Source organism: Trichechus manatus, unplaced genomic scaffold (assembly GCF_000243295.1).
Source record: "Trichechus manatus latirostris isolate Lorelei unplaced genomic scaffold, TriManLat1.0 scaffold00148, whole genome shotgun sequence".
NCBI lineage: Eukaryota > Metazoa > Chordata > Mammalia > Sirenia > Trichechidae > Trichechus > Trichechus manatus.
Genome location: NW_004444084.1, coordinates 2,173,189 through 2,236,846, shown reverse-complemented (window position 1 = coordinate 2,236,846; position 63,658 = coordinate 2,173,189). Strand labels below are relative to the sequence as shown.

General features: G+C 40.2%; 2 protein-coding genes across 3 annotated transcripts; both read right to left on the bottom strand.

Moving 5' to 3' along the window:
- Nucleotides 1–20,421: 20,421 nt before the first annotated feature.
- MMP27 (matrix metallopeptidase 27) lies at nucleotides 20,422–41,396 on the bottom strand. The gene is made up of 11 exons (XM_004385876.2): nucleotides 41,264–41,396; nucleotides 33,559–33,689; nucleotides 32,498–32,736; nucleotides 30,424–30,572; nucleotides 30,203–30,331; nucleotides 25,624–25,785; nucleotides 25,320–25,440; nucleotides 23,893–24,023; nucleotides 22,937–23,096; nucleotides 22,278–22,381; nucleotides 20,422–20,894 (listed from the first exon to the last, which is right to left on the bottom strand). The coding sequence occupies exons 2-11, from the start codon at nucleotides 33,658–33,660 to the stop codon at nucleotides 20,665–20,667; spliced, it is 1,527 nt and encodes a 508-aa protein (XP_004385933.1). The 5' UTR covers nucleotides 33,661–33,689; nucleotides 41,264–41,396; the 3' UTR covers nucleotides 20,422–20,664.
- MMP8 (matrix metallopeptidase 8) lies at nucleotides 40,689–54,588 on the bottom strand. Of its 2 annotated transcripts, none has more exons than XM_004385859.2 (10): nucleotides 54,209–54,588; nucleotides 51,678–51,922; nucleotides 50,469–50,617; nucleotides 50,256–50,381; nucleotides 47,641–47,802; nucleotides 44,647–44,764; nucleotides 43,523–43,656; nucleotides 42,403–42,556; nucleotides 41,575–41,678; nucleotides 40,689–41,412 (listed from the first exon to the last, which is right to left on the bottom strand). In XM_004385859.2, the coding sequence occupies exons 1-10, from the start codon at nucleotides 54,317–54,319 to the stop codon at nucleotides 41,309–41,311; spliced, it is 1,407 nt and encodes a 468-aa protein (XP_004385916.1). In that variant the 5' UTR covers nucleotides 54,320–54,588; the 3' UTR covers nucleotides 40,689–41,308. The 2 variants fall into 2 exon arrangements, with proteins under 2 accessions (XP_004385916.1, XP_023595895.1); XM_023740127.1 differs by having other exon boundaries at nucleotides 51,678–51,798; nucleotides 54,209–54,293.
- Between the last annotated feature and the right edge of the window lie 9,070 nt (nucleotides 54,589–63,658).

Genomic DNA, 63,658 nt, shown 5'->3' with positions numbered 1-63,658 from the left:
CGGTGCAGGTAGGCAGGATGGAGTGGGGAGATAGTTATGTGTGGAGCTAAGATGGATATGGGAGAGAGGAGAGAGGAACAGGAGCGAAAAACATACAAACAAACCAAAAAGAATGCTAGGGGAGCTTGACGTTGGAGTGGAGAGATGAGAGACTATGAAATGGAGAAAAACAGAAAAGGGAAGAGGAAGAAAAGAAAAGAATGAATAAATAAAAATCAGAAAGGTTAAAGAACCGCAAAGTTCCCAGGGATCCCGTTGGTGCAGCTATGAGGTCTGGGGAAGTCGCTCTCAGGTGTGGCAGTACAGCCTGGCTAGAAGGCGTAGAGGTATACAACGCCAGGTATTCAGGGAACAGAAAGAGAAGGAAGATATAGAGATATGAGAAACTGAGTAATGAAAAAGACAAAAAGGGAAAAAGAGGGAAAAGAAAACAAAACAAATTAAAAAAAAAAAAGAACAAGAAAGGCCCCCAAAAAAACAGAAAAAAAAAAAACCCAACAGGAAAAGAAATGTCCTCAGGGATCCCTCTGCACATCTGTGCAAGTCGAGGGGGACGTCTCCTTGCCATGCAGCACCGCCTGGCCAGAAAAGGCTCCCAACTCAAGAAAAGGAAAAGAAAACAAACAAACAATTCAAAACAAACAAACGAACAAAAGCCCTGGGATCCCACCAGCGTGGCAGCCCAGACTGGGAAGCAGCTCAACACATGAACAGAGCTCCACAGCCCCTTAGGAAGAAGCAAAGACGGCGCATGGAGCCAGGTATTTGAGCGAAGGGAGGGGGAGGTGGTGAGAGGTAAGGAAGAAATCAAAAGAAGCAGAAAAAAAAGCAACACTAGCAGCCAACAAATGGCACTCAGAGAGCCAGCTAGTGCGGGCTGGTGTTTCTCGGACAGGAGACTGTCTGTGGGAAGCAGAGAGGGCCGAGTGTGGGTGAAGAAGGGTAGGGAGTGGGAAAGCGTATATCACAAATTACCGGAGCTCTGCAGCCCCTCAGGAAGAAGCAAAGATGGCACACAGAGCCAGGTATTTGAGCAAAAGGAGGGGAAGATGGGGAGAGGTAAGGAAGAAATCAAAAGAAGCGGAAAGAAAGCAACACCAGCAGCCAGCAAGTGGCACTCAGAGAGCCGGCCCGTTTGGGTATGTGAAATCCAAGCAGCCAGTATTTCCTGGACAAGAGATTGTGGCCGTGGGAAGCAGAGGAGGCCAAGTGGGGGTGAAAAAGTGTTGGGGGTGGGAAAGTGTATATAGCAAATAACCGGTTGTTTTGTCTCCCGCTGGATGCTCCGTTAGCCTGCTTTCTCATACCCTGTTTGCTGGTCTCCGACAGGAGTCCAAGATGGCGGATCCACGCTGCGTTAGCTGGTAGGGGACCTCTGCATGAATCTCTCCTCGCTCTCGGTTCTCTGTCGGTTTTCTCACTCCATTTGGTGCTTGGTTGAGTTCTTTATCTCTTCATTTGATGTTTCAGGGTTTCAGGATTGTTGTATTCTCTGTTCGGTTTAGTTTTTCAGATCTTTGCTGTGGAGGGACGGTGTGGTGCTTTTGCCTAGAGTGCCATTTTTCCCAAGTTGACAGATATTTTTGGAGGACACAGTTCAATCTATGACAGACCCCTTTACTTTCTTAGTTACTAGGTGGGCAAATTCCCTTTGAGGGGCCACTCTGTTGCTTGGTGTGGCTCTAGACCTGATTTATAACGAACTATCAGACTGCCTTTGTGAAAGTCGGCCTTGTAGAGGCATCGGGGTTTTCTGCCTTCAAGTTCAAGTGCTTTGGGAGGCAATCGCCATCTAGTGGCAAAGTAAGGAGCCGCACTTGGTAGATTGGGAAGCAGGGGATGTTTACAGTGGTTAAGCCCTTGGATCCTTGGCTATGAAATTATTTTGAAAATTTGTGGGCCTCCTACTCTCGGAAAAATCTTAGCAAGTTGAATAATTATCCCAAAATAGCTTTCATCACTTGTTTTGCTGAAAGAAGAGTTCATTTCTTTGACAGCTGTTAGTCATTTTACACGTTTCAACATTTAATCTTCACAGCAACTCTGAGAGCTGGATATTCTCATCTTCATTTTAAGTATGAAGAAATATAAAGATTAAATAACTTTCCCAATGTCTTAAAGATTTGAAATGACAGAATTGGAATTGTGGTATGTCTGTGGTATGTCTGAGGATGGAGTCCTGGTGGCCCAGTAGTTAAGAGCTGGGCTGCTAACCAAAAGGTCAGCAGTTTAAATCTAACTGCTCCTCCTTGGAAACCTAGGGAGCAGTTCTGCTCTGTCCTGTAGTTTCACTGTGAGTTGGAATCAACTTGACAGCAAGGTCTTTGGTTTTTGGTATGCCTGAGGACAAAGCTTGTGTTATATTGCCTACCTGTAGGTGGCTCTGAGCACTTAGTAAAGGAACGAGTTCTTATTAGATACCAAAAACAGTTCACTGGAAACAAACCAAGAAAACCAAACCCGCAGCCATAGCTCTTAACCACTATGTCACCAGGGTTTCCTCACTGAAAACAAGTCAACTAAATCTCATTATGAGGGACATGCTCAGCGGATAGAAGTAGGACTAATAGGGAGAGATCACCAAGATAAATGTCAGCTCAGCATAAAGAAGAACTTTCCAGCAATTGGGCCTGTGTACAGTGGAACAGGAGTCCCTGTTAGTGTGTTAGTGGTTAGTGGTTAGTGTGTTCATGGCTAACAAAAAGGTTGAAGGTTTGAGTCCACCCAGAGATGCCTTGGAAGAAAGACCTGGTGATCTACTTCCAAAAAAAAAAACACAGCCATTAAAAACCCTATGGAACACAGTTCTACTCTGACACACATGGGGTCACCATGAATCGGAGTCAACTCAGTGGCAACTGATTTTTTACAGTAGAACAGCATGCATTAGCAAGCAGACACACACGGGGATGATACTAGAGCCTGGCAGGACATAGATTGTTTTGTTTGGCCCAGGCCATGTTTTGTAAACATTTGTATTTGAATCTGAGTCTGGGTGGACTTTCCAGGTTGCCACAATTCCAGCTGTTCCCTAGATAATAAACCTGACTCAGTGCATACCTTTACCTTAACTTCCTGGACCTGTAGGCATTTGGGTTATTGACCACTGAGTCATCTACAGGTGCTTAAGAGGATGTTTGCCTAAGAGTACACTCCCTCACCTCCTACAGGACTCTGCTCAGACGTCAGTTAGTCAGAGAGGCCTTCCTTAACCACCTTCTCAGACCAGTCATTTCTACCCATCACTTTCTCTCCCCCCACTCCCATCCTGCTTTAGTTTTCTTCATAGCACATTAGGTATCTACTCAGGAAACTTGTGCTTTAATTAATCTTACTTCTGATTCCATATGAAGGAATTTCTCAGCGTCAGTTGCTTTTGGATGCAAATTGAAGACTTTATAATGAGTGATGGGAATACTTGTTTATCTCTCCCAATTCCAGAAACTGCAAAGCTTTTGGAGAGTAGTTGCACCTAGCATTTCTGATTTATATCTCACAAGATTTCCCCTGCTTCATAGAGCTCGCATTTGCTAAGCCATGGTAGCCCTGCCCTCAATCTCTGAGCCACTCCTCCCTTCTGCGACAGATATCTTAATAAAGTGTAGCAGTATGCAGCTATTTCTTCTTTAGTCAGTACTTGCTCCTTCCATTGACTTGCCTGGTTGTTTGTCTTATTTCTTATTTTTGTATTCTTTTAGGCCCTGAGAACACAGGGATCAGCTCATAATATCAGTTAACACTTATTGAGCACTTAAAATATACCAGGTGATTTACCAGTGTTAGGAGCCCTGGTGGCACAGTGGTTAAAGGCTTGGCTGCTAAGTGAAAGGTCGGCAGTTCAAACCCACCAGTCACTCCGGGAAAAAGATGTGACAGTCCACATCTGTAAAGATTTATAGCCTTGGAAACCCTATGGGACAGTTTTACTCTGTCCCATACGGTCACTATAAGTCGGAATCGACTGACAGCTGTAGGTTTGGTTTGGTTTTTGGTCCCAGTGTTATCTCATTAAATCCTTACACAAACCTTCAAGGTAGAATTTTACAAAACTCAAGAAGGAACAGTAAGGTAGGGCTCTTTCACATAAGAGGGGAGAGGAGGAGCTTCCTAAGAAAGGAAAGGGATGGAAAATTAGACAGTGAGGGGCTGAAAGAGGGGCTGAAGGAGGAAGATTGTGAGGATGAGCAGCAATCAAGGCAGAGAACCCTCTGAAGCAGGTGGGTGGAGGTGCATTCATAAGTAATAAGTTCATCTACTTCGACTTGCTTTGGGATGGTGGCCTCACCCTTTGGTACAAGAGCCTCTTAAACCTCACTGAAGTTCATTTTGTGTTCAGACTAAGCATGATTAAACTGGGTACAGCATGCTAATCCTGATGTCCCGCTCAACTCTAGCTACGAGGTGCTACGAGTTGGAATTGACTTGACAGCAATGGGTTTGGGTTTTTTTTATATTTGGGGGTATGATAAGCACATATTTAGTTTTTTTGTTTTTTTTTTTAAAGTGCCCGACTATTTTCCAGAGTGTATCATTTTACATTCGCACCAACAATGTATGAGAGATCCAGTTTCTCCACATCCTTGCCAACATTTGGTATTGTCACTTTTTAAATTTTAGATGCTCTGATAGGTGTGTAGTGAGATCTCATTGTAGTTTTTATTTGCCTTTCCCTGATAGCTATGTTGAATACTTTTTCCCATGCTTATATATTCTCTTCTGTAAAATGGCTCTTTATGTCTTTTGGTCATTTTTAATTGGATTTTTTTAAATGTTGAGTTTTGAGAATTCTTTTATATACTGTAGATATAAATTCTTTGTCAGGTATGTGGTTTGCGAATATTTTCTCCAAGTCTGTAGCTTTTCTTTCATTCTCTTAACGGTATTTTCCAGAGCAAAAGTTTCTATTTTAATGAAGCTCTTGGAGATCTTTTTATATCAATAATATAGATCTACGCTGCTCTCTTTAATGATTGCATTGTATTTAGTTGTATATAATAATTTATTTAATCAGTCCTTTATTTAGGTACATTTAGTTATTTCTAATAATTTATGAAGAAAAACAATGCTGCAATGATTATTTGTATTCAACTCTGTGTATGTATGCAAATATATCCTTAGGATAAATTCCTGGAAGTGATATTAAATGGACCAAAGTATATGTATTTTAATTGCCCATCAAATACATTACAATAGTTTACATCTGCACTACCAGAATGTCAAAATGCCTCTTATCCTATGTTCTCACCAACATTATATGCTAAGATATTAAGCAAACAAACAACTTTGACAATCTCAGAGGTTTAATAACAGTATCTTAATACTTTTTATCTTGTTTCTTTGATTAGGAGTGAGGATGAGCATAGATTTGTATCTAAGTCCTCTGTCTTAGTTATCTAGTGCTGCTATAACAGAAATACCACAAGTGGATGGCATTAACAAAGAGAAATTTATTCTCTCAAAATCTAGTAGGCTAGAAGTCCAAATTCAGGGCATTAGCTCCAGGGGAAAGTTTTCTCTCTCTGTTGGCTCTGGGAGAAGGTCCTTATCATCAGTCTTTCCTGGTTGAGGAGCTTCTCAGCACAGGGACCCTGGGTCCAAAGGACATGCTATTCTCCTCGTTCTTGTTTCTTGGTGGTATTAGGTCCCCCTGTCTCTCTGCTCGCTTCTCTCTTTTATATCTCAAAAGAGATTGGTTTAAGACACAACCTAATCTTGTAGATTGAATCCTATCTATTAACATAACAGCCTCTAATTCTGCCTCGTTAACATCATAGAGGTAGGATTTGCAACACATAGGATAATCACATCAAATGACAAAATGGTGGACAATCACACAATACTAGGAATCATGGACTAGCCAAGTTGACACATATTTTTTGGGGGCACAACTCAATCAATAACATCCTCCTTCCATTGGCCATGAACTATTCCTGTCACTTAACCATTTTTTAAAGGGTTGTTGGTCATTTTCTAAGAGCGCTTTCAACATTAAGGAAGAAAGCAATCCTTTTCCATATGTAAATAATTTTTCCTGGTTTGTGTTGTTAATAGTGTTTTTGCCAGGCAGAAATTTTAATTTTTCAGTTTTTCCATAGTGATTTCTGGGTGTGTGACTTATATAGAAAGGAAAGAATGTTAAAAAGTTGATTCCATGTTTCTTGTTGTATTTTAGCGGTTTTGGTTGTTGTTAGCTACCACTCTTGACAGCAAGGCAGTGACTATGCATGAGGTGTGTGCATGGACCAGGAATTGAACCAAGGTCTCCCACACGGAAGGGGTGAATTCTACTACTGAACTACCAATGCCTCTTAGCAACTTCAATGTAGTCTAAAACACCAGTTCAAATGGAATAGCTCCTTTTTACTCATTGTTTGGAAAACCTCAGCATGGGCATCACCTGCGTGTTTGTTAGAAATGAAGATTCTCAGGCCCTACCTAAAAAAAAAAAAAAACTGTTGCTATAGAGTCCATTCTGACTCATAGTGACCCTATAGGACAGAATAGAGCTGCCCCATAGGGTTTCCAAGGAGTGGTTGGTGGATTCAAACTGCTGACCTTTTTGGTTAGTAGCCAAGCTCTTAACTACTTAGCCACCAGGGCTCCAGGCCCTATCTAAGGCCATCCCAAATCAGAATCTGCATTTTACCAAGATCCCTAGGTGATTCATATACACATTAAAATTAGAGACACACTGGAATAGGTGTGTGTGTTTGCGTTTTTTCCTTTCTTAACAATGGTCAGACCCTATAGGAGATGAAAGTGCATGTTTTCAGCTCACTGAATTTTTCACTAGAGGGCGCATGGAGAGTTTTAAATAATGCTAAAGATTCGAACACTTAAATTCAGAAAATAGTGAAAACCAGACTTGACCTTCTGGGTCCACTCAGCTAAGGATCAATTTAATAAGAGGTTAAGGGAGAGTTAATTTAATTCTGTGCTCAGAAGTGAGTGACCACAGAATGCCCAGTTCTGTGGTCTGGTTTTATTCCCTTCTGGTCACTGATTTGAATGTTCTCTCACTGGCCAAGACTGACATTTTCTCCCTAACAACCCCATGGGGATTTATGGAACCTGGCTGTTTTCTATCAAGTTGGAGAAAGTGAAGGTTTTAACTTTCCTGATGGAATCACCAGTTTAGTAACCACCTACTCCTAGGTAGACACAGCTGGGACTCCCAGGTGGTTAGTTACCATCACTGCCCTGGGCTTTCACAAACACTGGAGAGGTATTTACTCTACCCTTTCCTGTACACAGAGCCTAAGGGACAAAAAGTGATTCATGGTAGCCCTACAGGGGCAAGAAGAATAAATCAGTAATTGTCTCTCGAACAGTCACTTGCCATTTCCCCGACCAGCTAGGTAGTCATGCATCACAATAGAGAGAAATTTGACATTGGTCTTCTGAGTCTGTTTGTGAGCAATTTCCCTTTCCAAGTAGCTTGTCAAATTGATTTAATGAGGGTCCTGATGCTTCAAACAGATTCCTCAGGGTTCAGGTGGGTATTGGTCTTTTCTGGGAAAGATACTTCACAACTGGCTTTAACCACTCATTTCAGTGTTCCAAACCCTTAGGGCCAGCCAAGGGAGTTGCCTATTTTCCTTGGAGATTGAGTGATGCTCGTTAGGAAGCCTCAATGAGTACGAGGCTGGCTCACGTTTGGTAAACCTATGGCACCCAAAGGGGGACGATTAGATGGAGGCAACTGCATGGGTTGTTGCTAACCTGCCTTGATCCAAATCTTGAAGTTGAATTTTGGAACCAGACCCAAGAGTAGTCAAAGAAGATGGTCTGCTTGCATGGTCTCCTTTGAGGGGGCTCTGCGCTTATCTTCCTTGATCTTGCTCTCTTTGTTTTCAGATCTTCATCATTGTAGCCACTATGGGTCAGAAGGAAAAAAATGAGAAGAAAACACGGGAGGCAGTAAAATGGCTTTCAAGCTGCTCTGAAGACCAGTAGCATCAGCATCACCTGGGAACTTGTTAAAAATGTCCATTCTCACTCCCTGAGGGACTGAATTGCTGCGTGGAGGGCTGTTGGGACCATGGTCTCGGGGAACATCTAGCTCAATTGGCATAAGACAGTTTATAAAGACAATGTTCTGCATTCTACCTTGATGAGTAGCGTCTGGGGTCTTCAAAGCCTGTGAGCAGCCATCTAAGATACTCCACTGGTCTCATCTCTTCGGCAGCAAGGGAGAATGAATAGAACAGGATACAAGGAAAAGATTAGTACAAAGGACTAATGGACCACAGCTACCAAGGCCTCTACCAGACTGAGTCCAGTACAGCTAGATGGTGCCCGGCTACCACCACTGACTGCTCTGACCGGGATCACAACAGAGGGTTCTGGATGGAGCTGGAGAAGGATGTAGAACAAAATTCTAACTCACAAAAAAAAAAGACAAGATTTACTGGCCTGAAAGAGACTGGAGAAACACGAGAGTATGGCCCCCAGACACCCTTTTAGCTCAGTGGTGAAGTCATTTCCGAGGTTCACCGTTCAGCCAGGGAGTGGACAGCCCCATAAAACCAAATGGGACTAATGAGGTACAGTAGTCCAGGGACAAGGGCCAGCAGGCAGAAGGGGACAAAGAAGCTGGTGATAGGGAACCCAAGGTTGAGTAAGGATAGTGTTGATGTGTTGTGAGGTTGTTAACCATTGTCATAGGGCAACATGTGTACTAACTGTTAAATGAGAAACTATTTTGTTCTGTAAGCCTTCATCTAAAGTGAGAATAGCAGCACAATTGGAAGAGTGTAGTCGAAGTCACTGAACTGTGCATGTAGAAATTTTTGAAATGGTGTATCTTTGGCTATATTTTCACCAAAAAAAAAAAATGGTCGAGAAGGGAGAGAGTTGACATGTTGTGGGGTTGTTAACCAATGTCATAAAACAATATGTGTACTACTGTTTCATGAGAAACTATTTGTTCTGTAAGCCTTCCCCTGAAGTACAATAAAAAAAAAAAAAAATCACCAAAAAAAAAAGTGTTCATTCTCAGGCCCTACCCTAGACCTGGAGCCCTGCTGGCACAGTAGTTAAGAGCTCGGCTGATAACCAAAAGGTCAGCAGTTCGAATCTACCAGCCACTGCTTGGAAACCCTATGGGGCAGTTCTACTCTGTCCTATAGGGTTGCTATGAGTTGGAATCAACTTGATGGCAACAGGTAACAAGTAGGCCTACCAAATCAAAAACTCCACAGGTAGGGCCCAGCAATCTGTGTTTTAACAAGTCTTTTAGGTGATTCTGATGCCCACTAACATTTGAGAGCCGCTACTTAGAAAGCCAGGGTTATTCAAAGTGTGGTCTGTGTAGCAGCAGCATCCGGGAGTTTGCTAGAAATGCAGTATCTCAGGTTCCACCCCCCTGAGATTCTGATTTAATTGGTGTGGGGTGGAGAAGTCCAATTAATACTAATTTGAAAAGCTCCCTAAGTGACTTTAATTGTGCCCTCTGGGGCAAGAAAATAAATTAAGAATTGTCTCACAAACAGGTACTTGTCATTCTCTTGACCAGCTGATTTTAACTGTGTCCAGGATTAAGAATTATTACTTTAAGAAGCAAGTGTTAAGTGCATTTATGTTTTTCTGCAGAAAAGGTTGCACCTCCTTCATAGACATTAAAAAGTCATAGACATTAAAACAGTATTGACGAACAGTTTTAATTTTCCTGGAATCCACTTTTCTGGGGTCCATGAAGCTGGGGTCACCTATCTAAGCCATTGCCCTGAGATCTTATTTTGAACCTTGAGCCTTGAGAAAACTGGTTTCCTAAAGTCACCTTTGGGTCAAACAAAAGCCTAGTAAGTAGCTTAGTGAAGAATATTTTGTCTTAGGCATTGGGGTCTTTGAAGAATTACCTATGTGCAATCGATTTCCAGAAATAGACACTCCAAGGTCAGATGAGAAGCTGTGTTTTAGGGTAAATTGTTATTATATAAACACACTGTTCTGGCCTCCTTTCCATCCCAAATGTCAATAACATGGGGTATAAGAATCTTTGGAAAGTTCTTTAATCTTTGGAACATTTTTGACTCCCTAGTCGAAATGTTATCCCTACTTGCAAACCATATATTCAATAAACTTCAATCAATTTCTAATATTGGCTTCAGCTGATTTTTGTTTTAACAGTGTAAATGATTTTCCTTGGCGGATTCACAGGAGCTCAGCTAGGAGAGCTCAGCTATCCCAACTTTCTCCAAAGAAGGGTGAGTTTCAGCAATTGAAGAGGGTCTGAAGATATGAGGCCAGGTGCTATAAGTGGCACACGAAAACCAGAAATCCAAACCCTTTGCCATAGAGTCTATTCTGACTCGTAGCAACCCTATAGGAGAGAGTAGAATTGCCCCATAGCGTTTCCAAGGAGCGGCTGGTGAATTCAAACTGCCAACCTTTTGGTTATCGGCTGAGCTCTTAACCACTGCACCACCAGGGCTCCAGTGGCACACCAGTCAATGATATTTTCAGTTTCCCTGAGGGGAATGAAGCAAAGAGCTAAGATCAAGCTACTACCAGTGTGAAATGAAGGCCACAAAAAAATGAAATGCGGAATAAGAAGAGGTGAGTTTGGCAATCCAAATTCAACTCCAAACCGGGCCACGATCAATGAATGGCTCAAGGGCTGGAACTGACGAGTGGGGGTGGGCCAGTCTCAGATGAGAGATGTTGAGACGGTAAGCCTGAGCTCTGGGTGAGGGAGGTGAGGGAAACCACTAGACAGGCCCCCTGCTCGGAGGAGAGGGCAAGGTGGTACTTCCTGGAGAGATTCAGGACTGTCCCAGTCAACTGGTCTGCATTCAGGACAGGGTTCCAGTTTCCACAGGAAACTGAAGAGAAAAATCAAAACCCTGGACATCCAGGGTGAACACACTGACTGTGTATAAGTGATATCATAAGGACACTGCAGCTCCATGATTTCGTGGACACCACATTCACTTAAGGTCTGCTTCCAATGTTTTATAATCCTTGAGGCGACTGGCAATTAGGTCTTTGAGAGTTAAATTTTAAATTTACCAAATGCAGTTCTTTTTTGAGTATGTAAGACAGTGAAGGAAACCCTGGTGGCGTAGTGGTTAAGAGCTATGGCTGCTAACCAAAAGGTCGGCAGTTCGAATCCACCAAGCGCTCCTTGCAAGCCCTATGGGGTGGTTCTACTCTGTCCTGTAGGGTTGCTATGGGTCGGGATTGACTCGATGACAACGGGTTTGGTGTTCTGGTAAGGCAGTGAGTTGGATTTTAATATTTCCAAACAACCACTGGAGCCTCAGACATTAAGTTTCAAACAATGGAAGCCTTGGAAGTACGGCTGTAAGGTCGTTTATTCTAATCTAACATATATTCTTTGAGGCCTGCTAGGTATTAGACACTATACTGAATATAAACATGTGTAAGTCACGGTCCCTACACTTAGGAAGGGGGTCTGTTAGGGAGGTGTAATAAGACTAAAATAATGATCAATAAAAGAAGAAATTGGAAGGATGAAGAAAGTTATACAGAAAGAATAGCAGTAAAAACACAGGACCATTAGCCACAGTAAAAATAACAGAGGACCATTAGCCACAGTAGTTAAATGTAAATTCCACCTTTGTTATCCACTAACTGTGTAGCTTAGTGTTGTTATCTGTAAAATTGGTAAACTGGATTTATCATGACCAGCATTTTCTTTTTTACCTCAGAGGGTTATTTGAGAACCAAAATAAGATCAGGAATGTGAAAACAATTAGTGAAATACAAACTCCTAGTTGTCACTATTGTCATTGTTTGCTCCTATAGTTCTATGCAAATAACTTGCAAACCAGTGTTTTTAGTCATGTTTATTACCGTGAAATGAGAGAGTCCCAGTTTGAGAGGCTGAGAGGCTGGAGAGTTGAGACACAGTTGGCTTCCCCACAGCTCTAGGACGATTGTATTCTGCAGGAATGTCTTGGGGGACTGATTTGGGCACCACTGGGTCTGGCACAACCTGTGTTACTATCGTTTATCTCTTGATGTATTGTACGATTGCTTAAAGATAGAATGTGCTGTGTTCCTTCTTCTTCCTTTACACGCATTGAGAAAGTAAACCACAGCAATCACGAAATGAGAACTTTGGTGAAACATGTTGCAGAAGAACCGGGAACACATTGCAAGGGAGCCTGCTGTGTGTTGTTGCAAGTTTGGGGGTTAACATGAAAATCAGGTTCTTGTCAGTAAGCAGATGAAGGTGTAGGAGGGATTTTTTGTTTGTTTGTTTGTTTTTGAGTGGTGATGATAAGTATAAGGTATGATAGAGTGTTACCTCATTAATATTCCATGAGAAGATGTAAAGTATAAATACATGAGACAGGATTTGGATTTTAACATTTGTAATGTGTTACTGGGCAAGTAAAATAATCTCTCTTCACTTGTGAAATGGGAACAACAATACTCACCCTTACAGGACTGTTATGAGGATACATAAGAGGACACAAAGTAACCAGTATATTCTAAGTGTTCAGGAAATAGTCATTATATTTAAAGAGTCCTTAAAGAACCAGCTTGGAAATGGACCATCTCTAACAGCAGAAATAAGGTCTTAAAAATACAGGAGCTCATTCCACTGTAACATACAAGGTAGGCAGTCCATTCTGACAATGTGCTGTTCTTGCCATTGGGAGTTAAGTTTAGAAAGTAAGATATTTTCCTAATTTGAATGTAATGACTGAGGTGGAAAATGGTCAAGTTGGTTTTTTCCTATTCTTAAAAATACTGCCTCTAATTTTGAAATGTGGGCTGATTCTTTTTGTTGTTTCTTAAAACCAATTACATCTTCATAGAAAAAGAAAAAAGTGTCAATAGTATTTGTAATGCTTATTAAAATAAAGTCTCAGTAACCCACAAAGCCAGCCTCTCAGACCATTTAGCAGGAGAGAGAGAGTTCTCCTACATTGTAGACAATTGGTCTCTCCTTAAGAAGGCATGATTTGTTCTGTAAATTTTTCTACATTAATGAAAAGTCTTTTTTTTATAGGTAACTGCATAAAACATGACTTACGTTGTTGACCTAGATGACTTTGTGTGATTTTGAGAATTCTATTTTGTTTAAATCAGGGAAATTAAAGGCTAATGCCCTCCCACCCTTTTATCACTACCACTATCACCCCCCCCCCAACCGCCATCCTGCAAGATATGCTCATGGTCTGGTTTGCAGAATCCATTAGAGGGGATACAGAGTTCTGATAAGTCATGTAGGGGGAAGTAGTGAGCTAAGTGGCACACAGCATGGAGAATGAACCGCCTGTAGAAAGAATGAAGCCACATGCATTAACGTGATCAAATAAAAGGTACTACAAAGTCTGTCTTTAATCTTGTTAATTAAGGGCTGGTAATTATTATTGTGCCAAGGAGATAATTTTACATAAGTTCAAAACATGATAGGGTGTTCACAGTCAAACCAACTTCAGGCTCTCACATGTCACTTTGTTACTTCTCTAGCTGTCCTTGGTAACCTGGGAAATGAGACTCTCATTTTTAAAACATAGGTTCCTTTTTCCCTTAACTTGTTCCTTGGTGCCTTATCCTCCAAGGCCAAGTTTTCTTAACTGTCACTGATGTATGCCCACCCCAGGACCTTTTTCCACAACCCAAGGAAAATGTTTGAGCAGCCTCTGTTCCTTGCTCTTGACCCAAAACTAGCTTCTCAGGGTGCCAGAGTTTTTAAGGCAGCAGAAACGTCTGGCCAGGATGCTGTAGACTTCTTGGCTTGGAGGTGACAATATATGGCATGGGGAGATGACAATGTGGAGGAGAGAGAATTCTGAATTACCAGAATCCTGAAATCTTTGGAACCACCAGAGAGGGTAGAAATGGGGCTGGGGCAGACTAGATGAGAAAAAGGGAGATCTCACGAAGGCGAAAAAGAAGCCAAAAAAGGAGCCTGCAAAGACTAGCTTCTCAAACTTTATGTGCCCAATTCTGACCGTCTTGATGTACTCACAGAGTCAAGCTATGAGCAAAGCTCTACATGCTTGCACGTGGGATCTCCATGTGCTTTCCCAATGAATAATACTCTTCTGAGTTCTGAACATGTTGATAACTAAAAAGAAGACTAACTGTTTAAGCTAAAATATTGCCTTTATTAATGAAAGAGATCAGGTTGCAGGATGTGGCTTTTGGTCTGTTAACCAGATGGGCTTGCCTAGATGAATCCTAGCATCAGCCATTTTTAGCCACCCAGTGATTGGCAAACCTGGACTGAGGCAGATGTTCTCCCTTCTCAACCTCAGAGAAAGAGGAAGGAAGGAAGGTTGAGCCATGCTGAGATGGGTAGTTGTTTTTTCCAGATTCACTAACCAGACAAGTCACTCCATCTCCCTAGGAGTAGAGAGATGTCAGGAGAAATGCAATTAAAAATAATTTCTCCTCATGGCAACCAAACCAAAAAAAAAAAAAACAAAACAAAACCCGTTGCTGTCCAGTTGATTCGGATTCATAGTGACCCTATAGGACAGAGTAGAACTGCCCCATAGGGTTTCCAAGGAGTAAGTGGTGGATTCGAACTGCCAACTTTTTGGTTAGCAGCTGAGCTCTTGATCACTGTAACACCAGGGCTCCTCATGGAAACCAGAAGTGGGGAAAAAGGCGTTCCTCCTCTTTAACAAGACGCTAAGTAATGAAATACTCAGGTAAAAAAGAAAATGTTGATTGTGGTGGGGAAGGTTTTCTTTCTTTTCTAAAATTTTATTTAATTTACTATTTTAACTTATTATTTTTATTCCACAGATCATAAAGTTCACACCTTTAAAGTGTACAATTCAGTGGTTTATTGTATTCACAAGATTGTGCAACCATCATCACTATCTAATTCTAGAGCATTTTCATCACTCCAGAAAGAAACTCTGTACCCATTAGCAATCATTCCACATTAACCCCTCCCTCTAGGCCCTGGAAACCACTTATCTACTTTTTATCTTTATGGATTTGCCTATTCTGGACATTTCATATAAATGGAATCATACACAATGTGGCCTTTTATGTCTGGCTTATTTCAGTTAACATAATGGATTCAAGTTTCATCCATGTTGTACGTGTGCCAGTATTTTATTTCTTTTTATGGCTGAATAATATCCCATTGTATGAATATACCACATTTCGTTTAATCTATTCATCAGTTGATGGACGGACATTGGGTTGTTTCCACTTTTTGGCTACTATGAATAATGCTGCTATGAAGATTTGGAAACAAAGATTTATGTAAGCATATGTTTTCCAGTCTCTTGGACATACACCTAGGAGTAGAATTGCTGAGTGATATGGTATCTCCATGTTTAACCCCTTGAGGAACTGCCAAATGTTTTCCAAAGCTGCTGCACCATTTTACATTCCCATCAGCAACGAATGAATGAGGGTTCTAATTTATCCAACCTTGCCAACGCTTGAGAAATTTCTTTGAAATGAAACTTATTTAAAGGTGGAAAGATATGAGTGATTTATTTAGAAATTTAATAGCAAACTTTCTGCTGGGTACTGACTTTACCACCTCAGTGAATGGACACTCCATTTTCCTGTTTGTTCAGAACAAAAATTGAACTGTCTTTGACTACCCTCTTTATTTCACACAACATATCCAATCCATAGCAAATCCTGTCATCTCTACCTTCAAAATAGACCCGCAAGCTAACAATTTCTCCCTGCTGCTACCATCATCTACTGTCTGGATTTTTGCAGTAGCCTCCTAACACATCTATCCTTTTGCTTATTGTCCTCAGAGCAGCCAGAGTGATTCTTTTAAAATGTAAGTCAAATAATATTCTTTCTCTGCTTAAAACTGTCTAGAACCAAAAGTCAATATAATGACCAATAAGGCCTGACATGATTTGGCTTGCTGATATTTCTCCAATTTCATTCCTTCCCCCTCACTATACCCTTGCCCCAATTTCTCTCTAGCCACAGGTATCTCTTCAGTTCCTCTCAACAAAGCCCAGAACATTCCCACCTCAGGGCATTTGTACTTCCTGTCCTTCTCCCTGGAGCACCCTTAACCCCAGAAGTGGCTTGCTTGCTCACTTCCTTCAGATTTAGGTCTCAGATCATCGCTGAGAACTCTGTGTAACTCATACCCAGAACAGCCCACATATGACACTCTATTTCTTTACGCAATGTGTTAGTCAAGTGTCAACCAGGCAAACAGCGATCACTGTTAGTATTTGAAATGGGATTTAATACAAGGAATTCGTTATAGAAGTGATGGCAGAGGCTGAGAAGTCAAATGGGCAGTGAGGTTGAGCTCAGCTTCTAGTATTTCCCATGGTTAGTAATTTTTGATAAATGGCTTTCCTTGCCTCCAAAACTAAAAAACCCACTGCGGTCAAGTCGATTCTGACTCATAGTGACCATATAGGGCAGAGTAGAACTGCCCCATAGGGTTTCCATGGAGTGGCTGGTGGATTTGAACTGCTGACATTTTGGTTATCAGCTGAACGCTTAACCACTGTACCACCAGGGCTCCTTTCCTTGCCTAATTACAGCAAACCTCTGAAAGCTGGAACCTGTGTAAGGCGGAAATTTGTCGGAGAAGGAAAACTCAAATATTTTCCACTGGTAGAGAATAGTAGAAAAGTGGTAAACAGTGGCAAGACTGCACCATGTCAAAGGCGGGAAACTCCATACCAGGAAAAACAAGGCAGTCTCATTGAGTTCCGGCTTTCACAGGTTTCACTGTGCAATGATGGCTCACAATACTATATATCAAGTACTGATTCTAAGTGTTCTATGTGACCAATTTACTTAGCCCTCTGAATAACTCTATGAGTCTGGATCTCTTACAATCTTTATTTCCCAAATGGGGAAACTGAGGCACAGGGAGGTAAGTAACTTGCCCAAGATTCTATAGCTAATAAGCGGAGGAACTAGGCCATGCCTAAGCAGTCTGGCTCCAAAGCACATACTTTTACCCAGCCTCCAAGCTAGCAAATAAAAATATCTTCTTTATGAAGCAAGGTGAAAGCATATTTTGTTGTTTTTCTTTCGGAGAAAAAAATACCTTAATAAGCTGCTTTTCCAAGGAAGGGCAGGCCTTAAGAACATGTTTAAAATAGACAATAAAGCAAAGATATACCTCAACGACTCTACATTAAAAAAATAGTAATTAAAGAAACAGGAACGTGGGTTCCTCATACATAGAGGGCAGAGAAGAGAAAGCATCAGACAGAAGAGCAGGAGGCTGAAGTCTGTGGAGAAAAGTGGCCAGGGAGATATTTCTGGATGTGGATTGTCTAAACGACATTAAGAATAAGAATGTCTCATTCAATTTCAAGTTTTTTCCCCACAACTTGCTTGAGGGAGGCCATTGGAATCTTCATAGGAGCTTGGAAGCCAATTTTATTTAAATCTCAAACGACAGTGATATCACCTGACATCTTTTACTTTGGCTCCAGTATGCAACATCCATGCCTTGGAAAACTCTGTTTCTAGACATTCCACTGGGCTCAGAATAGGATTATTTTCATATTTATGTCTTGTCCTCTCCTATAGATTTTTTTCTGTTTTTTCAAAAATCAAGGAGAAAGTGCCCATAAGCAGATCTGAGCCCAATTTCAGACACTTTCCAAATTATAGTATTACAGGTATTATTTATGCTGCTGAACTGAGGGGAGGTATGAAGGAAAAAAACAAATATGGCCAACATTTGATAATCTAGTACAGGTAATCCCTGATTTATGACTGGACTCCATTCTGATGACTCCATCTGCAGTGCAGTGAATTACTCAATATGGCTCTTTTAGCCATGGTCTTTGTAATTCCCACCAAATGACTAGGTGGGACTATGTTCTTGTGGCCCACTGAGGAGATTGGATAGTTTGCTAATAATATAAATAATGTATATGCACTTTGTAGGGGTGAGACCATGCAAATAAGGTGTATGAAACCCTAACAAGGGGATTGGTCAGTTTTGCCATTCTGTTAAGCTTAAAGGGAGACACAGAGATAGAGAGGAGCTGTAACACAGAAGACAGAGAGAGACAGCAGAGGCAGCAGAAACAAGACAGAGGAGAGCTGTAACATCTGAGAGAGTAAGAAGCAGTAGCAGAGAAATGGCAACAGCAGAGGCAGCAGTACCACGAGACCAGCAGGAGATGGCATAGTGGGCTTCCTGGCCCATGGAGCAAGAGAGTTGAGCACCTTTAGGCAGGAGGCTTCCTGGTGGAGTGAGGTGTCCCCGGGCACTCATTATTACAGAGGTAATGAGCTTTGTAACACTTGCCCGAGCAGAGTAGAGGCTGGGTTAAGGGGCTGAGGGACCAAGAGGACAAGGGGTCATGGGGCTGAGAGGTCGAGGGCCAGAGAGAGGCATGCCTGTGGGCATGGGTGAGAAGAAGCTGTACTGACCAAAGAACTGTATCCTGAGTCATTCCGATCTTGTATTGTAAACTGTTACTTCCCTAATAAACTCCATAATGGCGAGTGTTGTCTGTGAGTTCTGTGTGGCCATTGCAATGAATTATTGAACCCAGTAGAGATGTAGAGAGTCCTGCGGTAGGGACGGTTGGTGTCAGAGTTGGTGAAAAGGTTGGAGTGTGGAGGCATGTCTGGCTTCTGTCTCACAGGAATCCGCCTTAGGCTGTTGATCTTGATTCTCCTTCCCCTTTGTGAAGTTAGAGGAGGTCAGATGCCTCCGCCATGTCATTGTAACCCCCTCGTAAGTCAGTTCTGACATAAGTTGAATACTTCTTTTTTTTAGTTTTCATTATTATTGCTTTTTATTATCAGTGTCTTTATAAATCTGATCTTTGAACATCTGTAAGTGAATATCTGAGAATGATAACATCAGCAAATTATGACCTGCTGCAACATTGTATATGGTACATATTACTAATGATAAGATATACCAAAAAACGCAAACAAAAAAACAGATGGTTGTAAGTGCAGTTTGTCGTAACTCAAATACAATGTAAGTCGAGGACTACCTGTACATGTTAAAGTACTAAGGAGTCCCTGTGGTGCAGTGGTTAAAAGCTTGGCTACTAACCAAAAGGTCAGCAGTTTGAATCCACCAGCCTCTACTTTGAAACCTATCGGGCAATTCTACTCTGTCCAATAGGGTTGCTACAAATTGGAATTGACTCGACAGCAGTGGATTTTTTGGTTTGCTCTGGTATGACCTAGCATTAATGGATAAAATCTTCAAAGACCCAATTTCCAAACAAGGTCAAGTTCACAGGTACCAGGGGTTAGGATTTCAGCATATATTTCAGGGGGACACAATTTAATACATAACATTAACAGATAGCAAAATTCACTAATTTTATGTGCACAGCTTTAAAAAATATATAATCCAAGGTTACAAATTTTTTCTTATACTTTCTTCTAGAAGTTTTGTATTTTTAGATCTTATATTTAGAACTCTATGACCCACTTTGAGTCAATTTTGGTAAATAGCGTGAAGTAAGGGTTGACTTTTTTTTTTTTTTAATGCTTATGGATATTCAATTGTTCCAGCACTATTTTTTTTTTTTTTTTTGCCAAGATTGTCCTACTATCTACTACATGCTAAGTACCAAGTTATACTTCTTAAATTTGTTTTCTGTTTCAAAATATGCAGCAACTCTCTTACATACCTTTTTACTTTCAGGAATCTGGGAACACTGAACTCAAGGGAAAAAATGTAGGAGGAAAACGGCTGTAGGAAATTGTGAGATTTTCTGTGCTTATTCTATAGTAGTTGATAGCCGCTCAGTCTATCACCTCATCAGAATCAAGTTCAACTGGCAATCTCACATCTTTTAAGTCAGACAATTCATTAAGAGTTTTGCTAAGAATTTCGTTTTGAGGGTGTAAAAGTAAAACCTAAATATACAAATTTAGAAATGCAACCAATACGTGGTGGAACAAAGGGAAAGGAGCTTTCCATCCATAGGCTTAGGCTCAGGTGATGCCCATATATCTCAAACACAGGCCAGAAACTCCTACTTTTCTTGTATATAAGGTTAGTGTGCATGGAATTCAATTTTAGCTCTAAGGAATGGTTAAATGCATCTGTATGCATTTAACTCTAGGGAATGGTTGGCATACGTAGCTCTATCCTCCCTTCTTTCTCTTTGGGCTCCAGACAGCCTACCGGAAGCTGACATTCTTCTCTGATAATTCCTGGGGAAGCCTGGTTCTTTCTTGTTGTTTCCATGACTTGGGAGTAAATCTATTTTTTTTCTGGAATTTAATACTAGAAAACCAGCTTTCCCACGGAAACATTATCTAAGATAAGCTTTGTCTATAATAATGGTGGTGTTTTGCTCTCTCAACTGCCTTATTCTTTAATCTTATTTCTCAGTGAGGTCAGAACATGAGTAGGGAGGAGGGATTGCGGTTTATTGGGCATCTCAAACTCCAAAAGTCCAAACAAAATAGAGTGCTAAAGATTGGTTTAATAAATGTCTTCAGTATTTAGTTATTATAAGACATAAGCATTATTTCTCCAAGTCCACAAAGGCATGAAATAGGCTTAAAGTAGAGTGAGAGATTTTGTTTAGACATTAACTTCCTTTTAAAAGAACGAGGCAGTTCAAAATGGTTATAGAATCTTTATCTGATAGATATTTAGAACTAGGACTGGCAACTGAAGGTTAAAGAATAGGTTTATTCTACTTTGAGGCAGAATTCAGATTAAAAGACCTCTTGAAATTTATTTCAGATATGTGAATTTATTAATAACTATGTTTTTTTCAGCAGTTGAACAATAGTAAAAATAAGCAAGCTTAAACTCTTCTGATAAGACACCTCCACTCCTCCTGAACGTACTTTTTCCTTGACACCAAAATCAGATGATGAGTTTAATGGTTCTTTACATTGAAACCAGGTATTGGTTTTCATCATTCGGGTAATATTTTTTGCCTTAGGATCATATTCAAATTGCTTTGGTCCACGGAAGAAATAGAAGAATCCTAAAGACAGAGACTCATGATTAGCTATCTTGCACAATGCAATGGTTCCACGCTTTTTTATTTTATGACAACAGAATAAAGTAATTGAACATTATGGAGAGCAAAGAAATCAGTGAAATTAAGTATATTTTACTTTACTGCTGTCACATGGGCAATCCTAGTATTTTATTTTTTTGAGTGACCAAGATATTTTATTTTAAAAGCTTTCCAAAGCATCTTCACAAGTTAGCCAGTATATGAGTAATCTGATTAACCAGTTGAACGAATTGCTATCAAGTCATTTCTGACTCAGAACGATCCTATGTGTGCAGAGTAGAACTGCTCCATAGGTTTTTTTTTTTTTTCTCAATAATTCGTTTTATATTTTGTTGTTATTGAGAATATACACAGCAGAACGTACACTAATTCAACAGTTTCTACATGTACAATTCAGCAACATTGATTACATTCTTCAAGTTGTGCAACCATTTTCACTCTCCTTTTCTGAATTGTTCTTCCCCTATTAACATAAACTCACAGCCCCTTGAGTTTCCTTTCAAATTTTTCAAGTTGCTATTGTCACTTTGGTCCCATATTGATAGTTCTTAAAACAGCACAGTGCTCAAGGCTGACATTCTCCTATTATTTTTATTTCCCTGAGGAGAAAGCCAAGGGGTGAAGCATGAATTGCAAGGGACTTACTATCTTTCTAGAAAGACTGTGCTAGAGGGTCTCAAACTAAGTTTCAATAAAGTGCCTCACTGAGGGGGAGGAGAAGGCCCTGTGGGTTTGGTCTTGAGCCCTATATGTCCGTTTTATTGGAGCCTCTCTGTGTTTATTTGTTTTAGGTTTTGAGATTCTGTGTTAGATTTCATTGGAATAAAAGATGTGTCACTCAAAAACATTTTTAGACTCCTAATTACCCATCATCTAGGTCAGTGTCTTTGAAGATAAAGTAGCTGGACTGTGTGCATTAGAATTGCTTGTGATTCTTTTAAAACTGCAGATTCTTGGGTCTCACCCACAGTCCTACTGCTTCAGAAACTCTGAGAGTGAGGCTGAAGAATTTGTTTCCACACACAAATTGTTCAGTCCATGTGCTCAGCCACTTTTCACCCTTAGAACTTTTCACGAGGTGTCTTTTTTGGATTATCTTGGATCAATGATAAGTAAAAGTATTTTGGGTACGTTTTATATAGATTTGAAATCATATAGCTTAGAGAATATAATTCAGGATTTAATGAGTCAGTTTGTGATAATGCTCACTGGGTCAATGTTTATTATTACTTGTCCTTAAGAGTAGGAAAATTACATTAAAATAGAAACTTTTAAGTTTTTGCACTGTCCTTTATCATAGTCAATAAAGTCTCCCCATGTCCCAATAGTTTAGGCATTGGTGCTTACCTTTATGCTGGAAAGCAGCATCAACTCGGAGACCAATTCTTGGAAAGTGTTTTATCACCCTTTGTGGGTACCCTTTGTCCATGGTTTGGGTCATCTCATCATACCTGGGTAAATGGATTTGAAAGATTTCCAGCAGGTCTTTGTTTTGGGGAGCTTAATCCTTCTAGCGCCTAGCTTGAAGTCAAGCAGAGATGTGGGGAACAAGTAGACCTTGTAGGGGAAAACTAATTGGATCAATAATAAATACATGGCAAAGATTATGTTTGACTGGATCTGGATCCTTTACAGTGTTTTAAAACAAGAAATGATCAGACATAATAGTCACATCATTTGTTAGATTGGTGCTATTCTGAGGAATTGTTAAAGTGAGGGCTCAGCTTGGAGTTTTCATAGATTTTGACTGTGTATGTGACTGGCAATTTGGTTGGCATCACCATCTTTTCATTTTATCTTATCTTTATTTTTTAAGTTGGAGAAAGATACTGGGACTCATTGAGACATCTTTTGGTTTGGTAAATGTCCTCCATCAGAGATTTCCCTTAATATAATTCACATTAAGAAAATTATAGATTAGCTTTATTTTCACCTGTGTCAGTATGATGCTACGTGGGTGTTTTTCTCCAGAATAAAGTCAAAGGGTTAGTTCTCTGTAAATTTACCTCCAGCACCAAATACCCACAAAGAAGTAGGTTTTTCTTGTGTTTTGGTCATAGACAGCTGCATCAATTTTCTGCACATGTCTTGGAAAGCCAAGGGCATAGATGGATTTAGGATAATCTGGCAAAACAGTATATCCTCTGATCATCCAAAAATTATCATCTAGGAAGAGACAAAGTGATTATCTTAAGAAGTTTGAAAATAACTAGATGACTAGTTCCTTTCAGCTGCAATGCTTGGAGATTTAATAATTTTATGTCCTCATTTATTCCTACCACTTTCTTTGGCATTTATATCATTAATATGCTACAAATAATACAGACCTGTAGTTAATAGTGTGCCTACCCTTGCCAATTGGTTCACCTGCGTTGATTGCTTTTAAACTGCCAACTTTGTCAAAATAGTCAAGCATGTTTGGGCATGTTCTCCTAAAATTCAGTCCCTAAGTGCTCTCAACAGCAAGTAACCTGATGAAATCTATGTAAAAAGTAGGGTAGCTCGACTAAATACTGGATACTCAGTTAATTTTGAATTTCAAATAAACAATGAATAATCTTGGGGATAAGTATATCCAAAATACTGCATGTGACATACTTACAACAAAAAATGATTTGTTATTTATCTGAAATTCAAAACATCCTGTGTTTTTATTTGGCAAATCTGGCAACCCTAGTAAAAATGGAATATAAAAATAGAAATGGATTACATTTACTTGGCTGAAAAAAGACTATAGTTTTTATGACACAGGTTTCTTTTAGCCCTGTGCAATCAAGATGGTGTTTATCTTCACAGTCACGGAGAATTCCTGGTTGATTTTTCTCTATGACAGGAATCTAAGATCAGAGCAGAAACCCTGTCCGTTTGGCTCCTGCATGAAGATTATATATTTGAACCAAAATACCCCCTGGCCAGTTTAGGCATCCGGAGGAAGAAAAGGAATCATAATGGGCAAAGCTACCTTTAAAAACCAGAATCTTATCCTTGGGGTTCTCATATGCAGCTTGAATATTCGCTGGCAGAGATGGCCAGAACGAAGCAATTAATTCAAATTCAACGTTGGCGATATCATAATAGATCCTCCATAGATATCTGCAATAAATAAAAAAGACTTTACATGTACGGCATATATGTCTATCTGTGTCAATGAAAACATTGCAATCTTTGGCTTGCCTTTTATCTAATCAGTTGGTGTTTTCCTCAAATAATTTACGGATAATAATAACACAATTCCCTCCAGCAAATTTGGGTGATTTTGAGTTTAGTTCTGCCCTTTAGACTGCCGACGTCAGGAGATGCCCTTGTTCCCACTCTCTTGGGTTCTTAGGGTGGCCAACTATCCGTGGTAATACTGTAAATAGTTCTGTGTGCCCAATGACCTCGTGTGTGCCAAAGCGGCAACACCCAATGTCTTAGGTGTTCTAAGTTCTAAGCAGAACTTTTTGATGCAGGTATTTGTTGTAACAAGAAATGATAGCTTTGGAGTGCCAAAATACTCCCTCAGCCGTTTCCTTCTGGCTGTAAAATTCTATGAATCTATGAATGATACTTGACTAGTCCTACGTTCCATTTCTCTCCTCATGCAGTCAACTCTCCTCTGATATTCCTGCTAGGTGGTCTCTCAGCCTCTGCCGTTATGAGCGTGGCAGCAATCATGTGTAATTACAGTGCTTTTATAGTTGGATGAGTGGAAGGAGGCCAATTTCAAATATCCTTTCCTTTTCTCCTATGTATTTGTCAGATAGTGTATGCCCTGATACTTTGTTTTGAAAATATGGTGCTGGTATACATAACTAAGTCACTATGCTGAAATATAGGTCCAATAAATTACACATAGTGAAAAAAGAGAGTTCTTACTACAGCTAATGCTTTATTGATGAAACATTAAGGAATGATTAGCAGTGTGCTGATAAATGTTTTGAAAAAGACTTGAGTTAAAAAAAAAAAAGACTTGAGTTTATCATTTGCCAGTTTTCAGGACGTAAGCATGCCTACCGTGGCCAGTTTCAAGCTATTAATGTGATGTCGACTGTTTTGCACAATTTCTGAAAATTTAACAATTGACTCTTGAGACAGTATGAGCTTGTTCCAGAATAACACCTGGATTGGTGTATTATTTTGGCAACGAAGTCACGGAAAGTAGACTCTACTTCAACTTCTTATCCAATGACAATTTTTAAAATTGCTTAAAAGCATTTAAAAAATAATTTATCAAACAGTGTAAGAGATATATGCTTATAGTAAAGCATACAAACAGTATGGAAAGGTGTAAAATGAAAAGTAAAAGATACACATTCTCATCAGCCCTGTTGACTCCCCTTTTTGTCCAAACCCCTTGAAAAGAAAAATATTCATAAGAAGTGGAGTTGTTTAAGGGGATGGGTTTACCTCCCTTTAAAGAACATGACTTCTCTTCGGAAAGTGGTGATAGCATCAAAAGTCAAATCAGGATCACAAGCATGGGGCACAATGGTTTCCGTTGGCTTCCCAGATGCCTTAGGTAAACCTCCTTTGAAAAAAAAAAAGAAATACCATAGTAAATGAAGAAGACATGAGGAAATACCCTACTGAAGGATCTTACCCAAGTGAATATTTTCTTCATGATACTATTTCGAGAAGTGATTTTCTCATCTTCCTTCCTGGAAAGCTTTCTACTTAGTTTGCATATATTCAGATTTATAATTTTGCTCACCATAGACGGACTGAATTCCATCAATGTCATCCTGCGAAAGGGGGTACTTGCTAGGATCCAGGGAGACATAATTTGGGAACATCAATGCTGTTTGATCATTGGAGTGAGAGAGCCCCAGAGAATGACCAAATTCATGAGCAGCCACAAGAAACAAGCTGAATCCTTAACAAAAAATAGGGGAAACAAAAGCACATGAATCAATCAAAGGAGAATGATTGCATCTGAGATTAGGAAGTAACTAAAGGAAAAAGAGAACAGACTTGCTATACAGCAGGTAATGCATGTAAAATATGCCCCATCAATTATCTGGTAAATACTCCAAGACTAATAATTGATATTAACCACATCATGATGAAATATAACCCAGAGTAAGCAAGTGGTTGGAACCAGGTATCTTAAAATGGATAGTATTAAAAAAAAAAAAAAGAAGAAGAAGTCACCAGTTTTTGGTTGTTGCTAGACTATACTATATAGGTTCATGTTGCTCTCTGCTTACATTCTTCAGAGACTCTCCACGAACTATAGGATAAAGTCAAAATATAACATCACCTTCCAAGATTTAGTCCCTGGCTTTTTCCAGCCTCATATTTTGTTTTCATAGTCCATGAACCAGCTGTATGAAATCACTTGCAATTTTTTTCTGTGCCATGATCTTTCTACTCTCTTTGTCTTTACAACTCCATTCCTTCTGCCTGGAATATTGTCTCTTCCACCCCTTCTCGGTCTAGCCATCCTACTTATTCACCGGGACGCCTCTCAAGAGTCACTTCATTTTTGAGGCTTCCCTTATCCCCCTACCTCCTATCCAGGCTGAGCTAAACGCACTTCTCTGAGCTCCTGTAGACTGTTTACTTCTGTCATAGCACATGTGAGACTGCACTGTCCAGATCGTTCATCAACCTGTGCACCCTTGAGTACAGGTATCATGTCTTAATCATCTTTTATTTCTGGCAACTGCTAAAAGGATTGGCAATAGTGGGTGCTGGATGTAAACGTATTGATTTGGATGAAAGGATGGTTATATGCACCTCCTTCACATGACCAGAGTACTCTGTGCTTAACCATTCTAGAAGTCTTACCATGCATCTTGGAATTGCCTTTTTAATTGCCTATCTTGCCCACTAGTCTGTAAGGTTCTAAATATAAAGACTGTACTTGGACTTGAAACTAAGTCCATAGACTTAAGGAAAAGGCTGAGCCATTCACAGTGTTTACCATGATGGAGCTATGTGTAGTGAATGTTTGCACAAAACACTTTAGTTATACAGAATGGCAAAGCATTTTTTTATGGTCTTTGATGCCTGTCTGCTCTGACCTTTGCTCCTGCCCCGTGACTGGCTGGCTATATCACTATGTGTACTTTTGGTTAAGAGATTGGACAAGTGAATCTATGAAAAAATAATTCAAATGCAGGTCTTTTAAATTGAGTCCAAATCTTTATCCTGACTTTCAAGACTCTACGATATGAATCCTATTTACTTTTTTGGCCTTCTCTTCTACTACAATTTTAATACTTGAGTTGGTCTGGGTTATTCTTTCCAGAACATCCTTACACACCCTCTTTACCATACTCTGCCTTTCTAGTTCCTGCTAAACCTTCTGGTCTCATCTGTGGCATCACTTCCCCCCCGGCCTCTAGGTCTGTGTCAGTATTTCTTCTATGTGCTCCCATCTCATTGCCATGGTTCCCTTTATCCCATCACTGATAATACTGGTTTTAATTGCTGTCTGATTATCTGTGTGTCTCCTAGACTGTAAACCCCTGGAGCGCAGGGTCTGTGTCTTGTACACTATTATATCCTCCATTTTTATCGAAGATCTTGGATTATAGTGAATGTTCAATAAATGACTGTCAAATTACTTCATTTACTAAATATTTGTGGAGCATCTATCATGTGTCAGCAATGTTACAGGCCCTCAGATAATGTAGGAAAAATATGGCAAATCTCTGCTTTCTTGGAGATGTGTCTGAATAGATGTGTTTGTGCATTATACATTCATACCTTTTTGAATACTTTTTCCTCTTCTTGGAATGTCTTCTATCCTAATCATCATCCTAATCATCATCTCATCATCTCTATCAATACTAACTATCACCAATATAATCATCAATGTCAAGCATTTTCTGAGTCCACTCTGGGCAAATGCTTTGCAAGGTGCTTTCCCTTTATTAGAGGTAATTTATATCGTTTTCCCACAAGAAGTATATTACTATCTTTATTTTACAGATAAGGAAATGGAAACTAAGAAAACTGATTATTTTGCCCAGAGTCCCTCAGCTATTCAATTGAGGAGGTAAATAAATATATTTTGTCAAATTTCCTATTAAAAATTCCACTTTGATCAGAGATTACATTTGTTTAATGCTTTATGTTTTTATTTGAGAACATGAAGACATTTTCCCTTTAATGCCCTGAGTGAGCTAAGAGTTATATGATTGGATGTGACCAGGGACCCACAATTTCTATCCTGAGGGAAAAAGAAGAAAATACTTCTTGGAACTGTTGCTTGGTTGCCCACCCAAAACTTGGTCAAAGGCCATATTTATCCCCTGCCTTGGTCACTGAACTCTTCAGAATTTTTAGTAACACACTACCCACCTTTCTTGGCAGGGGCTTAAAGCAGTGTGGATAATAGCTGTGTTTGTTGTTAGATGCCGTCGAATTGGTTTTTGACTGAAAGACCCCATGTGACAGAGTAGAACCACCCCATAGTGTTTTCTAGGCTGTAATCTTGACAGGGGCAGATTACCAGGTCTTTTTCTCATGGAGTTGCTGGGTGGACTTGAATTGCCAGCCTTTCAATTAGCAGTTGAACACTTAACCATTGCTCCACCAAAAAAATAAAAGTATAATGAAATCTTTGACTGAGCTCTAACTCTGTATATGAAAGTAAAGCCTGGCCAAACAAAGGGAGCCAACCTGATTTTGGTAACTTCCAGGGTATCTCTTATAACTTCCTGATGCGGCGTATCCCCACTGCCCTTAGGTCAAGTCCAGAGAAATACTGGGACATGTCTCAGCAGAAGATACACAACAGATATGGTCCATTTGAATCCTCAGTTATTTGGATGACAATATTATCCTATATCCGTTATCCTATTGTTTGCTTGTCATGCTAACTCATGTGGCAATGGCAGCAACCAATCCCAGATTTCCCCTGGTGCCTGAAGCCCAACCAATGGCTGATTTTTTCTTCTTGCCTGCTTGCTAGCACTTGGAAGAACAATGACCTCATATGCCATGGACCGAAACTATAAAATTGAAAAAACAAAAACAAAACAAAACAAAAACTTTCTGGAATTGCTTAGCAGCACTGAACTGTGGTCTTGTGTGCTGCGCATCAGCAGAGCCACAGCCTCTGCTTTCTGGGAATTCTAGAGGCTAGAAGCCACACCCAAGATGCCTGTCATACATAATAGGAGAAAAAGAGTGTTTGGGGAGAATCCAAGAGTCTACTGAGCGTGCTGCTTTGTTCAATGCACACACTGTTACTGTAGTAAAGTTTTGCTTTTTTTTTCATAAAGTAATAAAACATCTTTTTTAAAAAAAAAAAATGCCAGGAAAGTCTACTAAGAGAAATAAAATCAACCCACTTGGTCTGAAGGAGTAGGTCAAATATGAAGATTAGGATTTAATTCCTTGGCAGATGGGCAAGAGGTAGAAAAGGAAGTTCATGCTTTTAAGTAGACCCTCTATGAGCTGAACCTATATGCCATCCTTCAATCACTAACTCAAAATTACTACCTCCCTTCTTTCTACTTTCACTCCTCAAGCCACAGATATCTTCTAAAATTGGTACAACATGTAACACATTCTGCCTTGTATGGTGTATATACAAAATACAAGATCATGAACCTCTTAAGGACCAGCAATTTTCTAGTACATCTTGCATAGTCCCAGCAATACAGTGGACCCTCAGGTTTTGTGGATGAATGAATGAGTACATGAGTTAGTGAAGAATACTCTGATCATAAGAGATTAACAACTGTATAAAGATATTGTGTGACTAAGGCTCTGAACTACATAAGCACGATTATCTGAGTATGTGTCAAACACTTTCATAATGGATTATGGATTGGATTGTGTTCCCCAAAAAGAAATGTGGAAGTCCTACCCACCGTACTAGTAAATATGTCCCTGTTTAGAAGTAGAGATTTTCTTTCATTATGTTAATAAGGGCATACTAGAATAAGGTGGGTCCTAAACCTAAATACTTCTGAATGGTGTCTTATAAAAAGAGCAGAATAGACATAGAGACACACACCAGGAGGAGGAGACCACGTGAAGATGGAGACGGATGAAACTACAGGACCAGGTTGCTGGCAGCTGCTAGAAGCTGAAAGAGACAAAGAAGGACCTCCTCCTAGAAGTGACACCTTGAATTCAGACTTCTAGCCTCCATAACTGTAAATTTCTGTTCTTTAAAGCCACTGCTTGTTACGACAGCATTAGGTAACTAAGATAGGAAAACTGTAGGGGAAGCTGGGAAGTTTAAAGGGAAAAAAACTGATGCAAAGCTATTCTTCTCATGGATTTCAGAATAATAAAATTTTGTTCATAAAGAAAATTGAGCTTACCTTCTCCATCCTTGGTCCAGTTTTCATCCTCATCAAAATGAGTGTCTCCACCCAGACCCAGACCAGGAGGAAAGGCATGGCCGAGGAGTCCCAAGGGGCCATCAAAATAACGAGGGCACAAACCATGGACTGAGACACAATTCATGGGAAAAAAAATCAGCCACTTCAAACTTCCTAAGATAAATGTAACTATACACTTTCTTCTGTGTTGAAAACTTTACCTCTGGTCCTAAAGGCAATCATGATGTCTGCGATCCCTTTGGAAATCTTGGTGAATATTAGTGGGGTCACCTTGCTCCACACTTCTAATGCTTTTTGGATAGCCTCATCCACATCAGCTCGTGCCATATCCGGAGTGTAGTTCACTATTCTTAAAATTAATAAAAAATACATGAATTGGTGTTCATACATGCGTGTATAACACATATTAAGAAAAGAAAATCATTTCAAGCTTATCAATCATATGCTGCAGTAACTTTTGGAATGATGCTATTATCTTACATTTGTATAGTACTTTAATATTTAAATAAAGTATTTTTACATATGCTAAATAATTCAATCCTCTCATCTGCCTGGTAATTAATAAATGAGCGTCAAGGAGGTTAAATGACTTCCCTAAGTTTGCCCCCTAAGTAGGAGAATACTAATCTTACATATGCATTTGCCGTGTATATAAATGTAGTATAAATGCATTTGATAAAGAATTGAGATTTATTTTCTTGAATGGTGTGGAAATTAGTCTTGTGCACATATCATATATTAAGATTCTCACTTCAGCGTTACAAAGTTATTCAGAAAGAGATTTTCCTCCTTTTTACATTCCCTGTCTTTCTAAACCTATTTTTATCTCGATTTCTAAGACTCAAGAAAATGAAGGAAAAACTCTCAGAAAGATTCTTTAGGGCCAGGAAGACTCTAGAGTGGTGGTCAAGGTCACTGCCTCTAGATCAGATCGTGGACACATTTCACCCTCTCTCTGTCAACAAGCTGGCCTCCTGTTCCCTGAGATGTCTAGGGCAAACTCCATACTTCACTCCATGGCCCATCTAAGATTTGACAGCTCTAACTCACACACGTCTCTAACATGAACTGGTTGTGCTCCGAGTCCTTCCCATTTTCTCTTGAGTACACTTCATCTGGGCTTTCAAGCATCTGAAGTTAGATGGCAATGTTCTGATCCTCAGTTTACATGGAGGAGGCAGAGGTTAGAGATTAGAGTTTATCAACGGAGCCAGAGCAATCTAAGAGCTGTGTAACCTTGAATATGGTAAATAAACTTTTGTTACAGTTTCTCTTTGTTTAACCCTTCCATGAGCCATAGTACGTATGGTATACTACCTACTTTTTCAGGCTCTCGGGTTCTTTAGTAGTATACTTTTACCACTGAAAGTATTTCCTGCCCTCCAGTGAGGACTTTCATAATGGTGAAAGGCGTAAGAAACATTAGTTGAAGCAAAATAGCTGGGGTATGAGGCTTGCAAGTAAGGTAGTACAACCAGGAATTGTGACTGAGTAAACATTTTGTCTCTTTTGGCTTTTGTACCCCTAGATAAACCATGCAAGGCATATTTATGGTTCCTTGTGTGATAGTTAGGGAGCCCTGGTGGGTTTTGCTTTGGTTTTTTTGTGTCATATTTGGAAAAGCAGAGGTTCCCCATGTAATCTAATGGAAGGCACCACGAAAAACATCAGCAACCAAGGTCCGGAGGTACACACAGATGGGGTTCGAGAACCTTAAAAGTTCTGTGGTAATCATGTAGTACCAGATAATATTTACCAACCCCAAATTTAAACACACCCCATGACTCAGCATGCTTCCTTTAATGAAAACACATGGTATCAAAAAAAAAAAAAAATTCAAAGCAGAAAATAATTGAGTTTTGAAAGGGTTAAGACAGCAATAGCAATAGTTGGTTGGGAGGATGGAATAAATAAATGGAATAAATGAAACCTATGAAGTGTCATACACATAAGAAGTGCTCAGTAAAATCAACTATTGTTATTATTGCTCCTTGGAAATCATATTTATGTTCCTTTAGATTAAAGACTCGAAGGCAACTGGTTTTTGGAGTCCCTGTGTAGTACAAATGGTTAACATGTTCAGCCGCTAATCGAAAGGTTGGAGGTTGGAGTCCACCCAGAGGCACCTCGAAAGAAAGACCTGGTGATCTACTTCTGAAAATCAGCCATTGACAGCTCTGTGGAGCACAGTGCTACTCTGACACACATAGGATCTTCATGAGTTGGAGTCAACTGGATGGCAACTGGGTTTTTTTAAGTTGGCAGAAGCATTACCTGTATGTGAGGTTATGTTTTCTCCACCCAGGGAGAGTGTAGCCATACTGACCAACATCGGGCACCCCACACCTGGGTTTCTTCATGATCTCAAGAGTGTTTGGGTCCAGTTTTCCAGTCACCGTCAATCCAAAAAATGCTTGCATTTCTCGAATTTTGCCAGCTATAAGACTCCTGTTCTTGCTTTGAACGAGATGACTCACTTCTATTTCAAGAGAGTAGAACTGGTTGAGATATGCCTGACCAAAAAGACAAAAAAGGCACAGACTACAGGAGAGCAAAACTTCCATCTCAGGAGAAAACAAAATTGCCAGAAATCTTCTTTGGCAGTAGGGAGGTAAAAAGGAAATAAGGAATGAGAGACAGGAAGGGGCTAGGGAGGAAAGAAGAAAGGAAAGAAGGAAAGATGAAGAAAAGTCACCCAGCTCTTTCAATTTTCAAGAATTGGCAGAGCTATGTGTGACCAGAATTAGCCAAACCACACAGCCCACAAAACTCCAAATCTCCAAAGAAGAGAATCAACCTTCTACATGTTAAATGATGATATATTTTACATATTTTTCTCTTACTTTCATTCTGGTGTTTCCTTGAAACAAATTCTAGAAGACATAGGTGATTATCCATTTTAAAAATTAAATCGGTTTAACCAAATATGGCAAATTAACTGGGCTAATTTTTTAGGAGATCTCCAAAGCTATGTATCTTACATACATATAAGGATAAGGGGCCCAAACCATAGTTTGGGTCCTACTGGTCAAAATGCTTTTATAGAGATCTCTTTTTTCTTTTAAGTCTGTCCGCTTTCTCCTCTCACTAACTACCCTTCACTTCTAACCATTGTTTAGAGTTGTAGCAAATCCTGGCTTCCCCACATCCCTGCCTCTGCCCTCTACCCCATACACAGTTCCTTGATGTCCTTAGAGCTGGGAAAAGGAAAAGCAGCTTCTCACAAGAAAGTTTGGTACTCTTTTGTAGGAATTTACAGTCTTTTTTAGGTCCCAAGACAATTGATAAAATTAATTTTATTGATAGTCTGTTAGCACCATTTATTGAGACAGTACCTGAGCCAGTTGCATATTTTCTTCATTATCCATCCTTTGGTCTGTTGGAAACGCAGAAGAAAATGTTATAAAGAGCAAAAATGTAAACAAAAGGCTCTTCATTCCTCTCTCTCTTCAGTTGAGGTCTGGTTCTGTTTGCACAGAATTTAGAAAATAATAGTGTTGAGACGTGGCATGAATTGGTTTGTATCATCGCTTAATTAACAACAGAAAGTGACTTTGCCATGAAGTGTGTCATGGTATGAGTTTTTTTTTTCCTTTCCTAGGTTGGCCAGATTTTGCCACCAGATCTGCAATTGTTTTGTAAACACAATCATTTTTCATCATTTAATTTAATATTCCATGAAGTGAGTCTCTAAGTTACTTTTGTCCTTGCAAAGTTGGAGTTTTTGGATCCATAAATACTTGAGAGTTTACAAAAAGATCTTCTTTTGAATGAAACACCGAAACATCTTGGTAGTGTGTCATAAAAAGACCATTGAATCAGGAATTGGATTACTCTAATTAGCTAATTCATCAAATGTCTTTTGAGCACCCGCTATTCGACTATTTCACTGTAAACGCAAGCATGGGTAAGGTATCTCTCTGATCTTATTGGAGAATGCAGACATAAACAGTCAAGTGTTTATCTGTTTGCACTAATGCAAGACAGGAGTCCCTGGGTGGAGCAAACAGTTAACCCTCTCAACTGCTAACCAAAAGGTTGGCAGTTCGAACACACCCAGAGGCACCTCAGAAGAAAGGCCTGGTGATCTGCTTCCCAAAGGTCAAAGCCTTGAAAACCCTATGGAATACAGTTCTACTCTGACACACATGGGGTCCCCATGAGTCGAAATCATCTTGACGGCAACTGGTAATGCAAGACAAAGTGGAGGCAAGTGGCAAAATACACAGAACAGATTATAAAGACCAACCAGGGCCAAAAGGTGACATTCACTGCTGATGGGTGTGGCTCATAAGACTCCATGCACGTGGGGTTCAGACTAAGTCTTGATGAGCCAGTAAAATGTGGATTGCACAGAGGAAGGGAGAGGGTGTACGAGTAGAGGGAGACATAGGAAGCAGGTAGTACAACAGAAATGAGTATAGGGCAGTAGGCAACATGGCCCCACTGGAGTAAACGCATATGTAGATGGATGGGAGAGGGGGACGGCCTTAAAAAAAGGTAGGAGAGATAGAGAAGGAAATGGCAATGTGAAGAGGGAGGCAGACACTGAAATGACAAGGAAGCCAAGGATAGCTGACCCACACCAGAAGGTAGGAGAGGAACATGGAACACATTCTCTCTCAGATCCTCAGAAGGAATCAACCCTGCCAGCACCTTGATTTTTTGACTTTTAGCCTCCAGAACTGTGAGACAATAAAATTTCTGACATTTCAAGCCACCCGATTTGTGGTACTTTGTGGTGGCAGCCCAAGGAAACTAACAGTGCAAGGAAAAGAAATGTTTTTTTTTTGAAGGGGTTCCAAAGCCATATGTCCATATGTTCTTTTCCTCCCTCCTACTGCTTCTTTTTTTTTTTTTTTTGGGGGGGGTTTTGGATGGTATTTCTTTTTTTTTTTAATTTTTAAAATTTTTTATTATTGTACTTTAGATGAAGGTTTACGGAACAAACTAGCTTCTCATTAAACAGTACACGTGTTGTTTTATGACATTGGTTAACAACCCCACAACATGTCAACACTCTCCCTTCTTGACCTTGGGTTCCCTATTACCAGCTTTCCTGTCCCCTCCTGCCTTCTAGTCCTTGCCCCTGCGCTGGTGTGTCTCTTTAGTCTCATTTTGTTTTATGGACTTGTCTAATCTTTGTCTGAAGGGTGAACCTCAGAAGTGACTTCATTATGAGATAAAAGGGTGTCTGGAGGCCATATTCTCGGTGTTTCTCAAGTCTCTGTCAGGCCAGTAAGTCTGTTCTTTGTTTTGTTTTTGTTAGTTGCCATTGAGTCATCTCCAACTCATGGCAACTTTATGTATAACAGAATGAAACATTGTTCAGTCCTGTGCCATCTTCTAGCACTATATCAGATAATATTCTTTTTTTAAAATTGTAGTTTAAGTGAAAGTTTACAATTCAAGTTAGTCTCTCATACAAAAATTAAGACATACATTGTTACGTGACCCTAATTGGTCTCCCTGTACTGTGACAGCACACTCCTCCTTTTCACCCTTGATTTCCTGTGTCCACTCAACCAGCTCCTAACCCTCTCTGCCTTCTCATCTCACCTCCAGACAGAAGTTCCCCATTTAGTCTCCTGTATCTACTTGAGCTAAGAAGCGCAGTCTTCATGAATATCACTTTATGTCCCACAGTCCAGTCCAATCTTTGTCTGAAGAGTTGGCCTCGGGAATTGTTTTAGTTCTGGGTTGACAGAGAGTCTGGGGGCCATGCTTTCTGGGGTTCCTCTAGTCTCAGTCAGACCATTAAGTCTGGCCTTTTTACTAGAATTTGAGTCCTGTATCCCACCCTTCCCCTGCTCCATCAGGGACTCTCTCTTGTGTTCCCTGTCAGGGTGGTCATTGGTGGTAGCCGGGTACCATCCAATTCTTCTGTTCTTAGGCTGATGAAGTCTCTGGGTTGTGTGGCCCTTTCTGTCTCTTGGGCTAATGCTTTCCTTGTGTCTTTGGTGTTCTTCATTCTCCTTTACTCCAGGTGGTTGGGACCAATTGATGCATCTTAGATGGCCGCTTGCTAGCTTTGAAGACCCCAGACACCACTCACCAAAGGAGGATGCAGAACATTTTCTTAAAAAACTTTGTTATGCCAATTGGCCTAAATGTCCCTGCAAGCATGGTCCCCAGACCCCTGCCCCTGCTACTTTGTCCCTTGAAGTGTTTGAGTATATTCAGGAAGGTTCTTAACTTTGGTTTAGTCCAGTTGTGCTGACTTCCCCTGTAGTGTGTGCTGTCCTTCCCTTTACCTAAGATAATTCTTGTCTACTATCTAGTTAGTGAATAACCCTTACCGTCCTTCCTCACCCTCATAACCATCAGAGAATGTTTTATTCTGTATTTTAACCTTTTCATGAGTTTTATAATAGTGGTATTATACTATATTTGTCCTTCTGTGACTGACTAAATTCACTCAGCATAATGCCCTCCAGATTCCTCCATGTTATAAGATGTTTCACAGCTTCATTGTTGTTCTTTATCGTTGCATAGTATTCCATAGTGTGAATATACTCTGGTCTTTTTTTGTAAGTTAGAATTTTGTTCTACATTTTTCTCCATCTCTGTCTGGGACCCTCTGTTGTGATCCCTGTCAGGGGAGTCAGTGGTGGTAGCTGGGCACCATCTAGTTGTGCTGGACTCAGGTTGGTGGAGGCTGTGGTAGCTGTGGTCCATTAGTCCTTTGGACTAATCTTTCCCTTGTGTCTTTGGTTTTCATCATTCTCCCTTGCTCCTGACAGGGTGAGGCCAGTGTAGTATCTTAGATGGACGCTCACAAGCTTTTAATACCCCAGATGTTACTCACCAAAGTAGAATGTAGAACATTTTCAGAAAAGAAATGTTTTGAATCTTGATAGATAGCGTGACTGGATATAGAATTTCAGCTAAAATAATTTTTTCTTAAAATTTTGACAGTACTGTCCCATTGCTTTCCAGAATTGAGTGTTATCATTGAGACATCTTCTATTCTGATTCTTGATATTTTTAATTTTTTTTTTCTGAAAAGTTTTAGAAATCTCTTTATCCAGTGTGTAGTAAAGAATTTGGCCTTGCCCAAAGAGAGATCTGGCCTTTGCCCTTAGATCTGGAAAGTAAGCAATATTATACCTGATAGGAGTGTCTTTATTTTGGGGAGGGGAAGGGTGGCCATAATCCATGGTCTTAGGGTAGGTGCTGGCTGCACTAGAAACAGCAACCATGTGATTTAGGGTGGGGGCTTTGAGGTACTTGCTATCAGTTGACCTGGAAACTGAGATCAACCATGTGGGCAATCAATCAATCATGCCTATGTAATGGAGTCCCAGTGAAAATTCTGAACACTGACCTTCCCTGGTTGGCAATACTCTGTGCTTATTGTCTTGCATCAATTCCAAGAGAGTAATGGATCCTGACTCCGTGGGGAGATAACAATGGAAGCTCTGCATTTGGAACTGTCCCAGACCCTGCCCTATGTGTTTCTTCCTTTGGCTCATTTTCAATCTGTATCTTTTCCCTGTAATAAATAGTAACCTAATATTCTTTGGTTAAATATGACAGATAAACCCAAAATAACAGACACTTAAATAAAATTTAAAATTTATTCATCTCTGACATAAAAGAAGCCCAGATTTGGCAATCCCGGACTTGCATGACAACTCTGCACCATAAAGGATGTAGGCAACATCTACCTTGCTGCACCACTATCTGAGTGCCTTGCCTCATGATTCAAGGTGGCTTCTCAAGTTTTAACTATTGTATCTGTATTACAGATAGCAGGAAAGAGGAAGGCGGAGAAGAAGAAAATTTCTAGTCTTTTTCTAGAAGCCCCACACAACATTCTGCTTACAAATTTTTGGCTAGAACTTACTTAAACACATGGCCACATTTAGCTGTAAGGAGGCCACAAAATATTGCCCTTTAGCTGGATGCATTGCTACCCTGAAGGAAACTGAGGTCTCATTGCAGAGGAGGAAGGGAGAATGGATGTTAGGGTAGGTAATTAGCAGGCTCTGCCATACTGAGATTTCCCCAGTGTCCAAAAAAAAACCTATTGTCGTCAAGTCAATTCCAACTCATAGTGACCCAATAGGACAGAGTAGAACTGCTCCCATAGGGTTTCCAAGGAGCAGCTGGTGGATTCAAACTGCTGACCTTTTGGTTAGCAGCCAGGTTCTTAACCACTGTGCAACCAGTGGACTGTCATATTGAGATTTCCCAGTGTCAGCATCTAGAAATGTTTTTCTTTAATCTCCCAGCCACAAAGACATAGAAAATGGCCCTGGTTTTCTGTGTCATATCCTCTTGGCAAACTTTTGATTTTAGTTGCAGTGGTTGTGGACAGGTTTGTATAATCTCATACTCACCTTGCTCTGACCAAGTCCAACCTCAAGTACATGCAGTGTGCCTTCCCACTATCTGCCCAGGGCACTGAGATGCCACAGAAGCCTGCCAGATCAGAAGTGTAAGGGAGTTAACACCCCCAGGGACAAGCCTCAACCAATGGGAGATGGGAACTGGTGGATGAACACTCCAGCCTCCTGTGCACTGGCTGGACAATTGAAAGGTATTCTGTAGGCTTCTCAGGAGGTCCTGGTGGAACGGAGCCCAAGTTGCCCATAGCAGTAGCCTTGACAGCATATCCTTATATTGGCTTCTCCTCCTTCTCTGTCTCACTCTGCTTGCTACCTCACTTGCTTCCTGGGACCACATCCAGAGTAAAATAACTATCCCCAAGTTCTTGTCTTAAGCTCTGCTTTTGAAGAAACTCAACCTAAGATTAAAAGTAATCTCATTATTTTAATTCTAAGCTTAGATCCTTACATCTCTTGTGCTCACAGAAAACTTCAATGTAACAGCCAGAAAATACTATATGCTGTCAAAAAGACAAAATAAAAAGGAACAAATAATTTTTAAATTCCTTATTATACTTCATGTTGCAGCTCACTTCCTATGACTGTGAAATATGGTTAGAAAAATAATATGAACTCAGTTCTCATCTCAAAAATGATAAATCAGATTTGGGCCAAAAATCTATAATAACTAGCCAGCACAGCTGGCAGGGGTTCTGAGATGAATCTCCCTTTCTTTTTTACTGTAAAAAACTACCCTTTTAGGAAGTTTTATAAAACCCAATAGTCTGAACGGGGTTCTACTACTAAAAATGCAAAACTCAGTTTTTACAGATCCTTTTACCCTTGTTAATTGGTGCAATGAATTGTTTATATATCTTTCTCATAATGCAGCACCTGGAACATGTAAGTGATTAATTAATTCTAGTTGAATAAATGGACGGCTGAGTGAAATGATAGTATATACTAGTTTCTGTCTATCCACCTTATAAAATAAGTTAAGAATAATCTTCTAGCATATCCAAAGGAATTTTTTAAAGAATATTAAGTATTTATATAATATTTCATGAACAGTTAAGCAGTTTCTGAAAGTTTATTATCAATAGTACAATAATTCTGACAAGGGAATAAACGGTTAAACATATATCTGAAATTTGCCATTTATTGTTTATACTTAGATAAACTATGTGGTGATTTTTTTAAAATTATAAGTAGGTCAAGAATCAGTAATTTCAAACTTCTATTGAAAGTTTTTTGAAGTTTGAAATCTTTATTTCAAACTCACTTAATAGATGATTTTTGAACCAGAATAAGGAGCAAATTATATACTAAATTAGTTGTCCGTGAAATTTAAGGACTTAATTGGAGACAGAAAACAGAATGTGCTAGGAGAAATGTATTTTACAAGCCACAATTTTATTGTAATAAACTGCATTGCATCCTAATTGCCAATAAGACATTTTGATGTCTGGGCTAGACATTTTGGTTCTACATCTAAAGTTTTTATCAGAAAAGATCTATTAGCAAATGTATGCCTCTAAGCTGTTTAATTCAGTTCAATGGGATTTATTTAATTTTGCGCCCAGAACTGTACTGTTTGTGCAGTAAATCCCGACTGTTTGTAAAGCGTGTCCTCCCAAGCCCCTCAGGAAATAAAGAAATAAGGAACAACAGATCCAACTAGCCGTTTACTTGGACTCTAGAAGGAGAGAGCAGGAGAAGGCAAGAGAGGAAGTGGTACATCTCCACTCTGCTGTTCCCCTGGGGAGATGTCTGATTAGCCTCAATGGCGGTTCAACCTTGGCATTCTGTGTTGATTCATTTTAAGTACAGAAGTTGTTGTGTGCCATGGAGTCTATTCCAACTCATAGCCACCTTACAGGACAGAGTAGAACTGCCCCATAGGGTTTCCAAGGCTGTAATCTTTATGGAAAAGGAGCCCTGGTGGTGCAGTGATTAAGCACTGGGCTGCTAACCGAAAGGCCAGTGGTTTGAACCCATCAGCCGCTCTGCAGGAGAAAGATGTGCCGGTCTGCTTCCATAAAGATTGCAGCCTTGGAAACCCTATGGGGGCAGTTTTACTCTGTCCTATAGCGTTGCTATGAGTAGGAATTGACTCAATGGCAATGAGTTCTTTTTTGGTTTAGTCTTTACAGAAGCAGATCACCAGGTCTTTCTCCCCAGTGAGTGGGTTCAAACTAACAACCTTTCAGTTAGCAGGCCAGCACTTAACCACCTTGCCACTAGGGCTCCTTACGTACAGAAGTACCAACCATGTTTCTTTCCAAGAGTGGAAAATAGCACCACATTTTCAGTAAAGTCAAGGAGTATCGTCTATGTTGTTTGTAATCCTTATTTCTAACTAAAATCTGGTGTTAAATTGTATTTAGCAGACACACTTAAGATATGCTTAAAGAAACTTAGGAAAATACAAACATTTTAGAAGTCAGATAAGCAAGTAATGAAATAGTGAATATTGAGGTGAAAAAGAGGGCTTACTCTCCTGTGTTTCTATTGTGATAGATGGACTAACCTGAGATGGAATATGTAAGAAGTGAATTAGCCTCTGCTAGCAGGGGAATATTCCAAACATATTTTCATTGAGGACAGGCCTAATGAATATAGTGATGGCAAACAGCATTACCATTTATTGCTGAGAAAAGTATAGACAGGACATGATGTAAGGAATATGCAAATTGAATTTGCCTACCATTAACATTCAGAAAATGGATGCATGTTTGAGTTTGCTTAAACTTTATCTACAGTTAAGCCATTTATTGCTTCTGTCAATTCTAGTAACTCTACGAGCATTAAGATTAAATGCATAATATATTGGTCCACTGAAGAAAAGGAAGAAGTCTATAAAAAAAAAAGAGAGAGAAAAAATTTGTTGAATTAGCTTGTAGAAGTACAGTTTCAGACATTTTCAATTACAAACCCCTACCTGTCCCAATATAACACTCAACTGCAAACATTTAAAAAAAAATTGAACAAAGTTATTAATTTTTTTTCCCTACTTACGATCTTGATGGAAAACTGCATCAACTCTACTTTGTATTCCTTGAAAGGTACTTGCTATGCTTTTGGGGTAACCTGGTTCCATGAATTGTCTTTGGTTATCATATCTGAGGGGGAAAAAATGTTGCATGTTTTAAGACAAATATGGTGTATAATGGTAACAGTTCTCTTTAAATTGTACATACTTCACAAAGTGCCTTTGCATATATTTTCTCAGCCAGTCCTCACAATGCTGTATTTATTGGAATTAAGAATGGTTAACTTCTCTACCTAAGAATACACACCCAGTTATAAAAGATATCAGTATTATTAATACTAAAATAGGCTTCTGATTGCTGATGAAGTGTTTTTTTCCCAAAACTAAGAGCTCATATTTACTAAGGGTTGTACTTAATTGGTACAACTATGTGTATATGTGTGTGTGTATATATGTGTGTGTGAATAAATATAAGTAAGTCCAACTTGGACACCAAACTCTGTAGGCGATTTGCATAATGTTTGAGGGTGTCAGGACTTAACTCATAAAGGAGACTTGGCCTAACACTTTCTTTGCGTCCCACCCTAGTGTTTTATTAAGGTTTGCTCTGTTCCATGATAGAGAATCCTCCATGCTATTGAGCAGTCATTTGAGTTCATAAAACAAAATTTTCAAAAGCCAAAGCACTAACAATCATATTATGAAAAGTAATATTTTTTGACTAAACCCTATCAAAGACCACCTAAAATTTTTCCTGAAAAAATTCCTGAATTTTTATCATCCTTAGTAGTTTGTGGATGGCATAAAGAAATGCAGATTTCAACATCTAATTGAAAAAAAATAGGTAATCTTACCTCCAGAATTGATCATTTACAAAGAAGTATGTTTTTCCGCTGTAGGAAACAGCGGCATCAATGGCTTGGACACTCCTGGGGAAACCATAGTTTGATATATCCCTGGGATAACCTTGCTGAATAGTATAGCCACTCACAGCCCAGTATCGTCTGCCTGCCAATGATTCAGGTTATATGTTAGATGAAATTCTTCCATTTTTACAAAATAATGTGCACCACTTCTTATATAGATACAGCATAGATATTAAAATACATCCTAGAACAATAGTCTTTAAAAGATGAAGATGGTAAAATTAAGTCCATGGGATTATGATATGCCTAGCAGTTCCCCAACCCCTTTAAAAAAATTCAGACTTCTTAGGCTGATATTCGAGGACCCCACAATTGGATGTTTTATCTCGCATGACTTCTATACAGAGATTAAATTACAGCCTTGGGGAATCTTAAAATATTACAGCCGGGTGGAGGCAGAGGAACACTAAAGATGGCCTGATATGGTCCTCTCATTTTGTAGATGAGAAAACTGAGGTTTGAAGAGCATACTATTTGCTTAAGTTCACAGAGCAGTTAGCGACAGAGATGGGACCGACTCAAGTAACCTGACAAAACCTGGCCAGCAAAATGTTCTCTCATTGGCTCACCTCTTCTGAACCTGGAAGGGGCCTGCTGTAGGTTGAAATGTGTCCTCCCAAAATATACGTTGAAATCCTGACCCCATACCTATAAAAATGATTCTGTTTGGAAATAGAGTTTTCTTTGTTATGTTAATTAGGTCATACAAGAGTAGTGTGGGTCCTAAACCTAATCACTCCTGAATATAAAAGGAGCAAATGGACGCAGAGACACACACAGGGAGAACAAGACAGATGAGGGGGATATATATATCTATAAGGATTGCCGGCAGCTACTAAGAGCTGGACTAGACAAACAGGGGATTCTCCCTATAGCCATACCCTGAATTTGGACTTGTAGATTGCTGAACTGTGAAAAAATAAATTTCTGCCCTTTAAAATGTAGATGTATTACGGCAGCACTAGGCAACTAAGACAGGACCACAAAGAAGTCCTGCCCACTACCTTCAAGCAGAACTAAAAGTAAGTTGAAAACCTTAGGCAATTACCTTTAAATAAGAAAATCATGTCCCTATCGTAATCCTCATAAGCAGCCTGTATTCCATTTGACAGGGATGGCCAGAATAGAGAAATAAAGTTTAGTCGGACTATTCGTAGCTGAGGGTGCCTTCTCCAGAAGTACCTAAAGAATATAAAGAAACACAACGGAAAAAAATCACATACACAACAGATTAAATGGGCAGCTTCTGTGAGTCTTGGGCTAGTCTTGACACTTCCTAAGATTGCTGGGAGAATATAATACGATGATGGATGCAAAGTTCCTAACACAGTGGCCAGCACATGACCAGAGCTTATGGTGATATTATCCATCTGATGAGCACTTTATGGTTTTCAGAGGAGTTCAGAGGAATGGTCTTATTTGATTCCACTTTGCATTGTCCCTTCCTCACACAATGGCAAATCTTCATTTGTTAGTATCGTTCATTATTGTTCCCAGAAAATGATAGAATATATAGCCATCAACAGTAGGCAATAGCAAATATGCTCAATCTCTGTATTATAAACACAAAAACAAAAAAAACAAAACCAACTAGTCACCATGGAATTGGTTTCAACTCTTGGTGATCCCATGGGTTGCAGAGTTCAGCTGTGCTCCATAGAGATTTCAAGGCTATGACCTTTTGTAAGCAGATCACCAAGGCCTCTCTTTTAAGGCACCTCTGGGTAGGTTAGTCGGTGCCTAACTGTTCGCACTACTCAGGGGGTCAGTCTCTGATTACACAATCACAGAATAGCAATGGGGAAGTGAAGAATCCAGTCAGTTAGGTGATTGACTCCACAGCTAGTAAGGTGATAGTTTCCATTTTACTTGACTAGTTTTGGATAGAACTGAATGATGTTTTAGTGCCAGGTAAACCTAGCTATAGCGTTCCCAAGCAGATACAGTGCATGTCTGTTTATATCACCAGAAATATCTGAATGTTTGTGAAGGTTTTAGTCTCCCCCACCTCCGGATGTTTCGAGTAACCCAGAAACAACTAAAAAAATTTCAAGGAGATGAATAGGTGTAGAATTCAAAGGAAAACCTGGGAAATGTATGACTTAATTAGAATCCAGTTTTAAGTTATGCCAGTTAAGAGAAGTCAAAAGAAGGAATAATTCAATCTTATACTTGTCTTTAAAGAAAAATATTTCTCCTCGGAGGGTGGTGATAGCATCAAATGCCAATCTGGGGTCACAGGCTATGGGAGTGCTTGGTCCAGTGGGTTGGATAGGGTCGCTCGAAGATCCTGTTAAAAAATAGGGCGTGGTGTTTTATAAGCAAAGTTCAGTGTGACTATTAGGATACTTTAGATGTTTTTCAGAAAGATAAAGGGTTTTCATATGAAGAGAAATGCTACCAGACTATTCCAAGAGGCATTAAAATAACTGTAGATTTGGCCCTCTTAAAGTTTTTTTTTTTTTTTTAATACGATGAACGATGGTCTTCAGAGACAGCTCCAGGTTTAGTTGTGAAGTAAAGAAATTTGAATTCTAAACCTATCCATTTTTTTTTTTAATCCTACTCTCCTGCTTCTCCCCCTTCTTGGTGTCTCTTTCCCCTTTTTTGGTCACTCGGTATCCACTTATTAATAACCTATGATATGCAGGTGATACAACCTTGCTTACTGAAAGCGAAGAGAACTTGAAGCACTTACTGATGAAGATCAAAGACCACAGCCTTCACTATGGATTACCCCTCAACATAAGGAAAACAAAAATCCTCACAACTGGACCAATAAACAACTTTATGATAAATGGAGAAAAGATTGAAGCTGTCAAGGATTTCACTTTACTTGGATCCACAATCAACCCCCAAGGAAGGAGCAGTCAAGAAATTAAACAACGCATTGCACTGGGCATATCTGCTGCAAAAGACCTCTTTAAAGCGTTAAAATGTGAAGATGTCACTCTAAGGACTAAGACCCATGACCCAAGCCGTGGTGTTTTCAATCTCCTCATATGCAGGGGAAAGCTGGGCAATGAATAAGGAAGACTGAAGAAGAATTGGCAGCTTGGATCATAGTGTTGATGAATATTGAATATACCATGGACTGCCAAAAGAATGAACAAATCTGGGTTGGAAGAAGTACAGCCAGAATGCACCTTAGAAACAAGAATGGTGAGACTTCGTCTCACATACTTTGGGTACGTTATCAGGAGGGATCAGTCCCCGGAGAAGAACATCATGCTTGGTAAAACAGAGGGTCAGCGAAAAAGAAGAAGACCCTCAACAAGATGGATTAACACAGTGGCTGCAACAATGGGCTCAAGCATGACAATGATCATGATGATGGCGCAGGACCGGGCAGTGTTTCGTTCTGTTGTACACAGGGTTGCTATGAGTCAGAACCGACTCGACGGCACCTAACAACAACAACAACAGTATCCACTTACTCCTTCCCCATCAAAACCCACTACCAGGAAAGATCTGGTTATCAGTCTTTTACACCACAGAGTAAATCTAAGTTGAGTTTTAATATCTTTTCTTTATAAATATTTTTGTTTTAACCTCTTTTCTCATTGTAGATATAAATATTTTTGTTTTAACCCATTTTCTCATTGTAGAATTAAAGGCTGTGCTATTAGTTATGGGAATTTAAAACACTGGTGAGCAAAAAATGTGACGGTGGGGGAGAAAGGAGTTGAGGAGTAAAGGCAATTAGAGTAGGGCTTCTCATTCTTAGAAATTCTATTATCATGAAAGAAATTCCATGGTTGTGGTACCCTGGCCGGCTTGGTTTTCTAGTCCTTTCCCACCAGAGAGTGGCGAGTGCTTTCCTCAATTCCTCTCCACTCCACTCCATTCTACACTGTTTAATGGAGCGCTAAACTGGAGAGGTTGGCGGTTTGAACCCCTTAATGGGAGAAAAACCTGGAGATCTACTCCTCTAAAGATTGTTGTCTGTCAGTTTGTCGTTCTGTGGGGGCATGCGTGTTGCCGTGATGCTGGAAGCTATGCTGCCAGTATTCAGATACCAGCGGGGTTACCCATGGCAGACTAAGACAGACTAGGAAGAAGGACCCGGCAGTCTACTTCTGAAAAGAATTAGCCAGTGAAAACCTGTAAAGAGTACAGCCTAGGAAACCCTATGGGGCAGTTCTACTCTGTCACACGGGGTTGCTATGAGTCACAAACTTACTCAGTGGCGCCTAAACAAACAATAAAAACCCCTTCCTTGGTTTCTTGTTCTTCCTCACAACTAGTAGGGGGTAGGAGGAAAAAAGGGAGGAAAAATGCAATGGTTTTACCCAGGCAGTACTTCTTATGGCAAGGCAAAAACCCCTATACTCCTCCCTGAGAAGTGTCAGTCATGCCTTTTTAAAAAATGTTTCTTTTCCTCCCCATACTCTACTTCCATTCCGCCCCGTCTCCACAGGAAACAATTTTAATACGTTCAGTATAAATCGTTTTGTTGGTATGTATTCTTGAACATGCTTTGTCTGTATACATTTTTAATTTACTTAGATATACATATCATGTGATATAATTTATACATTGTCTAATAAGTATCATTCTGTTTCTTTTTCACTAAGCACAATATTTTAAAGATCCATCTACTTTGTTGCCATATGCACATCAAATTCAACGCCTCTGATTGCACCATACCCCATTTTACCTGCACATTCTCCTCATGATAGACCCTCAACTTCCCTCCAGCTTCCACCACCACAGACAAAACTGTAGCGAACATCCTTGGCATACCTTGTACATGTCCCCTTGAGGGTCTATGTGAGATTTTTGGGAGGGAAATGGATTGAGGAGCAGGATTGCTTTATCAAAAGGGACAGTCATATCTTTTTAAAAATCTATAAAATGTGGGAAGCAAGAAGGAGGAGGGAAAAATATTACCACCATCTAGAGATAACTATTGAAAATAGTTGTGGTGCATTTCTTCCTATTCTTTTCCTTGAGGCAGCAATAGAGGCTCAGCTCCCCATCCCCAGGCCTCCTTTGTTATGCTATATTAGCTACAGGTAACTTTCAGAGGTCAGTTTGAGCTTTCCCAGAGGAGAGAATCTGAGAGAAGTGCAAAGGGAGATGCTCAGATCCTGAGCCTGTTGGTTCCTATCCCCATCTCCCACCGAGGACTATAGTGCTATAGTGTTGTTCAGGTGACCTTACCATAGATGGCCTGGATGCCATTGATGTCATCTTGAGAGAGCAAGTATGTATTGGGGTCTCTGTAAGCGTAGGTGGGATACATCAAGGCACCAGGATCAGAGGAGTGAGCGAGCCCCAGTGAATGGCCAAATTCATGAGCAGCAACAAGAAACAAGTTGTAATCTGAAATGCAAGCGTATGTGGTGAATGGCTCTAAGGGTGGTGGAAATACAATTTCAAAGAAAGTAGCTTCCAAGGCAAAACTGCCTGGAGGAACAGCCCTCCACCCCATCTTTTTCACCTTCCCGTCAGGTACACAAAGAAATGGAGACTGGGACGAATCAAGCTGGCAGTCATAGGTTAGGATTAGGTGAGTATGAGCTTCTCGTCAAATCTTAGACCAAGAAAAGCTGCAATTATTCCAATTCCCACATTTTATGAATTTGGGCCTGGGATTTTGAGAAATGATGGTCACAAAATTTGTCAGCGGCAAAGCCACCACAGGTCTCTCTAAATCCTACTCCTCTTGTGCTCCTATACCCATCCCTCTTCAGTTTCCCAGGCCCGCAGTCTCATTAGTAGAGTCTCAATGAGTAGGTAGTTAGAAAATAAGCCTACCAGGCAGCAGAGGAACCTTGGATGCAGGGCCAACTCATAATGGCTCCCTAATCATGTACAGCCTAGCACTGGCTCTTCCCTGTTCCTGAGCTCTCCAACCAGTTCTAGAAATGCTCGATTGGAAAGTGAGAAGTCCCTTATAGCTCCCTTGCCCATCTTTTAATGTCTCCTAGCATAGTGCCTTTCATGACAGACTTTCAGAGCTTCACTCACCTGGCTCCAAGAGACATTTTGACTTCTTTGGTTCCCTGATGGAAATCCTTCACTCCAGCTTTCTCACAAAATACCCTATACTTTGCTACATGCCCACCTTAACCAACAATATAGTCATAGTTGTAAGGTGCTTACCTTATGCTAGACAATATCCATGTGCAATATTTTTAATCTTCACAGCATTTTTGTTAAATAGGTATCATTAACAATATTTTACAGTAAAGGAACTGAGGCCTTTGGATTTTGAGTGTCTTATTCTTGATCTTACAATTAGTAAGTCGGAGCTAGGGTTCAACCCAAGTTCAAAACCCGTGCTCTTACCACAATGTTCAATTTCCTGTAGTAATTCTTAAATGGACAGAATAATGAGGTAGTTAAAGAGGCAGAAGAAAAGGGCTATTGTGATTCTGTGGAGAAAGGACTCATTTCCGGCTGAAAGGCAAGACAGCAGGTGGCATTTGACAGAGCACTGAAAGATGAGAGAGAGTTTGAAAGGTGGGACTTGGTGTATGGGGAAGGGTATTTCAGGAGGAAGAAACAATATGAACAAACTTAGGGAAGGTGGAAAGCACAAGATGTGATCTTGGAACAGGGAATGGGGCAGTGTTGGCTGGTACTTATGGAATATGAAGATACAGCAAGAAAAACTAGGGCAGAAATTCACCAAGAGCTGTCAATGCCAAGCGAAAATGTTTAGACCTTAGTTGGTATAGAACATATAAACACTGAAAGTTTTAAGCAGAAGAGTAATATGTTCCAAGGTTGGCTTTTCAATGACAAATCCTGCTGCACCTAGGAAAAATTAGAGGGAGCAGAGGTTGGAGGTGAAGAATCCAGTTAGGAACCTGGGTCATTTAGTTGAGGTAAGAGATAATGATCATCTGACTAGTGGGGAGAGTAACAGGAATACAAAGCCGTGGAGAGTTCTTATGTGTCTTTGGGTACATACAGCTCCTAGCGCAGGGATTTAGGTGTAATAGCCACAACATATATGTTGAAAAAATGGCAAGAGGAACAGGTGGCAAGCAAAGATAAATAGTGTCTCTCCAGTTATTAACTAAAAGGTGCTCCGTGGTGTATTATTATCCCATGGCCTGGTAAAATGCCATATAGTATTGATAGACCTGTCCTTAGCCTCTTTTCTTCCTTGCAGGGGCCAGCCCTTCTTATTATAAGCCTTCTTCTGAAAGGAGTGGTTTGCTATATGGGAACATATCATTGAAAAAGAGCTTTGTGAAAATGCAATAGCTAGGTGAAAAAGATGACTGCTCTTTTCTAAACAGGGCCATTTTTGTAAAGGAACCCAGTTATTTCTGGATTTCAAAAAATAGGGGCCTTTTCTAAACATTATTAAGTTTCAAAATATCAAAAGAAAGATATACTTTAAAGTGGAGGTCAGCAAACTTTTTCTGTAAAGGGACAGATAGAAAATATTTTAGCTTTTGTGGGCCATGTGGTCTCTGTCACAGCTATTCAGCTCTGCCATTGTAGACTGAAAGCAGCCATAGACAATATGTAAGTAAATGTGTGGACCTGTTCCAATAAAACATTATCCATAAATCAAGGGGCCAGGTGGGATTTGACGCTGGTCTGTATTTTTTGATTCCTGCCCTAGAAAAGGAGGTCAGTAAGTAGCCTCAGGATTTTTTAACCTAAGGTAACTTAATATCCTAAGGCAGCAAAAAATTTAAATCGTCAGTTAGGGTGAGTTTGAAATGTGACAGTAACTTGGATGTGGGCATTGATTCTAATGTGGAAAAGGTTCATTCAAAAAGTACATGTGGACATAGCCTTGGTTAACTTACTTTCGTAGGTGTTGGTCCATTTTTCTTCTGCATCAAAATGGGCATCTCCTCCAATACCTGGGCCTGGTTGAAAGGCATGAGCAAGGATTCCGTTGGGTCCATCAAATGGAGAATTGTCACCATGATCTGAAATAAAACAATTCATATTGAATCTTTGCTGAGTCTCAAGTTAACAATGGAAAGTAAAATTGAGGATGATTGCTTTGAGATTACCTCTTACAAGAAAACTAATCTCGATGTCTGCTTTTCTCTCTGAGATCTTGGTGAAGCTCAGGGGCGAAACACGGCTCCAGACTTTAAAGGCTTTCTTAATAGCTTTTTCCACCTCAGCCTTTGCCAAATCTGAGGGATAATTTCTAATCCTTCAAAGTGAGAAGATGTGTGAAGAGTTCATTATCGTGCAGAACAGGCTATCAACAGATTGAGTTGCTCTATCTTAGAGTGAGTTGCATAGGTGATGTGTTACCACAGGGGAGGATATAAACAGGGGATGAGGATTCTGGGTTGAGGAGAGATATCAGTTCATGTCTGGATTTTGACCCTGCTTAACTTCAGGATTTTAGACAAGTTACTTTGTCTTTAAACTTTAGTTTCCTTGTTCATAAAATGAAGATAGTAAAATAGTACCCCTCTCATAGAGTGCTGTGTGGATTAAATACATGTAAAGCATTTAGTTCACTACCTGGCAAATAGTAGTATTAAAAAAAGTGTTGAATGCCCATAGGTCAGGTGACAGAAAGAGTGTAGAATGAAGAGTGAAGTAAGAGTTCTGCCAAAACATTAATTTATAGTCTGTAGGCAGAACACACTTTAGGGAAACTCCCTTTTCAGCTGATTGATTGATTACATTAGATTGCATTATAGAAGGTGATTACACAATGTTACATTAGATGTAAAGTAATCACATTATATTACATTACACTGTGGAAGTTAATCTGCTCTACCCAAGGCCAACTGATATATCCACATGTAACTACTCCATGACAGCAACTAGATTAGTGTTTGGCTAAACAACTGGGAACCAAAGCCTAGTCAAGCTGACACATAAAATTAACCATCACAGGCTGTTTCATTATTATCAGGGTATATCAACAAGCCTGATCTAGATTCTTCCCAGTAATAATTAAACCTTTTTGGGGTCCTGAAGTGAGTGCTTAGAGAGACAGCCTGACTTCATTATGGTCCCCTTTAGATCGTTGGTGAAGGAAGACAAAAATGGCAGGCTTTGGAGTGAAAAGAATCCATGGAATCGCTACCCTTTCATCCTCATGCTCATTCACTAGGATCTAAACTCCACAAGAGCAGGGATGTTTGTCTATTTATCCCTGGTGTATCCCAAGTCCTAAAACAGTTTCTGGCACAGCCTAAGAGCTCAATGAATACTGGCTGAATGTATGAATTCTGAAACTCAAGAAACATCACCTGTAGGTCACGTTCATGTGTTTCCACTTGGGGTTTCCTGGGGTTACCATAAAACCACCACCATCAGGCACTCCACAGCGAGGCTTTTGCATTATCTCCAGGGTTTCAGCATCTGGCTTCCCTGTTGCGTTCAACCCAAAGAACAGCTGCATTACTTTAAGCTTTTCAACAACCACGCTAGCGCTGTTCTTCCTTTCAGACTTAAATTGAGTCCTGGGCAATTGGTAGAACTTTTCTAGGTAATTCTGGACAAAAACAAAAACATAAGCATACTTGCTGTGGTATTACCTTCAGTTCTCTGAGTATTTTACATTATTTTCTAAATTGCTCCGGGGATCAAACCATGGCTTATAACCTGACAAAGCCACAGAAACAAAAACACAAATTTATAGGTTGACTTTGAGAGAATAGTACCTACTGAAAAGAGCAGCCTTTCCATTCAGTACTCTAGTTTATGTTCATGCATAAAAATAGGTGTCTCCTAAACGAGTCATTTGGTACATACAAAATGCCACTATACAGTACAGGCAGTCCCTGGATGATGAATGAGTTCCATTCTTAAGTCTGTCTTTAAGTTGAATTTGTAGGTAAGTCAGAACAGTTAGGTATGGTTTGTATCTAATGTCATTTAGTCAAATGCTTGTCTTAGTATATAGTATATAGTGTGCATTTCTATGCACAAAAAACTTTAAAGAAACACTTCTGGATACACTAAAAAATCTTTAACATAATAATACAGTAATAATAATATTTTGATGTGTGTCACAAAGTAGTGCTCATTTGCTATTGTGAAGCATTGTATGTCCCTCAGATTTTTAATATAATATGCTTTACGAGGTATTCATAACTATGGGTTGTATGTAGGTTGGATGTTCACAACCCAGGAACTGCCTGTAATGAGATTGCTTATTTTTATAAAAGGAAAAATTAGCAACAGCATTTATTAACTTCTCCTGAGGTATTAGTTGCATCATGCAGATTATCTCTTTTAATCTTCTAAACACTACTATAACAAAAAAAAACAAAAACAAAAACAAAACAAAACTAACAAACCAATTTGTGTCAAGTCAACTCTGACTCACAGCAACCTCATGTGTATCAAAGTAGAACTGTGCTCCATAGGGTTTTTTAATGGCTGTGATCTTTCAGAAGTAGATTGCCAGACCTTTCTTCTGAGGTGCTTCTGGGTGAACTCTAACCTTTTAGTTAGCAGCCAAGTGGATTCACCATTTGGACCACTCAGGGATGCCAAACACTACTACAGAATAGATTTAATCATCCTCATGAAGAAATGGAGGCTCAGAGAGTTAAGGAAGTTGCCAAGATTACAATTCAGGTCCCAACTCACCATGTTGCATCTCAAATGAGAATTTGCAATGTCAAAAGAGGAACTTCAAATATGTTTTTGGGTAACAGCAGCATCACTGATATAAACATTCTATCCACCAAGATAACTCTTTATAAGGAGCCACCGTTCATTTGGAACTAAGGGTTCTGAAGGATGTTAACAAGGCAATTATATGACTTCTTTATCTCACCTTCTCTAGCCTGTGAACACCTGGTACTTTGTAGATGACACAGACAGAACACAAGCTTGTAATCAGACAGGTTTGGGTTCAAATCTTGGCTCTGCCACCAACTGGCTGTGAGACTTTGGACATGTCAGTTAACTGATTTAAAATCACATTCTCATCTCTAAAGTAAAAATAATAATATCCACCTCACAGGGTTGTTGTGTGGATTAAATAAGATGTTTGTGCAACAGTTAGCAGGTTGCCTTGTAAGCGCTCAATAAATTAGCTTAATGAATCTAGCTATTCGCCCAGAGGTTTACTGTTATCACTAGAAGAGGTACCAAAAATTTAGCAACAAGAAAAACGCCTTTCTAAAAGCGTATTGCTACGAAAATTGCGCGTGCAAATATGTAACAGCGTTTCCTTGTGTTTCTTAAAATTTGACCTGGCTTTCTTACTGTGAAACAACAGAAAAAAGCTTTTGGCTCTGTTTCATAGTGCTTCCAAGAGTTTATAAATAGCCCTGCAATCTGGTGCTTGGTAAATCACTAGGAACTGATTCCTGCTTTGTTCTCATCTCCCACCTCATGCTCTCTTCTACACCCGGGATTTTTGGCTGCAGAGGGAAGTTTGTATAGGAAGCACAAAGCATGTAACTAATGTTGGGGACATAATGGAAGGGAAAACCTTAGGTAACCAAGAAAGAAAGAAAATCATTTAGTTTTATAATTAAAGCCATTCCTTCTAAAAGGGTTCCCAAGCTGGAGGCAGCTTGGCAGCAGTATTTTCCTGGGCTTTGAAGAGCCAGCATATGTTTGTGCCCTGACTGTTAGAGGGCCCAGTCCTTGCCAGATTGGAACCATCCAAATCACTGAACCAAGTTGTCCAGCCTCAAGGAAATCACCCAGATAATTTCTTTCAGCCTGTTTTAACTAAGAAGAGAAAACTACCCACCCAATTTCCCAATAATCATCAAATCAACCACCCACCCCAGGGGATCATTGATAATTAATTTACCTGAACAATTTTTGTGTTTTTCTCTTCGGGGGGTTCAGCAGGTACAGGGAAGGCCATGGAGAGCTGCATGTGGAGTAAGAGCAGCAGCGTAAGCATCTTCAGACTTAACATGGCCTTTTCTTCCAACACTACCTCTGCTGGCTTTCCTCTCTGCTTCTCTGGGTACAGACCTCCCCTGTTGGGTACCTGAAAGCTCACAGCATCACGTGTCACTCACTGCTCTTTTTGAGTCCCTTATAAAGCCACATCTTAAACAATTGCTGCATCAGGAATATGAAGCAACAGAGGTTATTTATACCCTGACCATTTTGCAATTGTATAATGTGATTGAGTACCCCCAAATGGGGGAGACTTTCAGCAAGAAAAAAAAAATTGCTACACTTTGCTTTTGGAATTGTTAGTTAGATATATTTGGCAAAATGTCTGGTCAAAGAAAAGGCATGCACAATAGGAAGTTGTGTGGCTAAACAGCAGTTTTCTGGTTGTGTAAGACCCAGAGGCTATGTTAATTCATGCAGGGTAATATTGTTAGGTCAGTGGTAGGTATCTGGGGACTCAGGAGCCGAACTGAGAATCCTTGTGCTCGTCTACCCTCACTTTAATTGAGGAAATTGTGTGGCTGGGTGGGTTGTCACAAAGTGGGTTTCATACTGGGGTCTGGGCCCAGCTTCTGGAGGATACGGTTTTGGCCTCAATGTATTAGAGAAACACCAGTCTGTAAGCTGGATGCTTCACGGGAAAGACAAAAAGCAATAACTGAAGATGATAGCAAACATTTGGTGATTATTTATCACATACCAGACCGACGTGTTATGCCTACAGGTATTGCATCCTCACCCAGCCCTGGGCGGTAGATGTTATTGTTATCTCATTTTACAGATGAAATCAAGTCCAGAGAGGTTAGATGACTTGTCCAAATCACATGCTTAGTTTGTGAAAAGCTGGGATTCAACCCCAGGTGGTGTGTTTAGAGAAACTGAGCTGGGAGCTGCTACATCACGTTCTGCCTTATCTCCCCTTTCAGCCCTTAGCTGGCCCATAATGGAGCAGGAGCTCAGGGCCCGTGCTAATGGGGATGCCTTGGTTTACATTCATGGAGCAGGAGACGAGGGAGAGAGAGAATGACCTGTCTGATATATTCCCTAAGGGATAAGACACTGAGAGGGGATTTTCTGACAATGTGACTACACAGGGGACTGTATCGCTAGGGGCTTTGGGACATGCTTTTCAAATCATGTCACCTGGTCCCACTTCTGAGTCTTCTGGTAGCCTATGTTACCATACACAGCCTTCATGTACGTATATGTACATATACTCTGCAAAGGTACTCTTGTGTATGAATGTATATGTTTACATCTATGATATATAGCATGTGTTAACATGTAAATAAATAGTGTCTTTGATTGAGATACTGTGATAAGGAGTTCAGTTCCTTTCTGATGCTTCTTAAGAGCTTTATAAACAATCCGTAGAAGCATCCTGGGCTAGAATGTGTCTGGACAGCAGAGTAGATTCCTGCTTTCACTCAACAAACATTCCTTGCCACCTACCATATGTCAGGTACTAGATCATGGGTACCAGATTATTGGGGATAAGTTATATGAACAATTACGACGTCCGGCATAGAGTGGTAAGTGCCAGGAGTAGAGGTTCGGATGAAATGCTGTAGAAGTCCAGAGAAAAGAGCAATGGTGGGGGGAGAGCAATCAAGGATGGCTTCAAGAGGGAGGTAGAATTTGAACTTGACCTTGAAAAAGAGGAAGAATATGAACATGCAGAGACTTGGCAATCAAGTCCTTGCACAAATGAGGTAGCTTTTCCCCAAAGTTGTTCAAGCTGTTCTGAGGTCACAATCATGTTAACCCTTCCTTAGTCATGATGGGGCTTCCTTCAAATGGAGTTTTTAGTGAAAATACCCCTTTTACTGAATAGGAATGCCTTAGCATTTGTCCACCTTATACTGAGCTATTTGGCTTATTTACAAGGTCTGTTGTTGTTAGCTGCTGTTGAATCGGCCCCAGACTCATGGTGACCCCATGCACGATGGAATGAAATGCTACCCAGTCCTGTACCATCCCTACGACTGGCTGCAAATCGGACGTTGTGATCCATAGGGGTTTATTGGCAGATTTTCAGAAGTTGATTGCCAGGCCTTTCTTCTTAGTTTGTCTTAGTCTGGAAGCACCGTTGAAATCCATTCAGCGTCATAGCGACACATAAGCCTCCACTGACAGACCAGTGGTGGCTGGCTGCACATGAGGTACATTGGCCAGAAATCCAACCCAGGTCTACTGCATGGAAGGCCAGAATATTCCCACTGAATCATCACTACCTCTTTCAAGGTCTGTCCTACATTTTTAAAACATGATTGTAACTGATTTATACAAAATCCAAAACTTGGGTAAACCCAGGTCCCTGGCATCTATGTGAATGCTATGTTAAAAACAGGAATTGTCTGATCTGGGTCCCTGACAACAGGTCCAGCCCCAAGCCAGCTGAGAAACTCACGTTTGTCTTCAAGGTGTCCGACAACTCTGAGTGTTTTCTCCACACTTCACCACTAGCTCCTGTGTCTTACCTTCTTCTGGGGCCTGGAATCTCAGACTCTCTTCCATTTGAAAGCCTGCTCTCAGGAAAAGATCAGCTATCAGTCATTTACACTTCAGTGTGATTTTACGGGTTATTTGTATTTTAAGCCCGTTTCTTACTAAAAAAAAAACAGAGCAATTTTTTTTTTTTTTTCAAATGAAGGCTTTGTTCTGTATAACATGAGTTTCAGAGCAAGTGAGAAGGTGGAGGAAATTCTTTTTTGGACAGAAATAAAGCAAGATAATTGAGGGTCTTCCTGATTCCCTAATACCACCCCCTGTAGGCAGTGGCCTAGTCTGATCACTGACATGCTGTTCCACAGTAGAGATAGCTACAGGGGGAATAGGAAATTGTATTTTTTATGGCTCAGTTTTGCTTTTTTACCATGAAGAAATGAAACTAGTTGTATGAAGTCTTTTTTCCCTTTAGTTGAAAAAAAAAAAGTACATCACAGCAGCCAGGGTGGGCATAAGTACTGGGAAAGCTGCCTAGAGGTCTTCATGCCTGGCTGAATCTTGAACGGTGAGTAGGAGTTTTCCAGTGGGGAACATGATCCAACAGAGGGAATAGCATGAGCTCAGTACAGAAGTATACCCAGTGAAGCATATGGCTAATTTGATTCATATAAGCTGAAGCAAAATATCCTCTGCTTTATTGGACTCTGATGATCAGGATGGAAGTCTACATAACCCTGATCAAGACAACAGAATAATTGTTGGGGACAGTTGCGGTGAAGGGTAAGGAGCTTTGGACTTGGAATTAGACTGTTGTTAGTTGCTGTCAAGTTGATTCTGGTTCATGGTGACCCTATGTGTGCAGAGTAGAACTGCTACATAGAGTTTTCAAGGCTGTGACCTTTCGGAAGCAGATCATTAGGCTTATCTTCTGAGGTGACTCTGGGTGAGTTTGAACCACCAACATTTTGTTAGCAGTCCAGTGCTTAACCATTTGTGCCACCTAGGGACTCCGGAATTAGACAAACTGGGTTCAAATTGTAGTTCTAACACTTCCTGCTTACACAACTTTTAGCAAATCTAACTTCTTCTGAGGCTCAGCTTCCATATCTATAAAACATTAACATCTCCCTCTTAGAGCTTCAGGAAGATTAAATGAGATAGTATATGTGAAAGCTCTGTGTAAACTCACAAGTGTGGTGCCCCTTTGTGTTATGGATGTGATGAAGTTATAGCGAGGTGAGTTCATTGTGTCCGTGACTATGAGTGAGCTAGCAATGTTGAAAAGGTCCTCTCTTCCAGAAAGAGAAGTACTTCAGAGTTAAGTCACTGAGTAATGAATAACTTCCATAGAACTTCCTTTAGTACCCAGTGCTCAGTGCAGCCAGAGACAATATGCCGTGTGGTGTACACCCTTTGCACAGAGTATAAATGGTTAAGCTCAAATTGCACAAGCCATTATACGTTAAACACTGGGTTAAGCTGGTAGTCTCTACTATTAAGGAAGGGAAACAGATGTGTATTAGCTGTCTACACTCTGTAGGACTCTGTCTTAGACTTTCAATATTTATTGTCTTTCTTAAGCTTCATAACAACCCAGGGAAGTTGGAGTTATTATCTCAAATTTAAAGATAAGGAAACTGAAGTTCAGAGATCTGATTCAAACTTAACTCTCCATTTACCCTTCCTAGTAATCCCCTTTGCTCCCTCAGTTATGGCAAATTCAAATTAAGGTGAATGTTCTCAGCTTTGACTCTACATCCGAATCTGTATTAAAGGACAGATGAGTGGCCTCCACTCCAGCTACTAAATCAGAATCTGTGGGGCCCAGGCATGTATGTTTTTAGAAAGCATCCCAGGTGGTGCTGAGAATGAGTTGAGACCTTCTTTTGTAAAAGAAAACAGAGACTGTACAAGAGGGCCGCACCAGGAGATGATACTACCCCCTACCTTAGGAGAATTACTTCATTTTTTCTCATTTCCACAACAAACAGTCTCTATCTCCCTTATCTCAGACTTCTGATGACTGTCTTTTAGTGTGACTGAAGGTTGATGCCTCTCTATAGTTCTACACCAGAACCTATTCTCCTCATCCTTCAGGAGTTACACCTTCTCCCGTTCTTTTTCTCTTTCCCTCATTGTCTCCATTAGGTCTACGAATGCAATCAGGCTTTCTCTAGTAAGACAAAACAAAACCAAGTCAAAAACCTTCCCTCCACCCTGCTAACCACTTGAGTTATGGTCTTGAGTTACTTTCTCTCCTTCTCTGTCAAACTTCTTGGATGCATTGTCTACTGCCTCCTCTTCCTCACACCACACCCCTCTTCATTAACCCCTTATATCCCAGCTTCCACCCCACACAGCACTGTCCGAGTCTATGAGAACTCATCTAAATAATATCTGTCTAACTTCTGTAGTTCATAGTTTCCTAGTGCTGCTGTAACAGAAATACCACAAGCAGGTGGCTTCGAAGAGCAGAAATTTATTTTCTCATAGTTCAGGAGACTAGAAGTCCAAATTCAGGGCTTAGCTCTAGGGGGAGCTCCTTCCTCGTCTATTTCAGCTTCTAGTAGCTGCCACCAATCTTTGCAGTTCCTCGGCTTGTAGATTTATCTGCCATGTATGCCTGTCTTCATATGGCATCTTCCCTATGTGTGTGTTGCTGTATCTAGTTGGCTCTCTCTATAACTCAGTAGTGATTAGGTTTAGGACCCACCCTACTCTGATAATGATCTCATTAACACAACAAAAGAAAACCCCTATTTCCAAACAAGATTATATTTGCAGGTGCAAGGGTTAGGATTTCAACATACATTTTAGGGAGACACAGTGCAGTCCATGACAGGTCCCCCCACTAGACACTGTTCTTGGTAGTCTTGATCAAAGGTTCTCAACTTAGTTTTCTTTTTTGAAGCCTAAAATGTCAGAAAGACTCCACATATACCCCTTGGTGACAGTGGCTTATAAAGGACCATGTATTAGTTTTCTATTGCTGCTGTAAAAAAATTACCATAAACTCAATGACTTAAAACAACCTAAATTTATCATCTTACAGTTCTGTAGGCCAGAAGTCTGTTATGGGTCTCACTGGGCTAAAATCAAGGTGTTTGCAAGGCTGTGATCCTTTTTAGAGGCTCTAAAGGAGGTTCAGAAACCCTGGTGGCATAGTGGTTAAGAGCTATGGCTGTTCGAATCCACCAGGCACTCCTTGGAAACCCTGTGGGGCAGTTTTACTCTGTCCTATAGGGTCACTATGAGTCAGAATTGACTTGACGGCAATGGGTTTTTTGTTTTTTAAGGAAGGTTCTGTTTCTTTGCCATTTCCAGCTTCTAGAGGCTGCCAGCATCCCTTGGCTATTGTCCCCCTCCTCCATCTTCAAAACCAGCGATATTGCATCTCTCTGACCTTTCATCCTCATGCCTCTCTCTGAGCACAACTGGGAATGGTTCTCCCTTTTAAGGATCCATGGGATTAGATTAGGTCCATCTAGATAATCCAGGATAATGTCCTTATCTCAAAATCTTTAACTTAATCGCATCTGCACGGTCTCTTTTACCATGTAAGATAACATATTCACAGGTTCCAGGGATTAGCATGTGGACATCTTTGGAAGCCATTATTCTGCCTACCACAAGTAGTAATTCTCAATGGGAAGAGATTGGGAAGGGGTCAGTAAGTGTATGGAGAGATTGTATAGGGAAGGGCACTTTAGGATCTCTGAGTCTGCAAGTAGTTTGAAAAACCCTTTAGGATATTATACTGTATATCCCTAGGAGGACCTCTACTCACCCCAGTAAATACTCATGTGAGTATTTACCAAACTCTCAATTATAGATCAGATGTTGTACTAACTACATTTACAAAGTCACTTTCATGTGAATCTTCTATTATCTTTTTTTTAAAAACAAACAAGTGGAAAAACAATACAGAAACTGAGGATCAGAGAGGTTACGGGAAATACCTGAAGTCAAATAGCTAGCAGGTGTAATGTGAGGTGGGGTTTGGGATCAAATGAGGTTTTGTATCTCTGACTCCAAGACTCTTTCTGTTAAAGCTCAACAAAGACATGGAAAGACTCAAGTTGACCTTTTACCTGAGTGGCTTCTTTAGTTCAAATGCCACCTTACTGTCATTTTAAGAATTTGCTTCTTCCAAATTCTGCAAACATTATGGTAGTCTAGTACATGAGGAAAGAACTTTGGAGAAGCCAGATGTGGCAAACCTGAGGGCCCTCACAGACAGCCAGTTTATCTCTAGCATGTGGAAGTGGAAGTCTGGGGATCTGGTATGACCCCACTTTACCACTTACTTGATCTTGGACGAGTCCTTTTCTCTCTGTGTGCTTCTATTTCACATTCCTGAGTGGCCACTTGCTGCAGTGGGACCCAGTATAATTCACTTAATGTCCGTAAGCCTCAGTTTCCTCGTGTGTAAGATGGTGGTAACAATAGCACCTACCTCATAGGGATGTTGTAAAGATTAAATGAGGATGTGCATGGAAAATGTCTCACACACAGCTAAGCACGTGGTGAAAAATAACGGATAAAATTACAATTCTCTGACAATTGGATATGAAACTATCTCACAGGATTGCTGTGGGTTCCAATGATGAAACAGATGAAAAAAGCATTTTGTAAACTATGAAGTGCTATTTATTTTGTTTTAAAAATTGTTTATTTTTAAATACTCAAATAATACAGGAGTACATGCTCATTTGTAAAAAAAACAGTTTCAAAACAATCAGAGGTGTAAAAAGTAAATGCCAAGTTCTCTAATCCCCACTCCCTGTCACTTGCCTCCTCTAGAGGTGGCCACTGTTAAGATTTTTTTCCTCTCTCTTTTTTTTATTGTTGTAATTAAATGAAGTTTACATTTCAAGTTAGTCTCCCATACAAAATTTTTATACATACATTGTTATGAGACCCTAATTGCTCACCCCATTCTGTGACAGCACACTCCTCCTTTCCGCCCCTGATTCCCCGTGACCATTCAACCGGCTCCTAACCCTCTCTGCCTTCCCATCTCACCTCTGGACAGAAGCTGCCCCTTTGGTCTCTTGTATCTACTTGACTAAGAGGCACACTCTTCACGAGTATCACTGTTAAGATTTTGATGTGTCTCTGTTGAGATATTTTTCTATGCCTTAATGTCAAAAGCTAAAGATTGTTATTAGTTATAGAAGAACTTTCTAGGGCTATAGTGTGGCCCCAGTGTAAAATCTAACTCAAATGCTCCAATGTTAAATGGAGTATAGGAATAGCAAACAATGACATTGAATCAAGTCAAACTCTTAGCCACGCTAAAACAAAATAATCAAACCTGTTGCCATCAAGTCAGTTCCGACTCATAACGACCCGACAGGACAGAGTAGGACTGCCCCATAGGGTTTCCAAGGAATGGCTGGTGAATTCGAACTGCCAGCCTTTTGGTTAGCAGCCGTAGTTCTTGATCACCATGCCCCCGGTGGATGCTATGCTCACATAACACCAGTAGAGGGCACTCATTGTCCATTTGGGCAGTGATCTGTTTGGTCAGGTCAATTGCCTCCTTTGAAATAGGAGTGCTGCTGCTGTATCTTTAACTTTATAGTTTTCTAAGCCGGGGATGATGGGAGAAGGCGTCCTTAGGAGCTGGCCTGGCTGACTACACACCTTGCTATTGATTTCCCATCTTTGCTGGGCTCCAGCATCAAGACTGCATTAATTTGTTAAAAAAAACATTTACTGAGCACTTATTTGGCCATTGAATTAATTATATCAGTAAACAAAACAAAGGACTCTGCCCTTATGGAGTTTCCACTGTAGCAGGGAAAGAGGCAATAAACAGTAGACTTTAAAAAGTGATTAAATTATATAGTATGTTAGAATCGACAAATATATGGAAAGACAATTATGTGAGTGTGTGTGGTGGGGAGAAGGTATAAGTTGTGATTTTAAAGAGGGTAAGCCATGGAAAACCTCATTGAGAAGATGATCTTTGAGCAGCGTTCTAAAGGAAGTGAGGGAAGAAAAATCCAGTGAAAAGTCATTGAGGTATGCATATACTTCACATGTTGAAAAATAGCAGAGGCCAATGCAGCTAGAATGGAGTAAGCAAGGAGCAGAAGAGTAGGGGATGAGGTGGGTGGCTGTGGGCTTGGATGAAGATCAGATAGAGCCTTGTGGATCGTTATAGGGACCTCAGTTTTTGCTATGAGTGAAATAAAGTCACTGCCCTGACACTATTCCCTTGTCTTTTGCTGGTGCTGCAGCCTCCCGACCCTGCCATACAGACTTGGAGCCCACAGCAGCAAGTGGGAAAAAAAGGGAAACAAATAGAATATGCTTTCCTTGCTCCCAGTTGGAGGCACACCGTACTGACGCCATTTTCTTCTCACACTGGAGGGTGACCATCTGCCCACCCAAGTGTCTCTCACCGTCTGTGCTCATTCTAGAATCCATCAATTTCCCTCTCACTTCTATGACTTCTCTGAGGCTGGTTCAGGGTAGGGAGCCTGCAGTTGGGTTGGCATCTTGTTCAGAACTGCTGAACATGCATTTACTACCTGGGTAAACAGAAAAAAATAGTAATATTAAAAAATAAGTATTATAAAAGTAATGCCTTTTACTATGAAATCGAGGCACTATTAACCACAGAGTTCTGCCTGTGGAAAGAATTTGCCTGGATGATAAAAAAGGACAGTCTCATTAATGAGGCACAACAGCCCAGGGACAAGAACTAGAAGGCAGGAGGGGACAGGAAAGCTGGTGATAGGGAACCCAAGGTCGAGAAGGGAGAGTGTTGACATGTTGTGGGGTTGTTAACCAATGTCATAAAGTAATATGTGTACTAACTGTTTAATGAGAAACTATTTGTTCTGTAAACCTTCATCTAAAGTACAATAATATATATATATATATATATAAA

Bases quoted from the DNA above. Each gene is read 5' to 3' on its own strand.
- MMP27 (XM_004385876.2), bottom strand. From the start codon at position 33,660: ATGAAGAGCCTTTTGTTTACATTTTTGCTCTTTATAACATTTTCTTCT. The intron at 32,737-33,558 runs GTACTGTCTCAA...CTTTTTGGTCAG, and splicing joins AAAATATGCAACTGGCTCAG to GCATATCTCAACCAGTTCTA. The intron at 30,573-32,497 runs GTAATGCTTCTG...ATTAATTTTAAG, and splicing joins AAACATAACCTCACATACAG to AATAGTGAACTACACTCCGG.
- MMP8 (XM_004385859.2), bottom strand. From the start codon at position 54,319: ATGTTAAGTCTGAAGATGCTTACGCTGCTGCTCTTACTCCACATGCAG. The intron at 50,618-51,677 runs GTGATGTTTCTT...CTCACTTTGAAG, and splicing joins CACATGAACGTGACCTACAG to GATTAGAAATTATCCCTCAG. The intron at 44,765-47,640 runs GTAAGGTCACCT...ATTTTTTAACAG, and splicing joins TGGCATCCAGGCCATCTATG to GATCTTCGAGCGACCCTATC.